A 72,089-nucleotide genomic window follows, 5' to 3' on the forward strand; every position below is an offset into this window, starting at 1 on the left:
ATTTCTGATTTTGATGTACTTTGCACACAATACTTCAGAAACATTTAGAGATTGATAATTCTTTGTTGCAAAATATCTGCAAGCTTGTTTGGCTTAGTCAGAATAAAAGATATAAATTTCCAAGGCCTCAAATGACTGTACATATTATGAGAGGATACAAAGTTTAATCTGAGGCAATGCAGCACTCACACTTCAGCAACTTTACTCAGGACAGAAACAAACAATAAACACTCGATTTTCAATAAACAATCACAAATTTCACAGCAACATCCATCGGTTAATAAATCCCGAGCAGCACAAATTTGCACACAGATGTCAGAAGGCACACCAATACATATTCGAGCAATTGAAATGGAGAACGCTCAAAAGGCTAAACGTACGAAGATAGTTGGACTGCCAAAGGTTAAAGATAGGGAGGGGTCGATGTCAGAGATTTGAAAACTAGGGTGAGAATTTTAAAACCGAGGCGTTGCTTGAGCCGGGAGCCAACGTAGGTCAGAGGGAAAAATGGGAAAACGGTGCGAGTCAACAGACGGACAGCACAATTTTAGATATTTTCCGAAGCAATCTGCTCAGCGATGTAATTACACACCTCTAAGGAAGTGGGCTCAAGTTGACAAGAGGGCAGTAAGTGGGAGGGCAGCCAGGGTCTAATACTCACTGTGGGAGATGCTACTGTAAAGATGGAAAAGATCTGGCCCACCATCCATCCCAGTTAGGCAAACCTCCAGCGTTAACACCGCAACTAGTCGTGACCACACATTTAAAGTGGGTCAGATTGTGACAGTGGGAAGGTTTCATCACAAAGATTGATGGACATGGGAGCAGCAACAAAAAAAAATTAAGATTGAGGCAGGCAAAAAAAAAACGGTTAAAAGGGGTCTGGACTCCTCCAACCCGGTGGCCGCTGACACCCATCACCAAACCACACCGAACTTACCGGCCAGTCCCAACCGTGTACTCCAGGCCTAGACCCTCGCTCCGCCAGCAGCCGAACTCAAATCACACCCGAACACCCGATAGACGCCTTAACAACCGACGACCGTCATCAACCTTCGACCGTGCACCTCGTCCGCCTTTAGCCAATAGGTTGGACGTCATCACTCAACGACGGAGGCAAAGCTGCTGCCCTGTGAAGGGCGGTCCCGCGTCGGGATGACAGGCATTTCAGACTGCTATCTGAATTCCGCCAACGTTAACGGTTTCAGATTTCCAGCATCCGCAGTATTTTGCTTTTAGGTAGTACTGGCCAAGCCTGATCTGCTACGATGATCATGAAAAGCTTTTCGATAGTTTACAGTTAGGTGTTGACGATTTCAAGTTATGGGGGCTGTAGCTATTTCCTTTGGCAGCTTGTTCCATTGTGAGTTTGTCCTTGGGAAGAAAGATTGTATCGAAACAGTGCCTTGGAAACAAATTGCCCTGTAGTACATGTTACCTTGTGTTTTATAATAAAACAAAGAACTGCGGATTCTGGAAATCTGAAACAAATAGGGAGAAACTGAACAGGTCTGGTAGCATCTGTGGAGATAAAGACCTTGTGTTTTATCATTCATGGAGAGCATCTTTTTTTCTGTTAATTCCCACCAGTTTATTTCATATTTTAAAGCACATGGTCAGCCTGGTTTTCTCATTCTTTGTTGCAGTGAATTCCATTCCAAGTATGCAACAACGTGACATTGGTGTATTTCCCCAAATGTTTGGTGGGCTACCATGCTGATATTTCTGTTGTCATACCAAAGATTCTTCCTCAGAAATCCAAGAACTCTATTTGCTTTGGATGTTATCTGCTGAATGCAAAGTCCTCATCGACAATTTGTTTTATTACAATAAATGCCAGGTATGGTTGTGTGGCTACCTGTTAGGGAACTTGACAGTAGAATTTAAAGCAATCTGTGGGTGGATCCATGTTTTTTGTAATATATGTGGCATCACATTTTTTCACATTGAATGCTACCTATCATTGGTCCTGCCATTCAAGCAATTCCAGAAGACTGTCTTGCAGTAAATTGATATTATCCTGTGTTTTTTAATGCGTAAACTGCACAGTCATCTGCAAATAGGCACTTTTTTTAACTTATTGGGAAAGTCATCTCTTTATTGTCAAGAAGATGATAGAGGTAATCATTGCCTGGCATTTGTGTGGTGCAAATGTCACTTGACAGTTATAATCCAAAGGCTAGACATTGTCCAGCTCTTGCTGCATGTGGGAAAAAGAAGAGTTCCAGTAGCTGAGGAGTTGCAAATGAAATTGAACATTGCCTAGGTAGGTCGTTGATGAAGCAGCTGAGAATAATTTGATAGAACACTTCCCTGAGGAATTCAGGGACTGAGATGATTGTCTTTCAACAGCCAAAACCATCATACTTTGCATTGGCTATGACTCCAGCCAGTGGGGAATTTATCCTTGATTCCCATTTATTTAAACTTTGTTAGGACACTTTGCCATACTCAGTCAAATGTTGCCTTAATGTCAAGGACAGTGACATAGTCCACCTTGCTTCTGGAATTCAGCACTTTTTTCTACGTTTGGATCAAGACAGTAGTGAAGTCAGGACCAGCGTTGGCCTGATGAACTTAAATAGAGCATTGGTGAAGAAGTTATTACTAAGTGCCACTTGACAGCACTGTCAATGCCACCTCCCATCACCTAGCTAATGCTTGAAGAAAGATTGATGAAGAGTAATTGTTTAGATTTGTCCTTTTTTTTTGTGAACAGGACATAGCTGAAGGATGACACTAGTTTCCATGTTAGAACAAGTTTTTTTCGAAATGCTTCAAAATATCAACTCCGTGTTTCATCTCTGGCTTTCAACTCTTCCTACAGTTTTGTGTTTTTTTACAGATTTAAGCAATGAAGCAAAGTGAACATCAACATAAACAGACTCATGTGTTTAAGCACAAAACAATGGAACACTACATCAATGATGAAAGGATCATGGACGATTTCCCAAATCGAGCTTCCAGCTCTACTTTTGTCTTGGGAGTAGCAGATTGTAGAATGTCCCATGTGAACATTGCTGATAAAAACCCAGTGAGCATTGGAGCTAAATTAATGGGAAGAACTAAAAGAAGAAAGTGCCTACATCTTTTTCACGCTTTTCTCAACCTCAGGATGTTGCAAAGCACTTTACAGCCAATTATGTGCTTTGTTGTTCGGTAGACACTGTTGTATTGTAGGAAGTGTGGTGGCTAAATTTTTACCTAGTGAGATCCCACAAATAGCAATGTGATAATGACCAGATAATTTGTTCTGTGGCATTGGTGGAGAGACAAATATTGACCAGAATAGAAGGGAAGAACTCCTCCGCTATTTTTTTGAGAGAGTGGATAGGACCTTTAATGTTCCTCCAAGTAGGAAATCAATCTCATCCCAAGGTCAGTACATCCAACAATGCATTTATCCTAGAATTGCTGCTGCTTCATATTCTCATCTGCTGTGTGTCAGAGAGCAGCGCTAGGCAGTGACTGCAATATTCCTTTGAAAGAGAGAAGGAAAACTGGACAGAAAAGTCATTTCTAGATTTCCATGGTCTACCTCCTGGATGGTGACCATGAGGACATCAGGATTTTCACTAACGATGAGCAGAGAATCTCGTGATTTCAACAAATCCCGACAAGTCTTTTAAATAGCATTCCCTCATTCTTGTAAACTCTAATGATTAAAGGCCTAACCTGCTTTGCCGTTCTTGAAGCCATGCAGAGAGGTTTCATTAGAAACCTCTGTTTTAAAGAGTCATTCCTTAACTCTGATGCTGTACCTTTGGATCCTAGTCTCTCCTACTTGTGGAAACACCTTTTCACATCCACTCTATCCAGTATGCCAGTGTCAATCAGATCCCTCTTCATCTTTCTGAACACCATTGAGTACATATCCAGAGTCCTCAACTGCTCCTCATGTGACAAGTCTTTCATCCCCGGGATCATTCGTGTAAACCTCTCTGGACCCCTCCAGTGCCAGCACATCTTTCCTTAGATACAGGACCCAAAACTACTCTCAATATTACAAATGTGGTCTGACCAGAGCCATAACAGCCTCAGCAGCACATCTCTGCTCATGTATTCTAGTCCTTTTGAAATGAGGGCTTCTGTTGACCAGGAGGGTAACAGGGGATTTCTGAAGAAGAGTCACTAGACCTGAAACATTAACTCTGATTTCTCTCCACAGATGCTGCCAGACCTGCTGAGATTTTGCAGCAATTTCTGTTTTGTTTCTGATTTCCAGTATTCACAATTCTTTCTTTTCTTTTTCCACGCAGGAAGGTATTCTGTTCGGACAATTTAATGAAATATAGTTGATTATTATTTTGAAGTATGATTATCTTAGACAATGGAATGAGATTTGCTGAGAAATAGGGTGGCACGATGGCTTGGTGGTTAGTACTGCTGCCTGACAGTGCCAGAGACCCAGGTTTGATTCCACCCTTGGGCGACTATCTGTGTGGAGTTTGCATGTTCTCCCTGGGTCTGCGTGGGTTTCCTCCAGGTGCTCGGATTTCCTCCCACAGTCCAAGGATGTGCGTGGATTGACCATGCTAAATTCCCTGTACTGTCCTGGGATGTGCAAGCTAGGTGGATTAGCCATGGGAAATACAGGATTATAGGGACAGGGTAGGGAGCTGGGTCTGGGTGGGATACTTTTTGGAGGGTCGGTAAGGACTTAGTGGGCCGAATGGCCTGCTTCTGTGAGGATTCTGTGGGTGTGTGCATGTGTTCAGGAAACTGATGGATAACATAAGGAGAAAAGAAGAAAAATCCTGTTTATATTTTGAACTTTTCATGCCTCAATGTGCTTGAGTGCTTTTGAAATTTAGTTATTGTTATAAAGTAGGAACAATGTCAAACTTAGTAAACCAGGAGTTACAAGCTACAACTTGTAACCATTTACGGGCAATAAGTGATCATTAATGGAGAAAGCTCTTTGTTTCTATTCTTGTGGAAGAAAAGCAGAAGAATCTGAGCCACAACAAGTGTTCACGTGTAAGTAAGCAGTAAACAGCTTAGTTATTGCTGTATAAGAATAGGACCGATAGACTATTAAATTATTACTGTGGTGTTTAATTAGGTTAACATGGATCTTTCATCAGTTGCATAATATGTTGAACTGTTCTCTTAGGTGTTAATTAAAACCAGAACTTAACAGTTATACATATCAGCATAATAAATACCAATTCAACAGTAATTGAACAGTTACCTTGCTTTGGCCATGGTAGACATTACCTGTGGAACATTGGTCCATCAGTTATGTTGATATCTTCTCGAGGAAACACAGGTATATGTAATAGTGTTCTCAAACTGGGGCCCATAGAACCCCACAGACCCACAGAGACTTTCCCTGGGTCTGTTACTCAGGGCTAGCCCATGACTGAGTGCTGGGTCAGGGTGATGTGGACAAGAGAAACAAGTGGGCGGTGGCTGGATACTTAGAGCATCAGGAAAACACTTTGTCCTTTTTTGAAATGATGCTACATGATCTTTTACTTCTTCAACAGTCAGAAGCATGGGTGGATGAGGGATATTGTCAGTTTCATATTTCATCGAGCAGTTGTCAACTCTGGCAATGCAGCACTCTCTCAATAAAACACTAAAAATATTACTACAAATTACACTCACAAATCCTGAATTGGGACTTGAACTCACAACGTTCTTACTGATGAGAAAATGCTACCTCCAAGCCAAGCTAGCATTGTACAATTGCTGTAAAAAGAGACATATTTAAGAAGCTTTTATCTTGCACCGATGAGGACAACTGCAAGAATTCCACAATTCAAACAATCATGATGGTTTGTATTACAGGAGCAAAGGATACCCATGGGTTATCAAGTGGACTATGACACTGCCATGGAGAAAGCAACAGGGGACAATAAGTACTCCAAGCTCTTGGGTAATTCAAAGTTGTTGCAGGGCTTGAATGTGGAGTCATAGTGATACAGCATGGAAACAGGCCAATATATGCTTTTCATTTACATATGAACGTCACTTCTAGCAAGTTTAAATGAGCCATGCTATGAGCTCAACTGATATCTAATGAACTGGCCCCAACAGATCCTGTGGGAGAGAGTTCCACAGGTTCACAATTCTCCGAGTGAAGAAATTTCAATTCTGAACGGCTAACCGCTTATTCCTAGACATGACCCCGAGTTCCCCAATATCGGGAACATTTTTCCCACATCTAGCCTGTCTAGTCCCATCAGGGTTTTATATGTTTCTATGAGATCCCCCCTCGTTCTTCTAAATTCCAGTGAATACAAGCCCAGTCGATCCAGTCTTTCCTCATATGTCAGCGCAAATATTTATGGAATATGGATATTGATCTGTAGCATGCAGCCCGGGGATGGCCTGTGGCAAGGGTGGGATCAGGAAGCTCGAGGTGGCTGGCAGGAAGAGTGGGAGCAGGCAGCGCGGGCCGGCCAGTGGCGAGGGTGGGAGCAGGCAGCCCGAGGTGGCTGGCAGCAAGAGAAGGAGCAGGCAGCCCGAGGTGGCTGGGAGCAAAAGCAGGAGTAGGCAGCCTGAGGTGGCTGGCAGCAAGAGTGGGAGCAGACAGCCTGGGGCGGCCAGTAGTGATGGCGGGAGCAGGCTGCAAGACAGCAAGAGCAGGCAGTCTGGGGCAGGGGCAAGGTCAAGCACTTATGAGGAGTATGAGTCCAGCATGGCTAGGTGCTTATGGTCTATAGTGTTGAACTGTTAACTGTGTTTCTTTGTTTTTCTACTTCTAGTAAGAAGGACTGTAATGTTTTAACTTTTTCACTGTTTTCCCTATTTTCTACTTTGTAACTAATATTCTGTAACCAACATGGTGCCATAAGTAGTGACTTGTAAATTTTTCACTGTACTCATGACAGTACATCTAACAGTAAACCTAAACCTCACCTAATGCTGATGCAGAGGATTGCGTAACATTACTATTAGATATAGAGTATCCGGAGGCCATGTGGGGAAGAACAACTTCACTCAAAGAGTAGGCATAATCAGAAACTCTCTGAAACAGTGATCAAGTTGAGTGGGTTGTCACTTGATAACCTCAAAACCGATATTGTTAGCTTTTCATTAGGTAAGGGTATTGAGTGTTTACAGAATAAAGGCAGGTGCTTCTAGTCCCAAAAATAAGTAATGTTGATTGTGAACTACAAACAGATTTTCAACTCTGAAGCGCTGTTTGTGTTGCAGTATTTTTTAGTCTTCGGAATTGTTCCATTTGTACCATCTAGTTTTTTTCTTTGTAACTTCTCTTTCTTCAACCTTGGTATCTGACCCACCAGGATAGTGACAATAATTCCTTTATCAAATTTATAATTAACAAGCTGTCTAATGACAAATTATTTCTGCTAAACTTGAGTTGGCTGAATTAGTATTTTCATTTAAAACAGTAATTACACACAGAAATGCCTTTGATATCATTTCTGCTGGCAGTATATTGTCTAAATGACATGATTCTCCTCAAAAGAAACAACACTGCATTGATCAAAGTCATCATTTGTGCTGTCTTCAAAGCGCATGACTAAGTCATTAGCGCAAGTGTCATCTTCATTCTTTTCCACCCTTTTTCTGAAAATGTGTTGTAACAACTGGAATGCCATCTTGCAGCTGGATACCTCCACCCTTGGTGTATCAATTTCCATTTCTTCTAGCCTCTGCAAACTCCACCTACTGTTTTAGAAAGTTTCTTTGTCAATGATTGATTCCACAGTGTCAAATCCACTATGAAGAATATATCTTGTTTTTCAGTATTGTTTACTTCTTGGGCAGTTGCAGATTGGAGTGGTCTAGTTTTAAATTTTTATTTTGCAGCTTCTGCAAAGCTCTTTATAATGGCTTCTCCTACAGCATTAATGTCTGGGCGGGCTTAGCAGTGATATGGAGTTCACCGACTGCAACCTGGACATGGAGCAATGACTGCAATCTCTTCTCATTGTTTCTGTTATCTTATGAGTAAATTAGTAGCCCTCTGATTGACGACCTGGATTGTGTCGAAATTGGTGCTCTGACCCCAGGAAGCTTCCCTGCCCCTTGGATTAAAAGGTCTGTTTTGCATGTTAAGTGCAGTTTGCTAGGCAGGCTGCACTGCTTTGCCCAATGTGAGGTGCTATTTGGATTGCTAAAAAATTCTGATAAAGCACTGTAACAGACCCTCCAGCAGGAGGTGGTAATGGTGAGGGAGAGTGCCGAGCAGGAGAGCTCACGCAACAGTGTTGGGACTTATAGCAGATGGTGACGGTAAGGGAGGGCAATTGGAACAGTTGGATGTGTCTTCTTTGGAAAAAATGTGTCTTAGCGAGAAGAAAGACCAGACAGACAAAGGATTCTCCAACCCAATATAAACTACAGGCTTTATTATAAATATAAATACTTCCATATAAGTACTTCCTTGTTTAATCTTAATTTTCATCCATATTTGTAATGACCTAATGCTAGTGGAATAAAGCATCCTTGCTTCATGATCTTTAGATCATCTGTGTGTCAATTCTCATGTTACACTTCACCCAGCACCATCATTACGACATGGCCCCTTATGAGCGCCACTTTTGACACTGAGGCAGTACAGATAATTTACAAAGCAATCAATAATCTCCCCTGGTTCCTGGCTGAGCCAATTGAACTTCATCCTATCTAATATCGGATTGTGCTGTAAACTAAAATAGGAATCAGAGGCTTTAATAATGTCTTGGTGTTTGATGGTTTATTCTTCAATCCCTTGTCTAATCAGAATGGGGTCGGCACTGCTACTGATTGTGTACAACATACACTAAACCGATTCTCTTAGGATGAATGACTGTTAGATTATCTGTTCCTCAAACCTATTTCCATTTCTTGTGATTAAAGTAAGGTAATATGATCTTCTGCTGGAGGATATACATTACCACAGAGAAGAAATCATCAGAATTTTAATAGGAGGGACGCATCACAGAATTTAGAAAAACTGGCAGCATCATCAACACAGGCACAAGTTCAGCATGGATATGTTACCTGTGTTTAATGGACCTCTTGGAAAAACTTGTAAAAACGTTGACAGATTTTGAAAGATTCCTCAAAACTCCTTATAATTATAACTATTTAAATATATGGCAGAATAGTTGTGGAAATGCAATGGGAAGAAGTGGTCACAAAGGAGGAAGAGGATGAAGGAATGGAGACTAAAGAGGACTTGACAGTGTTCTCCTATAAAAGACTTCATCAAAGCATGATGATTGAAATACTAACGAACATCTGCAGCTTACATTCACCTTTCAGTTTACATTGCTTGGAGGCTAAACAGTTGAAGGTCCTTTTGTCTATGGTAAAGTAGTAAAATCAGGAATATACAAAAGGATAAATTAGAGGACTGCAAAGATCGTGGGAGATTGTAAGACTGAAGGACATTATACACATATGAGCAGTGAGAACATGGAAAACATTGAATGTGGATTGGGAAAGAGCAAGAAGTGCATTTATCCTATTAAAGCCAATTCTCTTGATCCAGGGATAGAATAAGAGGCTTCTTCTTTTCCTTCAGCAGTGTAAACATTGCTCCTTTCCTGTGAAGCAATACAAAGAATTTTCTGTTTGTGTGCATTCACATATTTTTGTAATGTTGCACCAGTAACTGTTGGCTTTGTGCTTTTGTACAATTGTCTGAAAATTTAAACTGTTTCTATGTAGTTTTTACTATTCATTTCCATTTCTGTACAGAAAGACAAATCTAACCTTCCTGACTCCAATGAAGCAGGCAACAATTTTGATTGATTATTGTTGCTACATACTGAGATACAGTGAAAAGTGTTGTTTTGCATGCTGTGCAGGCAGATCATATGACACAAAGTGCATCAGGGTAGCAGAACAGAGTGCAGAATACAGTGTGGCATAGAGAAATCAGAATTAACATTTGAGATGTCTGTTCAAAAGTCTGATAACAGTGGGAAAAAAGCTGTTCTTGAATCAATTCATGTGTATTAAAACTTATATCTTCTGCTTGACAGAAGAGGGTGGAAGATAGTATAACCAGGGTGAGAGGGGTCTTTGATTATATTGGTTGCTTTCCTGAGGCAGCAAGAAGTATAGATGGAGTCAGTGGATGGAAGGCAGGTTTACGTGATGGACTGTGTTCATGACTGTCTGTAGTTTCTTGCGGTCTTGGGAAGGGCAGTTGGCGTACCATGCTGTAATATATCCAGATAGAATGCTTAACATCTATAAAAGTGGTAAGAGTACTTGTGGACATGCCAAATTTCCATAGCCTCCTGAGGAAGTAGAAACGTTGTGCTTTCTTGACCGTCATGTCAATGTGGGTGGACCAGGAACTATCGACCATCTCCACCTCAGCCCCATTGATACAGGCAGGGGCATGCCCTCCACTCCGCTTCCTGAAGTCAATGACCAGCTCCTTTGTTTAGTTGACGTTGATGGAGAGATTATTGACTTTACACCATGCTGCTATCTCTTTCCTGCATTCTGTCTCGTCATAGTTTGAGGTCCAACCTACAACAGTGGTGTCATCAGCAAACATTGTTCTAACACATCCAATTCAATCTCAAAATCCCTTCCCCTCCCCCTTTTCTGATGAAGGGTCTAGGCCCGAAACGTCAGCCTCTCTGCTCCTATGATGCTGCTTGGCCTGCTGTGTTCATCCAGCCCTGCACCTTGTTGTCTCGGATTCTCCAGCATCTGCAGTTCCTACTATCTCTCTCTCAATCTCAAAAGAACTTCATTTCAGGGTTTAATTGTCTGATGTCCTGCTATTGGCACACCAGTTAACATATTCATGGTGTTTCCTCTTTATTCTAAGACAGCTTTTTAATAATGATCCATTTAATAAATTTAAGAAACTAATAACATCAGACATAACTAATCAAAGCTGACCAATGCATCCCACAGTGTGCACTCAGTATGCATGAGCAAGTATTCCTGACATCATTCCAATTGGTGGAAGCAGTTGTAATTTTTTATTTCTTTATTCTTATAATGGGATGTTGGAGTTGCTGGCAGGGCCAGAATTTGTTTTCCATCTCTAACTGACCTCGAACTCTGGTTTGCTGGTGTACAAAAATAGGGAAGTTTTGATAAATGATTCAGGGCTTTGGTGAGACCACATGGTAATGTAGCAATAATTACACTGGACCAGCAACCCAGAACCCCAGGTTAATGCTCTGAGACACGAGTTTGAATCCTGCCATGGTATGTGGTGAAATTTGAATTCAATAAAGATCTGTAATAAAAAGCAAGACAAATAGCGCCCATGTAACCAGTGCCAATTGTCATAAAAACCCATTTGGTTCGCTATTGTTCTTTAGGAAAATGAAACGGCCAGCATTATCTGATCTAGCCTACATGTGACTCCAGATGCACAGTAGTATGGTGACGGCACAGTAGTATGGTGACTCTTAACTGCCCCCCGGCCAGTTAGGGATGGACTATAAATGCTAGTATAGCCAGAAACACCCACATAGAAACATAAAAGATAGGAGCAGGAGGAGGCCATTCGGACATTTGAGCCTGCTCCGCCATTCATCACAATTTTGGCTGAATGGCCTACTCAATAGCCGAATTAAAGTTTTTGAGAAGATTTATAGCTTGGGTTGCGGATAAGGTTGTAGACTTGCTTGGTGAGCCGGTGTGTTTGATTGGAGACATTTCATCACCCTGCTAGGTAACATCTTCAGTGCGCCTCCAGTGAACCATTGGTGTTCTGTCCCACTTCTTATTTATATGCATTGGTTTGGTGGGGTGGTTGGCATTACTTCCAGTTCTGTTTCTCAGTGGTTTGTGTATCGGCTCCAGTTCAATGTGTTTGTTGATGGAGTTCCGGTTGGAATGCCAGGCCTCCAGGAATTCCCTGGCATGTCTCTGTTAGTCTTGTGTTATTATGGATGTGTTGCCCTAGTCAAATTCATGTCCTTCTTTGTCCGTGTGTATTGAGACCAGTGACAATTAGTTGTGTCTCTTGGTGGCTAGTTGGTGTTCGTGTATCCTTATTTTCAGTTTTCTTCCAGTTTGGCCTATGTAATGTTTCTCACAGTCCTTGCATAGTATTTTGTATGTTGCATTAGTTTTATTGGTTGTGGATATGGGATCCTTTACATTCATCCGTAGCTGTTGCAGGGTGATTGTTGGTTTGTGGGCTACCCTGATACCTAGGGGTCTGAGTGGTCTTGTGGTCATCTCTAATGTGTCTCTGATGTACAGTAGGATAACTAGTGTGTCTGGCCATGTTGTATCCATATCCAAAAAGGACAATCCGCCATTACCTCCGCGACAGACCACAAGAAGAAGACACAACACGGCCAGACATGTTAGTCACCCTACCGTACATCACAGACATATCAGAGATGACTACTCAGACCCCTACATATCAAGGTAGCCTACAAACCAACAATCACCCTGCGACAGCTACTGACGAACGTAAAGGATCCCATACCCACAAGCAATAAAACCATTGTTATATACAAAATAACATGCAAGGACTGTGAGAAACATTAAATAATAGGCCAAACTGGAAGAAAACTGACAATAAGGATACACGAACACCAGCTAGCCACCAAGAGACACAACCAATTCTCACTGGTCCCAGTACACACGGACAAAGACATAAATTTGACTGGGACAACACATCCATAATAGCACAAGCCAAACAGTGACATGCTGGGGAATTTCTGGAGGCCTGGCATTCTAACTGGAACTCCATCAACAAACACATTGAACTGGACCTGATACACAAACCACTAAAAAACAGAACCGAAGTGATACCAACCACCTCACCAAGCCAAGGCATATAAATGACAAGCGGGACAGAACACCAATGCTTCACTGGAAGCACACTGACGATGTTACCTATCAAGGTGACGAAACATCTGCAATCAAACACACCGGCTCGGCAAGCAAGTTTACAACTTCAATAGCCTAATCCTGCTTTCTCCCCATAACCTTTGATCCTATTCACCCCAAGTGCTATATCTAGCCACCTCTTGAATACATTCAATGTTCATCAATTACTTCCTGTGCTAATGAATTCCACAGGCTCACCACTCTTTGGGTGAAGAAATGTCTCATCTCCGACCTAAATGGACTACCCCAAATCCTCATACTGTGACCCCTGGTTCTGGACACACCCACCATCGGGACCATCCTCCCTGCATCTACCCTGTCTAGTCCTGTTAGAATTTTATAAGTCTCTATGAGATCCCCCGTCATTTGTCTGAACTCCAGTGAAAACAATCCTAACCTAGTCAATCTCTCCTCATATGTCAGTCTTGCCATCCCTGGAATCTGCATGGTAAACCTTCGCTACACTCCCTCGAGAGCAAGAGCATCATTCCTCAGAAAAGGAGACGAAAACTGCACAATATTCTAGGTGTAACCTCACCAAGGCCCTGTATAACTGCAACAATTCATCCCTGCTCTGTACTCGAAACCTCTCACAATGAAGGCCAACACACATTTGCCTTCTTTACCACCTGCTGCACTTGCATGCTTATCTTCAGCGACTGGTGCACAAAGACACCCAGGTCCCGCTGCACATTCCCCTCTCCCAATTCACAGCCATTCAGGTAGTAATCTGCCTTGTTGTTTTTGCTTCCAAAGTGAATAACATCACATTTATCCAAATTATATTGTATCTGCCATTGATTTGCCACTCACCCAACCTGTTCTGATCATGCTGAAGAATCTCTGCATCCTTGTCACAGTTCACCCTCCCACCCAACTTGGTATAGTGTGCAAACTTTGAGATGTTACATCTTGTTTCCTCATCCAAATCATTAATATATATTGTGAATAGCTGGGGTCCCATCGTATGAATGGGAAATTGAAGGAAAAAATCTGGAGTACTGTGTGCAGTTTTGGCTTCCATATTTAAGGACAAATATTTTTCCCTTAAAGTATAGCAAAGATTTGCATACTGAGATGACAGGCTAATAAATTGTGACTATAGTCTCTGAGGTTTGGAAGATTGGTGACCCCATTGAAACGTTCAGGATTCTGAAGGGTCTTGACAGGGTAGAGTTTGTTTCTCCTGGCTGGAGTCTCTGGCGGGGCTAGTCCTTTAGGATAGGGATGATGGGAAATATATTCCTTCAAAGGATTGTGACTTTTCAGAGTTCTCACAGCAAGAGGCCCTTCAGACTGTCATGTCCACACCATCAATCAAGCACCTATCTACTTGCCAGCACTTGGCCCATAGCCTTATGTGTTATGAAATTTCATGTGTCCATCTAAATACTTATTAAATGTTCTGATCATGTCCACCTCTACCAACCTTTCAGGCAGTGAGTTCCATACATCCAACTCCCTCTGGGTGAAGGCTTCTTATTTAAATCTCCATTAAACCTCAAGCCTTTTACCTTAAATCCCTATGTCCCATGGTCATTTACCCTTCTACCATCTTCCAAATGCTCTACTGATGGGTTTGCAGGACCGCCATCATTAACTGTATTTAAGGCTGAGTTGGACAGATTTTGGTCTCTTGGATTTTAGGATTTAGTGGTAAAGTGGATTTGAAGCTGAGGATCAGCCATAAGTGGTAGAGAGTGGCTCAGGGGGTTGTATGGTCCACTCCCACGCCCGTTCGCCATGCGTGGGGCAAGGGTTTGCAAATTCAGCCATGACATAATGAACTGCGTGGGTTGGAGGAGGAAATTCAGACCTCCCTGGAGCAGTAGGGTCAAATGGCCAATATGACCACCAATTTCCCAAATTCAGGGAACAGAGAAAATGCAGTTATGACCCAAGTTAAGTATCCTGTAGTAATCTGACTCAATTTGGGGCCATATTATTTATCCCCCTTTTTAGGTTTCATTGAGTGGCCAACTGACGGTGCGCCGAGCTGGATGATTTCCAATGGCCCCTTCATCAGCTGAGCGCGAGGGCGCCGGGTAAACTGTCAACCACATTCAAAACATCCTTCAAAATCTAACCGCCGCCGCTCGCGGACCCTGGGGGGAAAAGGTGGGGGGCGGGGAGGCGGCGGGTATTAATAGGGGCGGGGCTGAGCATGGGGACCAGCCCGTGTTAATGGTGGGATAACAAGGTGTAGAGCTGGATGAACACAGCAGGCCAAACAGCATCATAGGAACAGGAAGGCTGACGTTTCGGGCCTAGACCCTTCTTCTCTGAAACCATGTTAATGGTGGGGTGGTTAGGCAGGGGCGGGGCTGCCCGTGTTATTGGGGGGAGGGCAGCCCGTGTTAACCGTGGGGGAGGGGCGGCGATGCCCGTATTTATGGTGGTGGTGTTGAGGAGGAAGGGGGCGGGGTGTTCTCTGAAGTCGCCCAAAGAAGGGGGCAGGCTGCGTGGTGGCACAGGAAAGTGGGCGGGTCTTTCCTATTCCCCCACCGGGGGGGGGATCGAGTGAAAAGGGGGGATGGGAGCAGCGGGAGTTATGGATCGGAATGGGATTACGTTCCGAGAGTGAAGCTACCGATGGTAGTGGGGGCTAACCTCCTTCTGGGTGATGTTGAAGAGGTTTTTTGCGTCTGCCGGAGCTCCTCCTGGTCTCTCTTCGAGTGAGTGAGCGAGCGTCCGTTTGGTCCTCTCCTTCAGAGAAACAGAACTACAGATAGGCTTGGCCCGGCACCGTGTACAGAGGTTGGGGGTCGGGTATTGGGGAAGTATGTAAAATCTTCATCTTAGTGAATGGTGGATTTCTCCCTGCTAGTGTAGAGGAAGGAATGGTTATTGTTTCCTTCACCCAGAGGACGGATGTTGGACATTGCGATCTGGATGTTTTTTTTTTGTAAATAGAAAAGCTCACCTTGCTTGTGCACAGTCAGCACGGCAGGGCTAAATTGCAAGCAACAAGCTCTTCTGTCGTGCTCACCTGAACAGTTTGGAGACCACCCTCCAAAATTACACTTCCATACAGAGACCATATCTCCTGTATGGCTGACTACAGCAGATCTTCTATGAGGCACTGTCTCAGGGCAAATAACATTGTGGTCAGTACAAACCATACATGGACATTTAAAACAAAAGAGCCTTACAAACTCAGCTGACCGGTCCACATGGAAGCAAGTGCTGAAACCTGTAACACCATGCATTTAAGGACTCACCTGCACCAAGCATACTATATTTCAGTATGGCCAGAGTTGGCACAACTACAGAATTTCTTCCAAGAACCAACAACTACAACCTGAACTGCCAGTTCTGTGAATGGGTATTCTGATCTTGCAATGAACTCTTCACTCCTGAGAAGACCCACAGAAAACAGTGAAGTTTTTTTGACAGTTGGACGTACACAAGTAGCAAGGAGTCTACCATCAATCAATTTTTATTAATGTGTCGCTTTTGGTGGCTCCTTAGAAGAATTCATCAGTGTCTGGCTGTTATTGCCAGTGAGCTATGCAGACTAGGAAGTTAGCAGGTTTAATCCTTGGTTTGTCAGTGACCTGCAGCAGGAATCCAGGACAGAAGGGGTGGGAGGGAGAATCAGTCTGCTAGTACGCCTTTAAATATTGGTATTACAAGGAAGCACCCTTACACTTATGTTGTAAGCTTATTGGAATAAAAGATCCCAAGTGCTTCACTGAATGTAATTGGGCAAAAATTGACTGGGCCAAAAATTATGATGGAGAGAGAGGTGGTGAGGCTTAGGTAGTGAAGTTAGAACCCCAGTATTTGACAGAACTCCTGTCAGTTTTAGGTTGAAGTGAATTGGGCTTGAATAAGACATGAGTGATGGAGGAATGTGGAGTTCCAGAAAGGGCTCGAAGGGAAGTGATGAGCTAAGGAGGGAGTTAAGCACAAGAATGAGAATTTTAAAGTTGACACATTGATGGTTTAGGAGGCAGTGTTTGTGAATGGTGATGGATAACCAGAAGTTATATGGCTATTAAAGATTCACATGAACTTACGTTTGCAGATGATTGGAGACTGGCCAGGAAAACTGTATAATTTATGATCCAGTCACATGTTGTTTGAAAGTTGACATTAAGAGTGAATAGAATGGTGTTTCCTATAATCTCCATTATGACATCAGGAAAAAAACCTGCAGCTATGTAAAATTATTCACATCTTTGAAGAAAATAATTCGGTTGAAATATGAATGGGAACTGCTGGCCAAGAGAAATTAATGATCAAGTGAACATTTTGCTGCATATTTAGGCAGCAAGTCCACCGATCCTCTGTATTGGCGTATGATGTCTTTTAGATCTTTTGCTGCTGTTTTTAAAATGGTTAGTCTGAGGGAACCTGGGAGTAGATATTCAGTATGGAATTCTTTGGTGCTGTTGTTTTGTTCATTGGCTTTGGTGAGTTCCCAGTGGTACAATATTAGCAACTATGCAGGACAGGCAATCTGCTGGAAAAAACAGATATGAAAGGGTGCTGGGTTTGACCAGGCTGGGATAGAGTGGGGTATAATATTTAACCCATTATGAAAAAGTATAAAGGAGAAATAACATAGAGCCACAACTGATCTTTTTTTTCTCAAAACAAAAAACTCTTATATAAAAAGTGGATCTTACTTTGTGCTACTGTTTGTGGTACATCAACAATTAATGTATCTAGGGATCTATTGAACAGCATAAACAATTAAAATAAAACAAACACCATGATTCAAAGAAGGGCCCTGTGGTGAATATGTAGCAGTGATATTTACCCACAGAGCTACCTCCTCTTAAATTTCACTCTTTTTACAGCTTAAAGCTCATCTCGGGCTGATGATCTTTCTGATGTCCTTTATTCATTTTATTGCTGTCGCTATTTGATTTCACGTGACCGTCAAAAATGGAAGAAATATAGGAACGAAAGTAATACAGCATTATATATTTTCACAACCCACTAAGAAGAATCTTTCCTGCATCTATTATATTGGACTGTGCTTGATCTACAACCAGAGTCGGTCTTCACATACTTAATTTTTCACTTCTAGGGTTACTGTGCTCAACGTGAGCTATCGAGTATATCAGGAGCTTCCATGCCTTTTCTGGTGAGTCAATCCACAGTTTTATCAGAGTGGCTTATTAATGCAAGCTACAGTCAGAGTTATACAGCACGGAAGCAGACCCTTTGGTCCAACTCGCCTGCACCAACCAGACATCCTAAACTGATTTAGTCCTATTTGTCAGCATTTGGCCCATATCTGACTGAAATCCTTCCTACTCATGTACCCATCCAGATGCCTTTAAAATCTTGTAATTGTACCAGTACCCGCCTCCATCACCTTTTCTGACAGGTCGTTCCATGCACGCACCACCTTTTGTGTGAAAAAATTGCCTTTTAAATCTTTCCCCTCACCTTTAAACCTTTTTAATCTTTCCCCTCGAGTTTTGGACTCCCCTACCCTTGGTGGGGAAAAAAAACCTTGGCTATTCATCCTATCCATGCCCCTCATGATTTTTTTATAAACCTCTTTAAGGTCACCCCTCACTCTCTGCTCCAGGGAAAGAATGCCCCAGTCTATTCAGTCTCTCCCTTTCGCTGAAACCCTCCAATCCTGGCAGCATCCTTGTAAATCTTTTCTGAACCTTTTCAACTTTAACAACATCTTTCCTATGAGAGGAAGACCAGAATTGTATGCAGTATTCTAAACGTGACCTCGGCAATGTCCTGTACAGCCGCAACATGACGTCCCTGAACAGGTAATAGCAGCTGTACCCATTGCTCATCAGGTTACCTAAAGAAATGGATGGTTTGCACTAAGAAATAAATTCTTGTCATCATATTTTATCATGGATATATTTTCTTGGTTCTCACTTCCCCTGATCTTTATCCATGGCTGAAAGACTAGGCTGTTGGCCTGTTCCCAGATCTCACCCAATGGTGATGTATCCCTGTTCAATAGGAGGTAGGTTTGGAGGTGACTCTTGTACTTCCTGTCCCTGATGCCCTGACAAAGGGAGACGTCTATACTGTTGCTCCAAGGGGAAATGTACAGATTCCAGCATTTGCAGTAATTTGCTCCTATAGTCTGAGGAAGCTATTCTTATGCTAGTGGAAGCAACATTTACCTTCCTTCCCCGAAACGAGCAAGACTGGTCATTGTTTCTTGCAGTTTATTGAGTAATAACACAGCACCTTTGATGGGATACTTTTGAAAACTCTTGACACATGGGGCAACAGTATGGACATCCCCCCTTGTCAGGGCATCAGGGACAGGAAGTACAAGAGTTACCTCCAAACCTACCTCCTATTGACCAGGGATGCATCATCATTGGGTGAGATCTGGAAACAGGCTAACAGCCTAGTCTTTCAGCCATGGATAAAGACGCAGGGGAAGTGGAGGCTGGTACAATTACAATATTTAAAAGGCATCTGGATGGGTATATGAATAAGAAGGGTTTAGAGGGTTATGGGCCAAATGCTGGCAAATGGGATTAGATTTATCTGGAATATCTGGTCAGCATGGACGAGTTGGAACAAAGGGTCTGTTTCCATGCTGTACATCTGACTCTGTCAGCATCTCTGAAGAGTCAGCTAGACTCAACGCTAGCTAGCTTTCTGTCCATGGATACTGCCTCACCTGCTGCGATCTCCAGCATTTTTGTTTTCCTCAGGCTGTAGAAGTTGTGGGGAAAAGGCCTAAAGGGGACCAGGCTGGCAGCAGGGCCAAAATTTTCTTACAGGTAACAAAAGAAGAAAGACAGAGAAATGTTTGATTTGATTTATTATTGTCACATGTACCTAGGTAGAGTGAAAAGTTTTGTTTTGTGTTCAGTACAGGCGGATCATACCACACAGAGTGCATTAGAAATAGAACAGAGTGAAGAATAGAATGTTACAGCTGCAGAGAAGGCACACAAAGGGTGATATCAACATTAAAATTAAAATTTGTGAGGGCCATTCAGAAGTCTAATAACAGCAGGGAAGAAGCTGTTCTTGAATCTGTTGGTACGTGTGTTTCAGTTTTTCCATCTTCTGCCTGATGGAATACGTTGGAAGTAATACTCACCAGGGTGGGAGGAGTCTTTGGTTGCCCATGGCAGCGAGAAGTATAGATGGAGTCAATGGATGGAAGGTTGGCTTGTGTGATGGACTGGACTGAGTCCACAACTCTCTGTACTTGCTTATAGTCCTCGGCAAAGTAGTTGCCATACTGAGATGTGGTGCATCTGGATAGAATGCTTTCTGTGATGCATCTATAAAAATTGGTAGAGTCTTCCTAGACATGTCAAATTTCCTTAGCCTCCTGAGAAGGTAGAGGCATTGTTGTGCTTTCTTGCCTGTAGTATCAATGTGGGTGGACTAGGACAGATTGCTGTTTGTCACTCCTAGGAACTTCATGCTTTTGACCATTTCCACCTCAGCACCATTGTTGCAGACAGGGGCATGCCCTCCATCTTTCACCCTGAAGTCAATGACCAGCTCTCTCATTTTGCTGATGTTGAGGGAGAGATTATCTTTGCGCCATGCCACCAAGCACTCAATCTTACCTGTATTCTGTCTTGTCACTGTTGAGGTCTGACCTACAATGATGGTGTTGTCAGTGAACTTGTAGATGGGGTTAGGATGAAATTTGGCCACACTGTCATGAGTGTATAGGAAGTATAGTAAGAGGCTGAGTACACAGCCTTGTGGGGCGCTGGTGTTGAGGATTGTCATGGAGGAGGTGCTACTGCTTGTTCTCACTGCAGTCTGTGGGTCAGGAAGTCGAGGATCCAGTTGCAGAGGGCGGAGCAGAGATCTAGGTCTTGGAGTTTGGAGATTAGTTTGTTTGGAATTCTGGTGTTGAAGGCAGAGCTGAAGTCATTGAATAGGAGCCTGATGTAGGTATCCTTGTATTCCAGATATTCCAGGGATGTGTAAGACCAGGGAGATGTCTGCCATGGACCTGTTGCGACGGTAGGTGAATTGCAAGGGATTAAGGTTGGCTAGAGTTGATGTGAGTCGTAACTAACCTCTCGAAGCACTTTGTGACTGTGGAGGTCAGATCCACCGGGTGGTAGTCATTGAGGCACACTGCATGAGTTTTCTTTGGTACTGGGATAATGGTGGTCTTCTTGAAGTAGGTGGGGACTTCAGAATGTAGTAAGGAAAGGTTAGAGATGTTAGCAAAGGTTTCCGCTAGCTGGTATGCACAGGATTTGAGGCTATGGCCAGGAATTCCATCTGGGCCAGTCTTTTTCCGTGGGTTCACTCTCAAAAAGGCCAATCTGAGGTCTGCTGCAGTGACTGAGGGAATAGGTGAATCCGAGGCTGCCAGAGCAGATGACATCATTTCACTGATCTTATGTTTCAAAAAAAGCGTAAAATGCATTGAGCTCATCAGGGAGGGGTGTATGTTTATCAGCTATTCTGTTCTGCTTCGCTTTGTAGCCCATTATGTTGTGTAAGCCTTACCACAAACAGGTGTCTGTGTGTCTTCGTAATTTAAAATACTTCTGTTATATCATCTCTTTTTTGAAAGAAAAAAATCTGTAGCCTGTTCATGTTGTTACAATACTTTTAATGCCTGAGTTCCGATATAGCCACATAAAAGGTTTTTGCACAATTCTCCAATGTTTATGGTGAGATATAAAAGACAACTAAAGCCAAAGTGAACAGTCGTGCATAAAACACAAACAGGACAGAAGAAGGGAAAGGCAGACAGACCTAAAAAATTAAAGAAAGATAGCTCTCATCTGCAAGAAAGACTTGCAAATATGGCAAAGTAGCAAAACGAAAAAGAGATGTGGGAAAGTTCCAAAGAATAATCAGGTTAAAGACAATAAAAGATACAGGGTAGGGTTTTTGAGATATCACTGTGAAGTGAGTTAGTTAGGTCCTTTTTTTGATCTGTTATCTCTGCCACACAGATATATTGGGGGTTTAATTAAGAGCTTCAGTGTGGCATGACTGGTAGTTTAAAGATCTGGGTCAACAATTTGGGTTATTAGAGGAAACCTATGCAAAAACAATTTACAAGATTTGATTACAAATACAGGATTCTTTTTAAATATAAAAGGATACAAGTGTCAAGAAAATAAGTGGCTGAGAGATAATTAAAATGAAGCCTTAAAATTTGAGGGTGTTTGATAGGGTAGACACGGAGGAGGATCTTTCAACTTCTAGCAGTTGAAAATTAAGGAACATAAATACTAAGATTTAATAGGGGCTATCTTATATTCTAAATATTCCAAAGAGTAAAAAAAAACTCCATGGGATGAACCACGATCCTTAAATAATTATAAAGGTTAAAGATAGTATCGAACTTCAAGGAAAAGAATGCAATGGAGAAGGTCAGAAGGTTGGATAGAATGTTAAAAATACAGTAAAGAATGACCAAACAATTAATAAGGAGAGGAAAAGTTAGAATATGAGCGAAAGCTAATCAGAAATATGTGAACAAATCGTAAGAGTTATCATAAATATTTTAGAAAAGTTAACGTGAGTGTTGGTCCTGTAGGAAGTGAATGTGCCCAAGTAATAATGGAAAATAAGGCAATAATCAATTAATTGAACAGATATTTGAGATTGATCTTTGCTGTAGAGGCAACAGCCCAAAAGCAGTTATAAATTAGGAAATGGAAGACAGGGAGAAACTCAGGAAAATTACAGTACTAGAGAATTATTACTCAGTAAATTTTTGAAGTGCAGACTGACAAGTACCCGATCTTGATCAACTTCATCCTTGGATCTTAAAAGAGTGGCCAGTAAGATTGTTGATGCATTGGTTTAAATTTTCCAGCTCCTTCGATTCAGGGAAGGTCTTATTAGATTGGAAGGTAGCAAATGTAACTCCTTATTTTACAAGGGGAGCGAGACAGAAAGGAGGAAACTACAGGCCAGTAAGCATAGTATCTGTCATAGGGACAATGTTTGAAGCAATTACTAAAGAACATACAGCAGGGCACTTAGACAAATTCAAGGAAAACAGGCAGTGTTAATATGTATTTGTGAAAGGGCAATCATGTTTAACAAATCTATTCATGTTCTTTGAGGCAGTAATGTATATTGTTGGTAAAGGGGAACTTTCGGAGGTACCGTACTTAGATTTCCAGAAGGTATGATATGGTGTCAAATTGTGGAAAATGAAAACTCATGGTGTGGGGTTTAGCATGTTTGCATGGATAGAAAATTGGCTGGCTTAATGAATATAGAGTGTAGGCGTAAATATTTTTCTTTCCTGCAAGATGTAATGAGTGGTGTGTCGCAGGGACTGATGTTGGGATCTCAGGTATTTATCACTGATAGAAATGACTTGAATGAAGGAGCAGGAGAGGTCAGTCAGAGTCAGAGATATATAGCGTGGAAATGGACACTTCGGTCCAACTCATCCATGTCAACCAGATATCCTAGATAAATCTGGTCCCATTTGCCAGCATTTAGCCCATATCCCTCTAAACCTTTCCTATTCATGTACCCATCCAAGTGCCTTTTAAATATTGTAATTGTACCAGCCTCCATTTCCTCTGGCAGCTCATTCCATGTACGCACTACCCTCTGCGTGAAAAAGTTGCCCCTTAGGTCCCTTTTTAATATCTTTCCCCTCTCACCTTTAAACCTATGCCTTCTAGTTGCACCTCATGATTTTATAACTTCTATAAGGTCACCCCTCAGCCTCCTCCAGGGAAAATAGCCCCAGTCTACTCAGCCTCTCCCTATAGCTCAAACCTTCCAACCCTGGCAACATCCTCAAATCTTTTCTGAACCCTTTCTAGTTTCACAACATCCTTTCTGTAGGAGGGAGGTCAGAATTGCTTGCAGTATTCCAAAAGTGGCCAAAGCAATGTCCTGTACGCTGCAATATGACCTGCCCAACTCCCGTATTCTGTGCACTGACCAATAAAGGCAAGCACACCAAACGCCGCCTTCACCATCCTATCTGCCTATTACTCTGCTTTCAAGGAACTATGAACCTGGTCTCCAAGGTCTGTTTGTTCAGCAGCACTCCCCAGGACCATGCCATTAAGTGTACAAGTCCTGTCCTGATTTGCCTTTCCAAAATGCAGCACCTCACATTTATCTAAATTAAACCACATGCCACTCCTCGGTCCATTGGGCCATCTGATCAAGATACCATTGTTGGCTGAGGTAACATTCTTCGCTGTCATTGCACTTCCAATTTTAGTGTCATCTGCAAACTTACTGACCATGCCTCCTATATTCACATTCAAGTCATTTCTATAAATGACAAAAAGCAGTTGACCCAGCACCAATCCTTATGGCTCACCACTGATCACAGGCCTCCAGTCTGAAAAGCAACCCACCACCACCACCCTCTGTCTTCTACCATTGAGCCAGTTCTGTATCCAAATAGCTAGTTCTCCCTGTATTCCGTGTGATCCAACCTTTCTAACCATGCAGAACCTTGTTGAACGCCTTACTGAAGTCCATTTAGATCACGTCCACAACTCTGCCCTCATCAGTCCTCTTCGTTACTTTTTCAAAAAAACTCTCTCAAGTTAGTGAGACATGATTTCCCATGCACAAAGCCATGTTGAACATTCCTAATCAGTCCTTGCCTTTCCAAGCATGTGTAAATGCTGTCTCTCAGGATTCTGTCCAAGAACGTGCCCACCGCTGATGTCAGGCTCACAAGTCTATAGTTCCCTGGCCTTCCCTTACCACCTTTCTTAAATAGTGGCACAATGTTAGCCAACCTCCAGCCTTCCGGCACCTCGCCTATGGCTATCGATGATACAAAAATCTCAGCAAGGGGCCCAGCAATCTCTTCCCTTGCTTCCCACAGAGTTCTAGGGTATACCTGATCAGGTCTTGGGGATTTATCCACCTTTTATGCATTTTAAGATATTCAGCACCTCCTTCTCTGTAACAGACATTTTTCATGATGTCGCTATTTATTTCCCCATGCATTCTATCTTCCAAATCCTTCTCCACAGTAAACACTGATGCACAATACTTGTTTAGCATCTTCCCCCGTCTCCTGCTGTTTCACATGTAGGTGGCCTTGTTGATCTTTAAGGGGTCCTAATCTCTCCCTAGTTCCTCTTTTGTCCAATATGTATTTGTAGAGTCCCTTTGGATTTTCCTTAACCCTATTTGCCAAAGCTATTTTATGTCCCCTTTTTGCCCTCCTGATTTCTCTCAAGTATACTCCTACTGCCTTTTTACTGATCTAGGAATTCACTCGATCCCTGTTCTCTATACTTGACATATGCTTCCTTCTTTTTCTTGACCAAAATCTCGATTTCTCTAGTTATCCAGCATTCCCTACACCTACCAGCCTTGCCCTTCACCCTAACAGGAACATACTGTCTATGGAGTCTTATCATCTCATTTTTGAAGGCTTCCCATTTTCCAGCTGTCCGTTTACCTGCAAACATCTGCCCCCAATCAACGTTTGGAAGTTCTTGCCTAATACCATCAAAACATGGTTGCCAAATCTACCGATGACACAAAGCTAGGTAGGAAAGTAAATTGCAAAGTGAATATAAAGCTACAAAGGAACCAACAGTGAGTGGGTAAAGATCTGGCACATGGAGTATAATGTGGGAACATGTGAAATTCTCCATTTGGAAGGAAAAGATTCATTAAGATTCATAGGGCCCTGTCCTAGTCCATGAATCGTAAAATTTTAGTACGCAAGTACGGCAAGTGATTAGGAAACTTATTAGAATGTTACAATTTATTGTGAGGGGTATTCAATACCCCAAATTAGGGAGGTTATGCTTTGGTTATACAGGGAACTGGTGAGATCACATTTGGAGTACTGAGTATTCGTCACCCTATTTAAGGAAGGATGTGAAAATATTGGAAGTAGACCAAAGAAGATTTACCAGACTAATACTTGGAATAGGTGGGCTGTCTTATGAGGTAGACAGATTCTTGTTAAGACGGTGGATTTTAGTGTACAATCCGATCAGCCATGCTCTTATTGAATGGCAGAGCAGGCTCAAGCAGCAAGAAGTGCATGGAATTTGCTGCCACATGGGATGGTTAAAAATGGTATAAATGCATTTTTAATGGCAGTTAGGGGAATACATGAGGGAGAAAATAGCAGAATAATATATTGACAGGTTTGGAAGAATTAGGTTAGGAGAGGCTTGTTTGGAGTTGAACCATCAGGACAGACTTGTTGTGATAAATGACCTGTTACTGTGCTGTAAGGTCTGTGTATGGTTTGACGTTTGAGGCATCAGGTAAAAGCAAAGTACTGCAGATGCTGTAATAAAACAGAAATAAAAACAGAGCTGGAGAAACTTCTGAACTGGACTTTCTGAAGAAAGGTCATCAAACTCGAAACATTAACAATGTTTTCTCACCACAGATGCTGCCAGCCCTGCTGAGTTTCTCCAGCAATTTCTGTTTCTGATCCAGATCTCCAGGACCTAAAGTTCTTTGTTTCCTAGTTAATGTTTCAAATTCAGTATGACTTCAGAGTTCTGAAGAAAAATCATGTTAGAAATGATTTTCTCGCGCTCTTTGTGTTTTTATTTTGATGTATCAGATATTCCTCTTCAAATTTTATTCATTTCCTATCCCCTCACCTATGATTTTCCTGTTATTTGGTTAATAAATTACAGGCTTCTATTACATGATATGGATGTAACCTGTAACTTTGCACTTTATTCTTTCAAGGTATGTTCCTGTTTTTCCAGGAGAGAAGTAGAGTCAATTGATGCTGGAAGCCAGGTAGGTGACATATTAAAGTCTGCATCGGGCAGGTTTCAGTTTTGAAGTGAAATCAGTACTGCAAGAGAGAAAACATATATGTGATAGTGATGGGAGGGATTAGCCTTATAGTTTGTTGAAAGCTTGTTTCAATACCCTTCGCAATAAATAGTAACATTCTAATAAGTTTCCTAATATTCTTACAGTGAACGTTTTTAGTGTATCGTGCCAACGTTCACAATATCCTAGAATTGATTTGAGTAGTTCAAGGCTGAGAATGTAGGTTCAGTGCCTCCAACAGTCCATTTAGGTCTAGAAGGGATTCCAGTTTAAATTGCTTGTTCTGATGTGTAAAATAAAACCTGTATTATGAGAGGGACACATAGGCAGAAGAATGCTGCTCATGATGAGAACAATTACATTCTTAAAATGCAGGCGATAGATGTTACAGCGTAAATTACCCTCCTTTAGAACATGGATGTAAATTAAGACAGAGCATAGACAGAAAATATTTGGGAGGACCACCATTCAATTTAATAAATAGAAAATTGAAATACTTAAGCTGATTGAAGAGAACCAGCCATTAGGAGGCGACAGCTACAGCCATTGTATGGAGGGCCACAATCCTGATACCAGCCTCCATTGTAGATCAGGAACTTGGAAGTGGCTTTGGTAGGATGTTGGTTACAATCTTGCCAGGCTTGTTAAGTTCAGCAGATGGACTTTGGAATGTAGTGGTTCAAAAGCATGGCCCATCATGATGTCTGACTGGTAAAAGTGCATGCTGCTGAAGCAGCCATGAGAATGGCAGGGTGCCTGAAAACTTCAGCATTAGGGAAGATTGGAAAAAATCAGGCAAAGCCACAGTCCCTCCATATAATAGCTGTGGCTGTCACATCCTAGTGGCTAATGGGATTGAGGCTTTGATGGTCCCCAGCTTAACACTGTTAGGCTTCCTCCTGTTGCTTTCCAGTTTCACCAGGGATATGATGTGCTCTTGGTGGATTCTGGCTGCACCATCAAAATTCCCACAAGTGGCCCACTAATAGGCCCAATCGGATAACTGCTGCATCAGGGCAGCTAATCTGTCATGTTGTCAATGCCTCTGATAAGGATGCTGGGAGGTGAGAACACATTAAGTAACCAACTGAAGAGTTATTTTCCAACTTCTGGTTCTGCTTCCTAACCCACCTTAGAAAGCTAGGAAGATTCAGCCATAAGAGTCTAATATGCACGACAGTTCAGATGGTTGGTTTATTCAATGATCCTTGTACGTGCAAACTCTGACAGTTTACTTTTTTCTGTCCCCTCTCATTTGCCTGATACCAAGGCCTATCTGGACATATTTAAAGCGGGATGTAATACCAATAAGTAAATATGTTTAATTCACCACACTGTCATTCTCTCTTCATTTCTTGAGCACGTTATCATCCTAATTAATGTTTTCTTCCACACAGAGCAATGAAGTTGCTAGACATTCAAGGAGCCCTGTGCAAGATTCTAGCATAATATACACCAACAGTGCCAGTCACTATGAGCTTCTATCTGAAATAGGTAAAAATAATGTGTAAAGTTGCTTTTGGTACCACTTTGTCTAAACGTCCTCTAATTCTGAGATGTTAATGTTTTTACTCGGCAAATCAAGAACCAGGAGAATCCATATCGGGATTTTTGACTAGGTTGAGATGACTGGCAGAAATCTGAAACTTTGGTTCAACCCTTAGAGATGGTTTGGTATGTGGGATTAATGAGGTATGTATGTAAAGCACCTACTAGTTGAAGCCCAATGGACTTCAAACAGTGCTACAGCTGGCTTTAGTATTAGAAAATGTGGCAAGTGAAGCTTGAGACGCAGGGCATTCCGATGGAAGTGGACACCCTCGCCAGTCTGACTGAGCTTGGGGAATACCATGTGAGTGTAGGTAATTGCATAGCCTCGCTCAGGGCATATCCTGATCAGAGGAACTCCAGGTCAGCCCACAGCAAAATCCCAAAGCAAAGCAAAGCCAAGCCGTGACCAAATTGTTAAAATTGTCTTCAGAATCCTGGCCAGCAAGCCATTGTATTTGTTGCCAGTGTGCAAACTCGAGACAACAAAGGAGTCCTACTAGACCTAAATTGAGTAAGATAACTCTTATCCAGTATCCAGGAGAGTTCCTGCCCTGGAATACAGAACTGTTCTGAAGAAGGGTCACTGGACCCGAAATGTTAACTGTGATTTTCCTCCACAGAAGCTGCCAGACCTGCTGAGTTTATCCAGCAATTTCTGTTTTTGATACTGGTGAGAACGCTGCTGCTCATCTTTGAATAGTGCCATGGGATTGTTTTACTCAGTGGGCGAATGAGGCCTTTATTTTAGTGTCACCCAAAAAACAATACCACTGACCATGCAGCATTCTGTCAGCACTCCACTGGGCAGGATATGTCAGTTCAAGACTTTGAACTGTGAAATCATTCTAGGGACAATATACATATCCTGTCTGTGCAGAGTGTTTTGCCTGTGGTTTTACTACAACAATGGAAGCTTTGAATCTGATTATCATGTTGATTTTTTTTTTGTTTTTCTGTGGTAGGCAAGAGTTTTAGTAATTTAACCACGGTGAACTTGGCTAAACACATCCCATCAGGTAAAATGGTGGTTGTGAAACGCACTAATATGGACACCTGTTCTGAAGATAATCTAGCCTCCCTGCAGGTCAGTATCATAGAACTGCTAAGAAAAAATCTACATCTTGAGTGTACTAACTATTGGCTGATTAAGCTCATATCTTTTAAAACTTATTGAATAGTTTGATAGATTTGAGTCATCTGAATTGTCCCCCACTGCCTCTTCCCTGCAGCCAGTGACCCTTTGGCATATAAAGTCGTCACAACATAAAACTAGGTCATTTGGCCCAAAAAGGTGATGCTGGTTCTATGCAGGGAAATCCACTCTGCCACATTTTGCTGCTGTATTCCCATTCTCCCTGCAAGTTTGTTTTCCTTGACTTCCTATCTAGTTACTGTTTAAAATAATTCATTGTCTACGCTTTCACCTCCTTTAAAAGCAGCAAATGCTGTGTCACCACTACTCGCTTTATTTAAAATTCTTCCTCACACTGTCCCTTTATCTCTTACCAAAACCTTAAACCTATCTCCCAGTGCTTGTACTATTAGCTAATGGCAACAGCTTTTCTATACCTAAAATGGCATAAACTTGCACATGTTTGTCAACTCTTGCCTCAATCTCCCCTGCTCTAAGGACAGCCTCTCTAGCTTCTCTAGTATTAACTGCCCAAAATAAATGGGAATTATTGCTGTTGTGGGTGAGTTGAGTGCAAAACTTTGCTTGGTAAGATAATTACAAATGATGAACACAATTTGCCCCTCTCACACTTAATTCACCCAACCACATCCTCAAATTTCCCATTTGGGCATTCAGTTGTTCACCAAATAATTGCAGGATTTTACTTCTTGATTTAACTTCTGCGTCCCACTTATGAAAATGTGACTTATTTGATTATGGAGCACTTGTTTCATTAGAGGATCCTGACATACAAGTACTTTATAGCTGGTAATTGTTAAATGGTGACCAGGACATGGAAACTGTCTGACCATGCTAACTTGCTAGCTCCTCACAAAGGAGTGTTGAAGCCAGTCCTAGCGTTGTAAGTGCTACTGTCCTGAGCTGAACCGAGGTAACTATCAATTATCAGACTTCAACTCATTGACTGAGGAATGAGACTCTGCTCATAGAATCCCAACAGTGTGGAAGCAGGCCATTTTAACCAGCAAGCCTACCCGACCCCCTCACTCCTTATATCCCTGTACCCCTGTATTTCCCATGGCTAATCCCCCTAGTCTGCACATCTTTGGACTGTGGGACGAAATTGGAGCACCCAGAGGAAATCCACACAGACACGGGGAGAACGTTCAAACTCTACACAAACAGTTGCCCAAGGCTGGAATTGAACCTGGGTCCCTGGTGCTGTGAGGCTAACGACTAAGCCACTGGCCTTGTATAACCAAATATAAATGTTTTGTAATACTTTTCTAATAGCAAAGCCAAAGGAAAACTATAGCTGCTGACGTGTTGAGGCAAGAATGCTGCCTGCTTCCCAGAAGCAGCAAACAGGAGATTATACATACTCCTTTGATCATGGCCACAGTGCCCAGCATGTTGCTTTTCACCGAAAGATTTTACACTTTGTTTTCAGAATGAGCTTCTTGTCTGGCAATTTCTCCGGCACCCAAACATTCTGCCACACAGAGCCGTTTTCACGCAGGGCTGCGAGCTATGGGTCATTATGGCATTCACAGCTTATGGTAAGATAAAATCTGAACAGACAACTTCCTTTGTTATGATCTTCCATGTCCTACATTTTGTACTTAAAAGCCACGTTTAATCAATGTGCATACATTTTCTGTAAGCTTGTCTTTCTGACTTTGTGTAGGTTCAGCCAGCAACCTCCTAAAGTTGTATTTTACTCAAGGCATGAGTGAAAGTCTCATTGCACACATTTTTCATGGAGTTTTGAAGGCACTGGATTATATTCACCGAATGGGATGCATTCACAGGTAAATTTAGAATTTAAGGCGACCAGTCTTAATTTTTGAGTGAGCTCACTCCTCACTCACCTGCCACACATTTTGTAATCTTAAATCTTTCATCGCTGACACGTTTTTATGCTTTTCACAGGCATGTTTTGGAGACCAAACTGCACGGTGATCTTGTTTACATTTTCATGCGTGCATTATTGCATTAGTATAGTTGAAATAGCTGTGTCAGGATGTAACTTTTACTCTTTAGAGGCAGATATGCAAATAGTGTTCTTGTGGTTGTCCATTATAAAATTTTAGACTAAAATTACAAAGAAAAGCTCACGGTAAGTGATGCAGTAGACAAATGGTATGTGATATCTCCTATGAGATGTGGCAAGAGGCTTTCAATTTGCTCAGTCGACTACAATTTACATTTATATAACATCTTTTATGAAGCAAAATACCTTAACTATCCTGCAAACCACCTTATCAGATAGAATTTGACACCAAAGCATCTAGGATCGTACTAGTATAGGTGACTAAGAGGTTGGTGAAAGAGAGGTTTTTAGGAGCACATTAAAGAGCACTCAAAGACACAGACTTAGACAGTGAATTCCAAAGCTTGGAAGTTAGTTGAAGGCACATCTGCTGATGGTGGAGTGCTGAAATCAGGCACATGCAAGATACCAGATTGGAGGAGCGCAAAGATCTCAGAGGACTGAGAGATTGAGGGAGGTTACAGAAATAAGAGCAATGAGATCATAGAGAGTGTTCAGTTTGGATCAGGAACCAATGAAATCTGTATTTGTCCTATTAAAACCAATTCTCTTAACTCGGGCAGAATAAGTGTCTGTTTTTCTCCAGTTTAAGCATTGCTCCTTTACCAGGACCAAAAATAGCATGTGTTTGTTAGTATGCATTTACATGTATTTGTAATGGTGCATTCGTAACACTATTGTCTTCCTGGTTTGAACGATTGTCTGATATAAAAGTATAAATCGCATGTACTCTATTCTAGCATAGTTATTTAATATTTGTTTCCATTGCAGTGCAATGAGACAGATCTAACCTCTCTGTCTGTACTGACTGAGTCATTTGAGTTGTAAAGGGGCTGGATAGGCTGGGACCTATTTCCCGGGAGCATAAGAAGCTGAGGGGTTACTTTATAGAGGTTTATAAAAAAAACATGAGGGGCATAGACAGAGTGAATAGCCAAGGTCTTTTCCCCTGGGTAAGAGAACCCAAAACTAGAGGGCATAGGTTTAAGGTGAGAGGGGAAAGATTTAAAAGGGACCTGAGGGGTAATGTTCTCACACAGAGGGTATGCAGATATGGAATGAAGTCTCAAAGGAAGTGATAGAGGTGGGTACAATTCCACCATTTAAGACATTTGGACAAGTATGTGCATAGGAAAGGTTTAGAAGGATACTGGCCAAACGCAGAAAAATGGACTAGCTCAGCTTGGAAACTTGGTCAGCATGGATGAGTTGAGCTGAAGAGCCTGTTTTCATGCTGTATGACCTAAGAGCAAGTCCGAGGCTTGGAATTGTCAAGTTACTCAGGACAAAGCAGATTGCTTGATTGGCATTCCATTCACCAACTAAACACTCACTCCCTCCACCACAGATGCATAGTGGCAGCAGTGTGTACCAGCAATATTATGCACTACAGCAACTCACCAAGACTCCTTTGACATCTTTCAAACCCGGGAGCTCTACCAGATATGAGGGCAAAGGCAACAGGTGCATTGAAAGATCTGCCCTGCACTATCATTCTGCCACAACCATTCTGATTTGGAACTATATTGCTGTTCTTTCATGATCACTGATTCAAAATCTTGGCATTCCATATCTAAAACACTGCGGGTGTATCTATGCCAGATGACCTTCAGTGGTTCAAAAAGGCAGCTCACCACCATAATCTTGAGGGCAGTTAGGGAGCAGTAACAAATGCTGGCCCTGTCAGGGTTGCTCATACCCCACAAAAGAATCTTTTAAAAATCCCAAAAACTTCCTCTGAATTTATATAGCTTCCTTTTGGTTTCTGTTGATGTGGTTATCTGCTGATGTAAAACTTTGGGGATAGTGTGATGCAGGCTGAAGTCTGTTGAAAAATGCAAGAGACAGAACTGGTGTGGACCTATCTGTGAATTTTGACTGCCGTTATTAGTTATATTACATTTATTTCCACACCTCGTCATCTGATATAATTCTTAGGGTTAAAAGGATCAAAGGATTAGTTAAGAAAACTGAAATAGAGTACCAAGTAGGATGATCAGCTATGAATGGCAGACCAGACTCGAAGGGCCAAATGCCGTATTCCTGCTCCCATTTTCTGTTCCTGTGTTTCTTCAGAAAATATTTTCAAATGCAATCAAGTTAAGCCCATCAGGTTCCAAAATTTTTTTTTTCCTTCAACAGATGTGTTAGACCCAACCACATGTTAATATCTGGAGAAGGTCACATTTACCTCACTGGTCTGCATGGTCTCTGCAATATGATCACAGATGGACAAAGGCTAAAGGTTGTGTATGACTTCCCAGAGTTCAGTGCATCTGTTTTGCCTTGGCTGAGCCCTGAGGTTCTCCAGCAGGTACATTTTCTGCTTGGTTGTCTGCTTGCCTGTAATCACAACTTACCATCTTGACTACTCACCTAAATTTGTGTGATGGATGCAGAATAATTGATTTACCTAACTGAGCACTGCATTTTGCAAATGGTTTTAAGATTTATTTAAGATACATTTAGAGTGTAATATCTGCACTTGTTAATGGGGATGCTGGGTTTCAAATAGTTAGCAGTGTGATGTAATAAAAACAATTTTTTAACTTCCTTGGAAACTAACGTATTCACAAATAAAGGAAAAGGAGGAGGGGACACAGTCCCTCCAGCCTGTTCCACTCTTCAATTAGTTCATGGCTGGTTTCTGTATCTTTACTTTGTGGTCAGTATTTTATGCCCTTCCCAAGGCAAGTTTGAAGACGGAGAGAGTGTCCAATTAGGTGGGATAGTGATGGATGGAGACTCTTTGGTTTTTATTTCTAAGCCACCTTCCCATCTCTACTCTGATTATGCCATTGCACTGCCTTGCTTCCCTGGACCAGTTGATGCTTGAAGTGGGCAATTAATGCTCAACTAAGGGGCTCTTCCTGCCTCCGATAATAAGCCAGCAGTAGCAGGGCAGATGACAAACCTGTGGATGTTGCTTATGGACTGGAAAGGGGTGGGTGTTGATTGGGTTGGAGGGGGCGTGGGAAGGGTGAGGTTGGGGGACCTCATTAAAAGGGCATTAGTGGTTGATTGAACGACTTGACATTGGGAATGAGAGCTACCACCTGGTTTCCTGCTCTTGCCGATCCCTGCACCATCTCCATTTGGGGCAACATGGTGGCTCGGTGATTAGCATTGCTGCCCCTCAGTGCCAGGGACCTGGGTTCAATTCCTCCCTCAAACGACATTTTCCCTGTTTCGACGTGGATTTCTTCCTGGTGCTCCGATTTCCTCCCACAGTCACAAGGTGTGTAGATTAGGTGGATTGGCCATGCTAAATTGCCCATAGTATGCAGGGTTGTGCAGGCTAGATGGATTAGCTATGGGGAATGTAAGGATACAGGGATGGGCTGGGTCTTGGTGGGCTGCTATTTGGAGGGTCAGTGTGGACTCGATGAGCTGAATAGCCTGCTTCCATATTGTAGGGATTCTATGATTTTGTGATCTCCTTTAAAGCCAAACATGTCAAACCCTTCTTGCCCTCATTTACCCCTCAGCTGGACCATTCCACAATCCTATGCTTCAAACTGGCAACTCTCAAGAGACAGAGTATCCTGCCTCGCTAGTCACCTTTAGTTGCCTGATTAGCTGTTACTGTGGTGGGCCTTCACCAAAGAGAGCATATGCGGGCCTCTCTCTGGCTCAGGAGCCGAGACCTCTCCATTGGCAAATCCTCCTCGTCCCATCCATATGCCTTATTTCCATTTTACTTACTAAAATTTAATGAAAGTTTATCAATCCCAGTTTTGATATTTCCAATTGATCATGCCATTAACAACTGTTTGTGGGAGAATTATATATGAGCTCACGAGTTAGGAGCAGGAGTTGCCTAAATCTGCACCACGATTCAATAATATCATGGTTGATCTGATTAACCCATGTTCTCACTTAGCCATGATACTCTGTCAATCCTTTGTTTACCATGAACCTATCTACCTCTGCCTTAAAAATACCCAAGGCCTCTGCTTCCACTATCTTTTAAAGAAAAGTGTTCCACAGACACTCAACGCTCTGCAAAAATGTTGTGTCATCTTTGTCTTAAATGGACGATCCCTTTTGTTTTTAAACAGTAATGCCAAATCTGGATTTTCACACAAAACGCATCTTGCATCCATGTGCATCCTGTCAAGACTTCTCAAGATATTGTATGTTTCAATCAAATCACCTCTTAACGGTTTTAAACTCCAGCAGCTATTAGCCTAGCATGTATTACCTTCCCTCTGCTTCCAATACATTTAAATCCTTCTTTTAAATGGGGAAAATCAGTATTATACATTGTACTCCAGATGTAGTGTTGCCACTTCCCTGTATAACTAGCAAAACCTCCATACATTTGTATTTAATAACTCTTACAATAACCAATAACATTCTATTTAGCTTTTCTAATTACTTGCTCTACCTGCATTCTAACCTTTTGTGATTTATGCACCAGGATCCAGATCCCTCTGCATCTTAGACCTCTGCAAGCTTACATCATTTAGATAACATGCTTCCTTTTTATTCTTACTTCCAAAATGGACAATTTCACATCTATCCATATTATATTCCAATTTACCAGATCTTTCCCCACTCACTTAACCTATCTATATACCTTTTGTATCCTCCTTATGTCCGTTTCACAACATGCTTTCTTTCTTACATTTGGATAGTTTCTTCAGTGAGTGTACTGAGCCAAGGTTCGAGTATTGGCTTAGGAGGAAAGCATAGAAATCTGGCATTTTGGGGTTCTTGTGCACAGTGGTAGTGTCTCTACCTCCGAGCCAGAAGGCCCGGGTTTGGGTTCTACCTCTTCTAAAGTTTTGTCATAACAAGTCTGAAGAGGTTGATTATTTAAGAAAAACTGGACATCTGGCGTGGAAATGGTCCAATTTCGCCACTTGACTATTAACTTTTTTGAAAATATGTACCAACAGATTCATACACAGCTTCTTCCCCACTGTTATCAGATTTTTGAATGGACCTCTCTAATATTAAAGTTGATCTCTCTCTCTCTCCACACCTTCTCTGTAGCTGTAATACTATATTCTGCATTCTGTTTTAGTACCCTGAAATACTTGTATATGGTATGATTTGTCTGGATAGCATGCAAAACAATACTTTTCACTTTATCTCAGTACATGTGACAATAATAAAATCAAAACAAGACGAATGAGGATAAAAACAGTTTGGTTTTTATAAGCCCAACTCTGTCTAACAAAGTCAAAGGAAACTGACTCAGTGCAGATAGTGTAATGATTATAATGAGGTCAGTCAGGTGGGCCTCATAGAATGAATTCCTTGATGGGGCTGTTAACCGGGTCCAAATCAGGGAGCCCTGACTGACAGATGTAAACAGGTCTCTTGACATGTAAACAAAGGGGGACTTGGTGATGGGATAATGGCCTCTGGAGTTATTTCAGACAGCAGCCCATGTTTTCACTGTATTACGGTTTATGAAACTGCTTTTCAGTATCTACACTCCAAATTGCAGTATACAAAGCATTGCCTATTACCTCTCCTTTTCAGTGTCATACACTGTGTCTTCTCTTCCACATTAGGACTTGCATGGATATGATGCAAAGTCTGACATCTACAGCCTTGGGATCACAGCGTGTGAGTTAGCCAGAGGCCAAGTTCCCTTTCAAGATATGCTGCCCACGCAGGTGACCGATTATTAATTTTTAATGTAGAGAATTGTATCTTTATATTATGTATGATGGGGCCTGACCAGTGAATGAAGGGGAATGAGACAGAGAAGTAAAGTTCAAAGTATTGCCTATTTCATTTCTCACAGATGCTGCTTCAGAAACTGAAGGGCTCATTGTGTCTAGTGGACTTCAGTTTTCCTCCAGAGGATTTACTGATGAAGAATTATCGCTCTGGTGTGGATTCTGGAATTGGAGAGAGTGTTGCACCCTGCAGCAGGCTGAGGACAAACACAAAGGAAGGATCTCAGAATTCTATGAAGAAAACATTCTCGTCAGCCTTTCACAGCTTTGTGGAGCTCTGTCTACAGAGGGAGCCTGGAAATCGGTGTGTATATTAATTCACTTTCTGATTTAGGTTAAATCCATTTCAATATTTTTACCCTTTACTCATTTGATATGTTTCAGCTGGGTGTCATTTGCCTGTATTCTTTGCCTATGGCTAGGTTTCTTGCCTCTATTTGCTATTGCATGAAGGGTTGATTTTGAAGATTTCAGGTACTGCATGACTGCCATGGATTTAAATATACCCATTTAAATTGCACCTGTATAGTCAGACTACTGTCTGGAATCAATTGCAGCTAATCCATCTAACAAGTACAACTGGTCCCTTGAAATCAAGTAAGTTAAACCATCTGTCAGTGACTTTGCAGAGGAACTGCTGAACACAGCAGCTGTCTGCATTGTTAATATCTACCTGTCTACTACGTAATGGTTAATTTCCCTTTCCAAAATTAATCTAGATCATATTAAGTCATTGAGAAACCTCAGTGGCCCATACAGTCATCTTTCTGTTCCAATTTTGTATGTTTATCATTTAATATATTCGGCTTTTGTGTGTTGTTTTATTGTCAGATTAGTCTTTGCAATCTTATTTTGCATTCAATGAACAATAAGCATCTCTTCTGTTCCAGACCATCAGCAAGTATGTTGTTGACCCACCCCTTTTTCAGACAGGTGAGTATTGACTCAGGTTTTATTCTGAACTGGGAAAATATTGAAAATAGACAGGGGAGGTGCCTTGAATCCTGAGAGAGAGAAAAAGAGGGATGAATATAACAGGGTTATACAGTTTTTGTAACCTGTGGCAAAATAAATATTTTCTAGACATTTTTCATAATTTAGTCAATTTATAATGAAGAACGCATGCAGTGAATAAAATACAATTTATAAGGAGGGGGGCGGGTAAGTGTGGCTTATATGTATATCAATGTATTGGATTCAACTACTGTGATGCAGAAGATGTAAAATTCAGCATTCATTATTGCAAGCATTCTTTTTGCTCTACACTGTTTATTGTCTTGGATTTTCTATTGGCCAGACAGTTGTTACTCCAGCATAGATAGGAATATTGCATGGGGACCTTGTGGAATCCCCATCTTAGCAGACTTTGAAGGAATTGACTGGGAAATTGAAGATTGTATTAGGCAGTTCCTCTGTGGAACCCTCTGAAAGTCTCCATTTAAATTGAAGAATTTGGAGAGTTCCAATAAAATTAACTGAACTAACCCTTGAGTAACTAATCAACTGACCCCATACTTAGCTCTCACATCCCCTATCCCGACCTCCCTCAGCACCCTTGCATTCCCTCAGATTCTGATCCAACACTCCTTTCCCACTCTGCCCCTTAAAGAAACCAGTTACCCCACTGTCTGACATACTCCCCCATTTCTCTGCTCTGCAACAAAACACCATCAAATCTGACCCAAACACAACCCGGCCACCACTGCCACTCCACTGGACCATCCTGGACCTACCTCCCTGCCTGCTTCACCCAAGCCAACGTGCCCTCTCACTGTGGCCACACTGGATCTGACTTGGAACCCTTGCTGCCAGAGCCAGTCTGACATGGAACCCCTGCCACTTCACCTGATGTCCTCATCACTGGAGTCAACACAACCCAATCCCTCCTTCCAACCATAACCCTTGCTGCAACACCAGAACCCCTCCGCCTGCTCCAACTTGCCCTGAGCACTGCTGAGTATCAAGTTAGCACCCTAACATCATACTTACCTGATTTATCTTTTTGACAGCAGCTGTCAAAGTGGCTGTCTGAACCTTTAAATATCAGAATATTGTGACAGACTGCGATAAAAAAATGGAGGGTGGTTTGCCTTCGACTGACGTTTCTGCATTACAAAAGAGGTGTCAGAATGGAATCATGGTTCACACTTCCAAAGGAGCAATGATCGGATTCTCCTCTCAGTAATGTGGAGCTCTGTTCTTTCATAAAACAGAATGGCTGGAGAGATTGCCACTCCTTGGAAAATGCTGACAAATATTTTACTTAGTACAAAAGTTTGAATCTAGAAGACTTTATCTCTTGCATTGGTGACTTGCTTTAGTCATTTTGAAAGCCCTAACCTTTGCAGCATATCTCACTCTGGCTCTAATTTTCCCTCTCTCTCTGTGTGTCTCTCTCTCTTCTCTCTACAGGTTAAGAAGCAGACCAGGAAGACACTAATTAATTTGCTTCAACCAGCAGTGCCACTGTCTGGTTCTCCGGCCAAAGAAGGGCTGCAGTCACAGATGGATGGTTCAATCAGTCCCTTCCAAGAGCTAGATTGTGACTGGGAATTTTGATTTTACTTGTCATCTTCCAACTATATCCCTCTTCATATTTGTGAAAAAAGCAAAATAGGCTTGAATTGGAGACAACTGAAGTCAGTCGCCCATTAAGGTGACTGAAGGCATGGAAAATGACCTTGTATAAAATTGAGTATTTGTCATTACTGCCCATGTATGTACTTGCGTACATTGTACATGAGGTTCATGACCTCCATCCCTGCTGTAAATAGTCTATACATTTACACAGCTTAATCCAAATTGATCCTGCAGTCAGATTGGACTTATTTTCTAGTTCAGTATTAGATTACTGCTTTGAAACTGGCTACATGTACAAGTGCATAAATATATTTTTGAACATATCTTTGTATTTTCTGTACAGATGTAACAGTAAAGTTAAGGCTGAATTTATCAGAGCACACTTCACAGTGATGCATCGGTGCTTTAGTGAGCTCTCTATGCCGTAGCAGGTTAATCACAAATTTGGACATGCAGTTTCCATTATGTTGAGTTTCTAATTTTCTTGGGGTTTAGTATTAGGCTGAGATGCGCACTAAGTACAGCAAGAAAAACACTGAGTAGAAGTTGAGAGAGAGAAGTGCAAATGACAGGTTACACTGAAGCATTCTCATCCATTTGCTTAGGGGAGGGCCTTCTCTCCTGGTTTAATGGAAGAAAAGGTTTACAAAGTGTTAGTGCTGTGTGCTTCCATTGTTTGAAATGGGACCCAATCTTTAGAGATGTGTGCATTGTGTTTACGCTATATTTTATCTTTTCTCTTGCATTGTTCAACAAGAGTGTACACTGTGCCTTTCATCTGTTCTTGATGTGAGATGTAAATTATCGTAAAACCTGGTTATTATTGAATATTATGTGGGAGTATGTGAATTTCAATTGGTCCTGGAAATTTGGTTTTCAGTTCGGACCCTCCCTTTTAACACGTCCTAAATTAATGCAGTTATTTTCAGGTTAATAACGCTAACTGATTTTTCCAGTGGAACCCATCTTCATGAACAGGGTACTTTGAGTTTCTTACTTTTAAATAATTCAACCCAGTTGATTCATAGTGATGACTAGATTGTTTGTTTGGTTGAGGGTGAGAAGGGTTTTGTCTGCAGAACCTATACTGATGCTACACCTGATAAGAGGCTCAATATGTTGTACAGATGGGGGTGAAAAGGACGTTACAAATAATCATAAGGCAGACAAGAGTTCAGTTGGGGAAGTGAGGCCATTTGTGTCAGGTTGGAGAGAAACAGATCAGAATATTTTTGCAATGGGGATGTTAGAAGATGTGGAGGAGGAAGGGGATCTGGGTGTCCACTTGCACGTAACTAAAAGCTAGTTTGAAGGTATAAGTGCACTAATAGAATGTTAATCTTTTTCTCAAGGGCTGGAATTCGAAAGCGAGGCTTTGCTTGGATTAAAAACTTGAAGTCTCGTCTGCTGTACTTTTGATATTTGGTGGGCATTTGTCACAACTCAAGAAAGATATAAAATTGGCTTTAGAAAAGGTTCAGTACAGAATCACCAGAAAGATCCAGGGCCAAAGGAGGAAATTAAGGTTAAATAGCCTAAATCTGTATGTAACTTCTTCAGTTTAAATGGTTGAGGTTTGGGTGTAATTGTGACCTAATGAGGCTAATTTTACACTGGCCCTTAAGTGTCTCTGCCTTAACACCAGTAAAATACCCCTTTCACTATCAGTTGTCAAAGGAATAGGAATTATTCACCTTTTATATTTCACCAAAGTAACATCAGTTCCTGATCATTTAACTTTATGTATAACTGAACTGTATTATCTGTAGTTAGTTCAGTCATTTCTTTTCAAGTCTGCAGATGGGTTCACCTTTATAACACTTTCAAATCACATGTTTTTCTTTTTGTGAAATCAGGGTCTTCCAAGTATCGTAATATCCTAGTTAAATTCTGAATGCTCTTTCAGAGTGTAGGTGTATTTCTATCTTTGTTTGAGGTTACTATTGAAGTTTTAAAAACCTTGTTGATCTCAAATGTAATCTTATTCTCTTGTCCAGTAAAGAATGTTTAGCATCTCAGGTAAATACTCAGCTGGAGTAGGCCATCAATACTTGGAGCCTGCTCTACCACTCAGTAAAATCGTGGGTGATCTGATTGTGGCGTCCATTCCATCCTCCTGTCTGCATCCCCTCAGAACCATGACTGTCATGTTGATCAAAAATGTATTAATCTGATTCAGGTAAATTCAGTGACCACACTCTAGTGCTTTCTGAAGACACATCTACAGTCTAATGACCTCCTCTCCATTTTAAATGTGAGACCTCTTAATATACAATGTTAGTGGTGGTTCTTGTAAATATCATGGACTGGACTTCCCACTTTGGTTCAGATTGCAGTCAAAATTGGACTAATTTTTGAAAGAGAATATACAATTCAAGTTTCTGGTCAAGCTCATTTGCATAGTCGTACATTTTAAAGTTGTGCTTGAACTAATGCACGAGGCAGTGTAGTACAATATGAAAGTTTATTTACTTTACTCACGTTAAAATATGTCCCCTGATTACGTTTAAGAGCAGGCATAACAGTAAATATGAATTTTGAAAAAATTGTCCAAAGCAATAAATTAACAATTTAAATGAATGAATAACTAACAAAATTGGCCACTGATAAGTGTTAGGCAGCAGAGGTAACTAATAAAATCTTTTTTGCCACTTTGATTAAGAAGCAGAGCTCGAGAGAGACCTAATAAGCTCTGCTTCCTGCATATGCTCATGCACATGCTTGTACATGCACATGCCCTTCTGTCCTCTCTCTCTCTCTCTCTCTCTCTCTCTCTCCTGCATGTGTTTCACACACTGTTGCTCTCCTATACACCCTTGATGGGCTTTTGAGACATGTTCTGTTAGTTTGGCTGCAGTACTTTGGAGGCCATAAAGGGGTGAGTCTCATGTTTCTCCCCTCACCTGTCTAGCAGGTGTCCTTGACCCTTGTTTATTCTCCTCATATTGGGGTCATAAATCCACAATTCAAAAAGAATGTTGCATGTAGTTGTTTCACAATGTTCAATTATTGAGAATATTATGCAGAATTTGACTGAATAAGATTTGGCCTGTAAGATGAAGTTGCTGTGAAAGCTACTCAATGAACTATTCAGTACCTAGTATATATATCAAGTTGGAGAGGCACTACCAGCCACTTCAAATTGTCATAGAATCTTTTCAGTACTGTTCTCTTTTGCCTCACTTCCCCAGATAGTTACATGCATCTGGCCTTAATATACTGTTGCAAGTTATTTTCAATCTTCTTTTACTTCCTTTCTCCCACAAAATGTTGATGAATATGAGCTGGCTCGCTGCCCCCAAGCCTCTTCAAATTTACCAATTGTGGTGGAAAGTGGACAAGCCATCACACTGTCACAGGACAATAGGTTCTACACAATATATATTTTTTGGATTCCTTCTAGAAAATTGAGATAACCAAAAATTGATCAGAAATCTTGAAATGAGAAAGGCTGTTCAGCAACCATTGCTGCTGCTTCCACAGTCCAGGCCGAACCGCCTTGAGGGTGGCCACCTTCAAAGATATTTACATCCCTACCTCCAATCAAACAAACAGATCTATGACAAAACTGAGAGCTTTCGTCAATAGCACCTTCCACAACCACCATGTATCTCAAAATACTTACTAGTCTTATTTTCCAAGTGTAGTGAGTATAGGAATAAATACTATAATCTTTAATCATAAGGTAACAGCTAACATTTAGAGTATTCTTGAATGTCAATAAAACACCAAAGGCATTTGAACAACTTTAAAATACAACAATACTGTTACTAAGCATTTGCGATAGGGTGAAGCTGTAACAGCTCTCATAACAGGCTTCTTGTAGATAAGAGTGATAGATAATAACTGGTGATATATAGGGCATATATGTTTATGATGGACCAAATAAACAGGGTGTCACAGAGGTTCATAGGACATATTCAACATTTTGCTGCTGAGTATAATTTCATTTGTTTCACACCTGGTGTCATATGTAGTGAAAGGAAAAGGGTTTTAAAAGCAGATAAAACACAAATGTTTTACTAGTTTATAAGACTGTTTTCAACTTAGCAATCTGATTCCATCTTGAATATCTTGCATTTACAACCTTTCAGTTCAGTGTACACCACAAAGTTGTAGGTAAAGGGACAAATCCTTCACACAAGCTTGAAGGAATTTAGATTTAATGCTGATATTCAATAATGAAGACCTATTTACTGGAATGATTTAATACAACATACTTTGGATTGTTAACTTTATGCCCTATGGGCCCCTTCTGTTGGAGAAACATTAACCTAATTGTAGAGCATGTTTTATATTTCAAAACTGTTAAATTGAAAAGTAAATTTAAGTTTTGCTAACTTTATTCTGCACAAGAAAGTGCCTTGAAATTTTGCTATGATTTAATGCGATTGCCTATGGAAAGTTCCATTTAAGAAGGAAACTTGTTCTGGGATCAGCACAAGTAATACTGAAGTTTGTATCTTGCTATGGACCACTTTTTTCTTATATAAATGTATAACTGTAAGCGCGATATATGACTTGCATAAAATGCAATAAAACAACTTGTGGCATGTGTTGCTAAACTCCTGGCTGGCTGTGGGTGACTGAAGCGTAGAAGCAGAATAATCATTTTCTCTATAAAGAGGTTATAAAAATTAGAGTTGTTTTCTTTGAAACAGAGAAAATTGAAGAGGGACCTGATAGAGGTGTGAAAGATTGAAGGGCATGGACAGGTTAGATAGGAAGCAGCTGTTACCCTTAGATGAAGAGTCAATAATGAGGGGCACAATTTTCAAGTGCGAGGCAGCAGTTTTAGAGGGGATTTGAGATAAAACGTTGAGGTAAAACGTTTTGGGAGGGTAGTAGAGGGGGAAACCTCACAACGTTTTAAAATTACTTGGATGAGCACACATTGTCATAACATTCAAGTCTATGACCCAAGTGCTGGAAAGTGGGATTAGTGTAGATAGGTCAGCATGGTATCAATGGGCAGAAGGGCCTCTTCTGTGCTGTATGACTGAGACTTGACATGATGCTGGTTGTGTTTTTTGACATATGCTTAATATCCTGACTTTTAAAGTAAAGCATCTAATTTCAGTCAGTTTTGTTTGTTTTGGTGAGAGATAAAGGAATCTTTTGTAACATTTTAATTTTACTCATTTTTATTCAATTTCCCAAGAAGAGCAGCAACGCTGGTTTGTTGAAAATGAGTATATTTCTGGTAACCATTTTTATCTGGAAGTGAAGAACACTTACTGTGTTCTGTTGTGATTGAATGGTTTGGACTGGATTCTCTTTGCTCATGATTATTTGTCAGTGTGCTAAGAGTTCACTGTATGACTTTTAACCAGAGAATTATCTGGAATGATTGCTGTCTCAAAAGTCCAATTGCATAAATAGATCCAGCTGCTATTTCACAATGACTTGCATTTATATAGTGGTTTTTAAGGGATATTGTATTGTAGAACCTCAGGATATCTCAAAGCATTTTAACCAATGAAGTACTTTTGACATATTGCATTAGAAACCCTAGCAGCCAGTTTGTATGTAGGAAGCAGTCACAAACAATGTGATAGATAATGTTTTTGTTTTAATGTTTTTGGCATGTTGATTGAAGGATAAGTACGTAGAGTCAAACAGCATGGAAACAGACCTTTCAGTCCATTGCCAGGACACTGAGAATTTTCCCATTTTTCGAATTGTACCACATAATCTTTCACACCCATCTGAGAGGACAGACAGGACTTCAGTTAAATATCACATCCAAAAGATGCAAACTTGGACAGTAAAGCATTCTCTTAGTACGGGAGTATCATCTGTAATTTTTGTATTTAAGCGTCTGGAGTAGGACTTAATTAGTATATTTTCTAACCAACCTGTTCAGGGGTGTTATTACACTGCTCTAGAGGACTTGAACCTGGGCCTCCTGGTCCAAAGGTAGGGATACTAGGACTACACAAGACTTAATTATAAAGTCTGGTATGGAAGCCAGCAATATTGTCAGTGAAAGGATTGAACCTGCAACCTTGGTGTTATTAGCACCATGCTCTTGTGACCTGAGCTAACCAGTCACCATCATCAATCTGCTCAGAGACAAGAGTGCTAATTAGTCACAGTTGATGACAAGTTTTGGCATTTGCAAGCCTGCTATCATACTGTGGCTGTGACTGACTTGACAATTATTTATTACTTGTTCTGCCATTCGTTACAGAAACATACAGATGAAGGAGGCCTCCATCCTCCCCATTACAGTTAACTGCTGAATGTTTCCAAGAGCATTTTTCACCATTGCCCTAGCCAGGCTGTTATTCCATTAGGAAGTTGGTTGCCAAACAAAGTGATTGGTGAATACATGTCTCAAAGTTGATTTTAAGCAATTAACAATAGCAGAATACTTTGCCAAAGTCTTTAGTGTTGCATTTGTAGGCAAAAAAACTAACTGGAGTATTTTGTAACAAATCCACTTCTGACATGTTTAAACGTGAAACATGTTCAAGCCTTGTGCATTTTATGAATAACCTGCAAGTTTGGGAAGCCTGTTGCATTATTTTCTGCATTGCCATGCCTCGGCCAAAACCAACGTGCCAGCCAGTCGGCACCCTTTACTGCTATTCTATAAATTGTAAAAATCTTAAACTTAAGGATTCTTGCTTTTGCCCTGATGAGTGTAAAAGAGAAAGCTCCAGCAACACACTTTTCAGCAAGATTCAAATCTACATTCCATTCAAGATTCAAGCTACAATTAACTTTACATTATGTAGACTTATTAATGTCAAAAATACTAAAACAAGACACCACCTTATCTCAGAAAATGACTACATGGGGAGATTTAAAAAGTAGTGTATCCTTGTTTTTTTTCCAGCTGAAATCTGCCTCCTCCCATGCAGCTATCTTGTATTACAGGTATTCCATCATCTTGTGTGGCTTCCTTTTAGGACGGCTCTTGTGATGTCTTCTGGGGCTACCACTTCTTTGACACCATCACTTGGCCACATATCTTGCTTGTTAGGTGTCATGCTAGCCACACCTGGATCAGCACCACGGACGTGGATCATATTATCCACATGGAGCATACTTGGAAAGTATTCCAAATCCAGCCTCTCCACAGAAGGATGATCCTTTCATACAGATCTGCACATTGTCTGTACCTCAGAGACCCCCTTTTGAGGATCCTGTCTTTGCTTTACCATTTTTTTTTATCGACTGCTTTCTCTTGTTCTAATGCATATCTGTGCATTTTGAAGCCCAGGGTGCCTAGCTTTCGGTCTGTCACCACTACTTCAGGAAATAAAATCACTTTTCTATGTTTGTCACCAGTTTTCAAATGATGTTTTTTTAATAAAGGGAATAATAATTGGAACTAATTTACCTTTTGCATATTTCACTTCATAATGAGTACAGAAAAAGTATGTGACTAAAATGTATTTGATAACTGGCTTTTCTGCAACTTTGAACATTGTTTAGAGCTTAATGACTGAACTAAACCAACTGAACTACGGTTATTGGAAAGGATCAGCAAAACTCAGCCAATTAAGAAAAAAACTTTTTAAGAAAGGCCTTTTTGTAAAAAAAAAATTGATTCTCATCGCTAATCCCTGACCACTAGTGACTAGAATTAAATTCCAAATATTGTCTGTTCAGAATAGTACTTTAAATAGGATGGGTCTGTCTTGCAATTTTTTGTTCAGGTGACATTCAATTCAGGAGAAGCCCTGGTCCATGAAGGGAGGAACAATTAATACTGGCAGGAAGGAAGAATATTTTTATATTAATAGGGTTTAAATTTTTTTCTCCCTATGGTAATGTTTGGCTAGGCTTTCAGCTTAGAAACAAAGAATACAATCTGCACCTGTCACTATGGAGGGATGATAGATTCGCCCTTGAATCCGAGGCACCTAGTGTCATTCATGGTTATTTCCTATCTTGACCTGTTGGAACTTTGGCTTCAGTTTGGGGACAACTTGTGTTCCATTGGTGGATGAATTCTAAATCACTGTGCCCTTGACAGTATGTACCATCAGATTGAGTTGATTGTAGCTTTACTGGCTGCCTTACCAGACTTACACTGAGCATAAGAGAAATATGGAAAAGTCCTGTGAGCAAGCTGCAAACCTCTGCCATCTGCTACAGTATATTTGCAATCAATGTAGCAACAAATGTGTTTGAATCCTACAAGCGAATGAACCTGTACTATGTCAAGTCAAGCTATCTCAAGATAGAGGATTTAGAGAGAGATGGGTGCTGCAGGAGCTGGAGTGTATTATTTCTCCCTCCAACTCCACTTTAATTTAGTTCCCTCCACTTTTCCTGTTTTCCCAATTTTTGTTGTTGTACTGCCTCTGAGCACTGTGATTGTTAATTGTTCTTTTAATGGGTGAAGTGGGTGATTCGGTGGTGAGTATATACATAAAAAAGGTTTCGTGAAAAAAAGAATTTGGAAAATCCAGGATGGAACTATTTCATGGGTGAAATTTAGTTCCAGTGATGCTGCATGGTTTTCTGCACTGATTGAAGAAATGCTGACAGAACGCTCTGTCACTTCTGTCTGGGAGAAAATTAATTCAATTTGACTGCATTCAGACATTTAACCTACTGTCTGGCTCCCACACAATTAAGGGTCCTGGAGGTCCACCTTGGAGACATAAGAATGGGCAGGGTTACTGTTGAGGGCTGAGGCAAGGTGCAAGGCTTTGACCTGTTCCTGCCATCCCTTCACCCTACCTTTCCTGAGGCTAGACCCTTTATAGTTGGGCACTAAGTGCCTGACACCAAGGAGCCTTCAACCCTCTATGATGCTATGGGCATAATCTAAGGTGATTTGTTAGTTGGGTTTCGGGAATCAGAGAAAGTCTTATTCCAGTTAAATTGTTGATGGGCTCAGTACTATTTGGCTTTGATTGACCTAGATTCCCATTGTCAGGCCTGTCCCGTCAGGAACAGATTTCCCAACATTAGGAATTGTACATGGATACTCCTGCCTGACTCTTCCAAAACATCGTGCTCATTTTGCCAGTCTGAACTGACACTACATTAGCTGCCACGTTTTGTGCTGGTGCTCTTTGTCCTCTGCCTGTATGGAAATGTTTTCTATCCCTTTCATCTGCTCCTCAGTGTCACATGCTTTCATTTCCAGTTCATTCAATGCTGAGGAAATAATAGATTTGAAAAACATCTTCTCTTCGGTGAGGCTGAGTAAGAACCTTTGGTCACTGTTTGACTACTGGCAGGATCTGATGCCCCTCTGGTCACTTGAGTTTTTGATATTTGCTGACCTCTCCCTGATTCCAGCAGTGTCTTCCCTCCATCGTGAAAATCAAACTGTCTATTAGAAATTGAACACAGCTGTTAAATTGTAACAACTATCAGGTATGTAGAATCAAGCCTCTGAAGGTGCATTCTAATGGAATTGTCCGTGCTATCAGCATAAGAATGGAATTCTGCTGAAAAGTTAGGAGCTGTTACTTCAATGCAAACTGGTTACAAATGAATAGGAAGCAACTGAGTTCAAAGGTCAGTTGCAGCTCTCCTATTACTGAAATCAGCTAACTCATTTAGGTTGGGAGCCTGGGTCAATTTAATATTTATGCCTTAATGCTACAGAAGATGGTATGGTCACCTTCTCAACTTTGGGATGTCTAAAGCAAGTATTGCATTACCAGACTGATAGACAAAAAACCCTGTTTAAAACACTGAGATTAATCTGTATCCTTTAATAAGGCCTAAGGCACTACCTATAAATAGTATATGGACCCGATCTCTCATATAACAGTTACAATTTTCACTGGAGGATGTGGGAATGGTAAGGGAAAACTGGAAGTTACACTCACGTGTTGGAAACCAAACTCAGCAGGACTATTTAGACTGCATTAAGGCCCTGCTTGGCCTGCTGTGTTCATCCAGCCCTGCACCTTGTTGTCCCTTATCCTGCAATGTTGCTTTCAATCCCTGCCGCAAGTTCTGCTCCCAAATGACTGACTCCCTCCCTTCCTCTGGCAACCAGTCTGTTTTAAACTTTAGTGTCATATTTAATTGTGGGATGAGTTACCAGCCTTGTCATCACTAAAACTGATTGTTTACCCCATTCCAGCTCATCTGCTGCTTAAAACTGTCATTTGTGCCTTTGTTTCCTTTAGATACAATTACTCCAACACAGTCAAAGTTGGTCTCCCACACATTCTACCCTCCGTAAATTTAAGATTGTCCAAAGCTCGGCTGCCTGTGCCTTAACTCGCACTAAGTATCATTCCCCTAGTTTCTCCTATATTCACTGATCTACACTGACTCTGGGCCAAGCAATGTTTTGATTTTTTTGTTAACATTTTGAATCCTGTTTTCAAATCCATCTATAGCCTTAATTGCCCCTCCGTAACTCTGTCATTTTTCTCAGCCCCACAACCCTCCGGGATATCTGCACTCATCCAATACCAGCCTGTTGTGCACCACCAGTATTAATTGGTCCACCATTGGTGGCTGTGCCTTCAGTTACCTCCGTTTGAACCTTGGAAATTACTTCCCTAGACCTGCCCACCTTATTTTCCTCAATGAAGACATTTCTTAAAAAGACCATCCCATTGATCAAGCTTTTGGTCATCTGGCTCAATATCTAACACAATCTGTGGTTCAATGTCTTCGTTTGATTTATAATGTTCCTGTGCTACAACTTGGGACATTTCATTCTGTTCAAGGTTCTGTACAAATAGAGGTTCCCACAATTGTTATTAAATATAGTCATTTAGAGCTAGGACATTAAATATTTTGAACATCCTTAGATTGGTTGCAAATGATGAGGCGCAATTTCAGTGAAAGGTCCAAAAGGAATTCTGCAAAGACTGAATAAAACAGAAAGGAAGGAAGGATGTAACCCTGTGAATAAGTAATAATGATGAGGCAGCACAAATGCAGTGACTGACTGAGTCAGTTGCCGGAGACTGGCACAGAGCAGATGCCATTTCCTGTCTGGACCTCTGGTTCCTTCCAGAAATGGGCAAAGCTTTCAGTTTACTTTCTCTACTATATGCTGATGATCGCAACATTGCTCAACTGCTCAGGCAGTAGATTCAGACATCCTGAATAAATTACCCATCACCAAAAGAGGAAAACCTTCAAGATCACACCCTGGGTGAAGAAAGGACTGTTTATGTACCAAATTACAGCATATCCACCCCAGCCCTCAAACCCTTTCAAACACATCACTGATGATGCCTTTCTGTTGCTCAGTCTCTTCATGGTTGACCTCATCAACTGTGGATGGAGATATGGATATTGTTTCATTTTGATCAGGTGCTGCCTCATTGTCCGATCTGGGAAGTTGTTCCCTGGGAAGGCTCCTTTCTACTGGGTCCAGTCTGTAATTTGACTGAGTTGGAAGTTCCTGTGTTTACAATCAAAAAGGAGTTAGCAATGATCAGGCTGAAGCAATGTTTCGGAGTTCTTTGTACTCTTTGGGACTAAGGTTGTCTGAGATTTTTCTGTGAGTTACATGGAACCCTAGGCAGTGAGAAAAGCTTTTCATCCCAAATGATCCATCATGCTCCTCTTGAGCGTCTTCCCAACCATTTTCATTGCAATTTGATCCTTTTCACCTTCATGTTTAACAAGATCATCAGCCATGATCTTGTTGAATGGCAAATGTTGAAACCTGTTTAACTACATCTCCCTAAATGTTCACATGCTTGTTACTTCAACATTTTTGTGTGGTAGTGAGTTCCACATTTGAACCACTTTCTGGGTAACGAGGATTCTCCAGAATTTCCATTTGGATTTATTGGTGACCATCTTATATTATGACTCCTAGTTTTGGACATCCACAAATGGAAAAAATGTTCTTTTCATCTGCCGTTACAAAACCATTCATAATCTTAAAGACCTCTGTCAGGTCACCCCTCAGCCTTCTCTGTATCATCTTTGTAATTTCTTTTTTGTATCTTCTGCATTGTCTTTCTATCCTTTTAATAATGTAGAGACAAAAACTGTGTACAATGTTCTATATGAATATACAAATTAGGAGCAGGGGTAGGCCAGTCAATAAGATCATTGCTAATTTGATTATTCACATTCCTATCTATCACTCCATTGTTCATCAAGAACCTAACTACATCTGACTTAAAAGCATTACAGGACTCTGCCTTGTGATGACAAGAGTTCTAAAGGCTCATTACTCTCTGAGAAAAAAAAAACTCTTCTCTCTTAAATGGTTAGCTCCTTATTTATAAACAGTGATCACCAATTCTTGATTCTCCCACAATAGGAAAAATTTCTTCCATATCCATCCTGTCAAGATCCGTCAGGATCTTGTACTTTACAGACAAGTCACATCTTGCACTCTTAACGTTCAGTGGATATACTTAGCCTGTCGAATGTATCCTCATAAGACATCCCGTCTATTCCAAGTATTTGTATAATAAACCTTCTCTGATTTGCTTTCAAAGCATTTACATCCCTCTTTAAATAAGGTGTCCAATACTCGGTAGTCTAGATGTGATCTCATCAGTGCCATGAATAACTGAAGCATAAATGCTGTCTTTATAACGTCTTTAATAAAGGCTTCTAACATCTGGCCTATGATAGATTGATGAATGTTAAGCATGTTGGCCTTGAGTTTTTCTTTCCATTTCCCCATTTACAGCTATTTCTGAGATATATTTAAAAGATCTACAATGTTCAAAAGAGATTCAATAGGCTGATTCTTGAGATGAAAGAGTTGATGTAACAAAAATGGCTGAAGAGATTAAGCCTTTATTCACTAGAGTTCAGAAGAAGGAGGAATTATCTTATCGAAACTAGCAGAATGGGCCTATCAAGGTAGATGTTGAGAAGGTGTTTCCACTGGTGAGGGCATAGTTGCAAAATTAGGGGAATTTCTTTTTCCAGATGGTAGTGAATATTTGGAATGCTCCACCCAGAAAGTTGTGGAGGCTACATTACTGAAAGTATTTAAAGAGGAGGTAAATAGGTATTTGAAATATTGGGGGGTTAAGGGTTAGAATGAGCTATCATGAAAGAGGAGTTGAGGTCTGGAGCAGATCAGCCATGATCTTGTTGAATGGCGAGATAGGCTTGAGGGGTCACTCACTTTGTTAACTCTTCAAAACATCTATACAAACTCTTATTTGGTTTTATATTTCCAGCTACATTGCTATTATACACTAATTTGTGCTGCTTATTAATTTTTAGTCTTTTTTTTTGTCCGATCTTTTGACCTGCCACCTATCTCTATTTAATTATATACTTCGTGGTTGGTCGGCCCGCCGAGCTGGTTCGTTGTTCAGCAGACGTTTCATTACCCTGCTGGGTAACATTATCAGTGCAGCCTCCAATGAAGTGCTGTTGTGTTTTCCCGCCTGGTTTTTAAACTCTGCTGATGATGTTACCCAGCAGGGTAATGAATCATCTGCAGAACAACGAACCAGCTCGGCGAGCCAACCAACCACAACACCCACAATCCGAGCTACAAATCTACTCCAAAACCTTGGAGTAATTATATACTTCTTTAAGTTTAAATTAACTCTTTAGCTAAACACAGATGATAGGTCCTTTCTTTACAATTTTCCTTTCTCTTTGGAATAGATCTATTCTTTGTATTCTGAAGCATCTTCTTAAATGTCTACCATTGCATCCCTATCGCTTGTAGGGACGTAGTGACAGCTGTTCTTCTTAGTTGGTGGATGACTGCTTTGTGATGCAGAATTATGCTAACTGTATAGGTTCTGCACAGGCTAACGTTACCATAAAGGACTCTCTTTCTCAACATCTTACCTCACTTAAGGCATGCTGACCCTCGGGTTAAAGTATCACCAGTCATCTGTCTCTAATGAGAGAGCAGCCCTATGGTCTAGTAAGAATATGGTGACTTTCTCTTAATTGAGTTAACCTTTAAACTAATTTCACAGTTCACTTTTTAGCTAGTTCTGCTTTAATCATTGCCTTTAAGTAAGTTTAAAATAGTAGTCTTGAATCCAAGCTTCTATCCTACAAACTGAATATAAAATTCAATCATATAATAGTCACTGCTACTTAAGTCTATCTTCACTATATGGTCATTAATTAATCCTATCTCATGGCGTAATGCTAGATCTAATATAGCTCGCTGTTTAATTGGCTCCAGAACATGCTGTTCTCAGAAACTATCTCCAAAACATCCTATGAATTTCTCACCTAGGCTACCTTTCTGCAACTGTTTTTTTGCAGTTCTCATTATTTCTTCCTTTGCACACCATCCTACCATATGGTCACTGTTAAGGTTCTGTACAACACTTCCACAAGTGACTTCTTGCTTTTATCATTTTACATCTCTATCCAAACTGTTTCTGTGTCCAGGTTTCCCTTTTTATCTGCTAATATGGCTGTAAACTGGGAGAGAGGAGTGTGCACTGGGACCTGGGTGTCCTTGTGCACCAGTCGCTGAAGGTAAGCATGCAGGTGGTAAAGAAGGCAAATGTGTGTTGGCCTTCATTGTGAGAGGTTTCGAGTACAGAGCAGGGATGAATTGTTGCAGTTATACAGGGCCTTGGTGAGGTTACACCTAAAATATTGTGCAGTTTTCGTCTCCTTTTCTGAGGAATGATGCTCTTGCTCTCGAGGGAGTGTAGCGAAGGTTTACCATGCAGATTCCAGGGATGGCAAGGCTGACATATGAGGAGAGATTGACTAGGTTAGGATTGTTTTCACTGGAGTTCAGACAAATGACGGGGGATCTCATAGAGACTTATAAAATTCTAACAGGACTAGACAGGGTAGATGCAGGGAGGATGGTCCCGATGGTGGGTGTGTCCAGAACCAGGGGTCACAGTATGAGGATTTGGGGTAGACGATTTAGGACGGAGATGAAGAGACATTTCTTCACTCAAAGAGTGGTGAGCCTGTGAAATTCATTAGCACAGGAAGTAGTTGATGACAAAACATTGAATGTATTCAAGAGGCAACTAGATATAGCACCTGGGGGGAACAGGATCAAAGGTTATGGGGAGAAAGCAGGATTAGTTTATTGAGTTGGACGCTCAGCCATGATTGGGCAGAATGGCAGAACAGGCTTCGAAGGGCCAAATGGCTGCCTCCTGCTCCTATCTTCTATGTTTCTATGTAATATCATAAGTAATTAACAGGGTCACCCCTCCACCTTTCCCTAGCTTTCTAGCCCTTCTAAATGTCATGTGCTTTTCAATATTCACATCCCAATCTTTGTCATCCTGCAACCATATCATTGTAATGGTTGTCAAGCCATACTTACTTATATCCATTTGTGTTAGTTGTTAATCTGTTTTGTTTCAAATATCATGTGCATTCAGCTATAAAACCTTCAATTATGTTTTTATTATTTTCATAATCTCTAGCCTTAACTGATGATTCATTCAAGTTTAATAATCCTCCAAACATTGAACCTCTTAAACCTACAAATTAATAAAACTGCCTCCAGATTTCTATCCTTTGTATCAAGTGGAGACCAGAACTGTTTTCAACGTTCTGTACAACTTCACGAAATCTCCTCCAGATTTCTGTCCTTTAAACCCAGAAGTAAATCCCAGAACTTTGTTCAATTTCCTATGAGTCTTATCATTTTCAACATTAATTTGAATGATTGGTTTCTCTGCATTTTCAAATTTCCTTGCTCCTCTTCCCTGTTTAGACTAATTTCCCATTGAGTATGTGGCCTCTTTATTCATTCTAGCAAGTTTCTGAATTGATTTGGAGGAGGCATATGATACATTCCAGGGCAATAATAGCAATAGAAATCAGGAAGAGCATTTCCAATGTAGGAGAGAGGCTAAGGCTGGAATGAGGAAGGTTAAGAGAAAGCATGAGGAAAGGATGGTGGACTGCACTAAAACAAATTTTAAAATGTTCTTCAAAAATTATTAATAGTAAAAGATTAGTGAAAGGTGAAGTGGGTCCCATAAAGAACAAGCAGGGTTAGCTGTACACTGAAGCAAAGGGTATGGCAGAGGTACTAAATGAGTACTTTGCTTCTATCTTTACCAGTGGTGACAAAAGCCTGGTGGAAAATGTGGGTGCTAAGCAGTACAGTGATAATTAAAGAAGAGGTGTTAAAAAGGCTGGCAGCACTTGAGTTAGAGAAGGCTCCAGGCCCGGATGGGATGCATCCTAGATTGCTGAGAGAGGTAAAGGAACATATTGCGGAACTGTTGGCAGAAATTTTCCAGGCCTGTCCGAACACAAGATTAATCCCAGGGACAGGAGGAATGCAAATGTGATACCATTGTTTAAGAAAGGGACAAAGGATAACCCAGAAAACTTCAGACTTGCAAGCTTGACCTCAAAAGTAGGAAAACTGATGGTATTAGGTAAATGTACAAGGTTATAGACATGCTTGGCAAGCCGGTGGGTTTGGTTGGAAATGTTTCGTCACCCTGCTAAGTAACATTATCAATGCACCTCCGGTGAAGCGTCGGTGTTCTGTCCCGCTTGTTACTTGTATGCCTTGGTTTGTTGGGGTGTCTGGTACCATTTCCAGTTCTGTTTCTCAGTGGTTTGTACACAGGGTCTAATTCAATGTGTTTGCTGATGGAGTTCCAGTTGAATTACCAGACCTCCAGGAATTCCCTGGCGTTGCTCTGTTTGTTTGGCTTGTGCGATTATGGATGTGTTGTCCTAGTCAAATTCGTGTCCCTCGTTGTCCATGTGTAGTGAGACAAGTGAGAATTGGTTGTGTCTCTTGGTGGCTAGTTGGTGTTCGTGTATCTGTATTGTCAGTTTTCTTCCCATTTGGCCTACGTAGTGTTTCTCACAGTCCTTGCATGGTATTTTGTATATTACACTGGTTGTGCTGGGTTTTGGTATGGGATCCTTTACGTTCGTCAGACCATCAGACAGACGATAGTCCCAACACTGAGCAAAAAGGTAAGTGGAACACATTCAACACAGAATACTGGAAATACTCAAGAAAGACAGGAACATTGTAATCTTACCAGCGGATAAAGGATGCATGACAGTAATCCTCAATCAAGCCCAATTCGTCAAGAAAGCTAACACACTACTAGCAGATACCAACACTTACCAATAGATGGCGATAGACCCAACACCACAGTTAGGGATAGTAGGAACTGCCGATGCTGGAGTCTGAGATGACAAGGTGTAGAGCTGGAGGAACACAGCAGGCCAGGCAGCATCAGAGGAGCAGGAAAGCTGATGTTTCGGGTCTGGGCCCTTCTTCAGAAATTTCTGAAGGGTCCAGACCCGAAAGGTCAGCTTCCCTGCTCCTCTGATGCTGCCTGGCCTGCTGTGTTCCTCCAGCTCCACACCTTGTTACCACAATTAGGGAAACAGATTACAACAACCCTGAAGAAATTACACAACTGAGGAGACATGAGCAAGACAGACTACCAAAAAAAATGAAACCAGAGGGATCCAACACACCCCGATTCTACAGATTCTCCAAGGTACGTAAACTGGGGGACCCCTCAGACACATTGTCTCATTACCAGGCACACCAACACATAGACTTGCCAAAGAACTACAACAGAAAATAAAATACTTAGTTGACAACACTACCAACTCTATCCACTCATCCCAAGAATTCTTCAACATCATCAAGGACACCATCGCCCTAGCCAAAGAGACAAACACTACTGAACAAATCAAGTAAGCAGGCAACCCAGGACACCAACATGTATAAGGACACCACCATGAAAGTACAAGATCTACTAATACTAGTTTAGTAGTTACTTTCGAAACTACTAATTCCTGGAGGCCTGGTATTCTAACTGGCACTCCATCATCGAACACATTGAATTAGACCCTATGCACAAACCACTGAGAAACAGAACTGGAAGTGGCACCAAATAGTCCAACAAACTGAAACATATAAATAACAAGCGGGACAGAACACCGACGCTTCACCAGAGGCGCACTAACAGTGTTACCTAGCAGGGTGATGAAATGTTTGCAACCAAACCCACCGGCTCGGCAAGCATGTCTACAACTTCGTCCACAACCTAAGCTACAAATCTTCTCGGAAAAAAGGTAAATGTACACATAGAGAAAAATAACTTAATGCTAGATAGTCAACATGGCTTTTTCAAGGACAGGTCATGTCTGACGGATTTGATGGTGTTCTTTGACGAGGTGACACAGGCCGTGCAGGAGGGTAGTACTTTGGATGTTGTACATTTGGAATTTTAGAAAACATTTGATACAGTGCCGCAGGGCAGGTTTGTTAGCAAATTAGAAATGTTTGGGATTGTTGGGTCCTTGGCAACATGGATTAGAAGTTGCCTAAAAGATAGGAAACAGGGTAGGTATAGATGGGCATTTCTCAGATTGGAGATGAGTTGAAAATGGTGTTGGGAGGTCAGAGTTGGGACCTTTGCTTTTTCTGATTTATATACACGATTTGGACTTGGTTTTGAGGGCAAATCTCTAAATTTACAGATGATACTAAGTTAGGGAAAATAGTGAATTGTGATGATACTGAGCAACTTCAGAGGGACATTGACAAATCCGGCCAAATGGGCAGACATCTGGCAGATGAATTTCAATGCATACAAATGTGAGGTAATGCATTTTCATAGAAAAACTTGGACAAACAATACAGGCTGAACTTTGAGGGTTGTACAGGAGCAGAGCACACCTTAGGCTTCATATACATCATTCTCTGAAGGTGGCCAGGCAAGTTGAAACAGTTGTTAAGGTGGTATATAAGATCAAAAACAGAAGTTTCTGGAAAAGCTCAGCAGGTCAGGCAAGCTGTCAGGTCAGTGAAGAGAAATCAGAGTTAACATTTCTGGTCCGGTGACCCTTCCTCAGAGCTGATGGCAGCTAGGAAGATCTTAAGTTTTTGTTTCTGATTTACAGTATCCTCAGTTCTTTCAGTTTTTATTTGGTTTATAGGATCTTTGGGTTTATAAACAGAGGCATACAGTATAAAAGCAAGGAAGTGCAAATCATTGGTCAGACCGCATTTGGAATATTGTGTTCAGTTCTGGGCACCTTATTTAAGGAAGGACATTAAAGCCCTGGACAGAGTGCAAAGGAGATTTACTAGAATGATACCAAGAATGAGAGATTTTACACATGAGGAAAGATTAGAGAAATTTGGTTTATTTTCTTTGGCAGAGAAGATTAAGAGATTACCTTATTGAGTTGTTCAAAATTATGAACAATTTTGACTGAGTATTGAAGTACATTCTGCTTCCATTAGTTGATACATAAGTAACTAGGGGGTCACAATTTCAGCATTGTCAGCAAGAGAGCTAGGAGTGAGATGAAGAGAAATTTCTTTGCTCAGTGAATTGTGAGGATTTGGAATGTGCTGCCTGGGAGACTATGGAGGTGGATTACATTGGAGGTTTTAAAAGAGAGCTGGATATATATCTGAAACTGATGAATTTAGAGGGCTATGGAGATAGGACTGAAGAGTGTGACTAGCTGGATAGTTCTTTTGGTTATACAAGAGTTGAATGCCTCCTTTTGTACAATTCTATGATTTTGGAGCATAGGTCTCCACTGGCACGAGTGTAACTAGATTTAACCAACTACATTGAGCCGATGTAAAGGCGAATTGGGGTGAGATTAAGATAGGTGGGATGCAGGCACTAGAGGCTGTGGAGAAATTAATCACCATAAGATGGCCATAAGATGTAACAGCAGAAGTAGGCCATTCAGCACATCTCGGTTGCACTGCTAATCAATGACTGATCTCATAATCCTCAACTACACTTTCCTGCCTTTTCCCTATAATCCTTGATTCCCTTAATGACTGAAAATCTGTATCATTGGGAATCTGTAGTTTAGATGTAAGTGATAGAATTTCAGTTCCAGGGCCAAATTGTGAGCAGGACACAATAAAAAGATGTAACCCTGTAACGAGAACTTGTGAGAATGGTCAAGCAGCATGAATATTACACACTGCCTGTCAATAACGTCAGCATGTGTGGTGTATGCTACATTCCTGTGTGTCCTTTTATGAACATGATACGGCAATGGTTTAAACAAAGCATCAGGGAACTATAACTATTACTTTATTAAATAAGTAATGGCAAAACAAGATAGTTAATAAATCTGTTTATAACTAACTATGTCAAACCAGGTTAGGTAGGGATGGCAGGATAGGTGTTGTATCATAACTGCAGCTTGAAAGCACGAATTGCTAGAGGTCAGGAAATCTCCGGTCACCTTCATCTACAGTGAATATCTGCAACTTGGGAATTTCAGCCCAAATTAATTGAATGGGAGTTTGCACCTCAAATGTTGCAATGCTTCAGGAAGGAGGTGAGTTAACAAAATATTGGTGTAGCAGGGGAAAGCAGAATTTGAGGGTTATCTAGTAAGAAATTGGTAAACATTTTAGTGAGAAACTGTTTCACAGAATCAGAACTGTTGAGATACAAAAAGAGGGTCATTCTGCACTGGCTTTCAGAATGGGCATTGTGACTTAGTACCACCCTGCTGTCTTTCTCATAACCATTAATACTATGTCTATTTAAACGATCATCCAATGCCCTCTTGATTGAACCTCCTCCACCACATTACAGTGCCTCCAAGTTTTCAATCATCTGCAAACTTGGTAATTGACCTCCTGCACACCAAGATCTAGATCATTTACATATATATCAGCAAAAGCCGTCATCCTAAAACCAGACCACAGGGAACTCCACTGGAAAGCTTTCTTCACTCCAAAAACTGTCCATTAATTATTATTCTTTGATTCCTATCCCGTAGCCAATTTTGTATCATGTTGTTATTGTTCCATTTATTCCATTAGCTATAACTTTCCTCACAAACCTGTTGTGTGCCATCGTATTGACGCCTTTTGAAAATGTATGCACAGGCCATCAAATCGTTACCCTTAGCAACACTCTTGCAAGTTAACTAAACAAGATTTCCCCCTAAGAAATCTTTGCTAGTGCTTCTTAATTAACACACATTTTTTCCAGACTATTAATTCTATTCTGCATATGTATTTCAAGAAGTTTCCCTACCACTTATGTTAAACTGACTGGTTTCCGATTACTTTTGGAACAAAGAGGTTACAATTGTGATTCTGCAGTTCTCTGGAACCACCCTCGGGTGTTGAGAAGATTAAAAAACTATTGCCGGTGCCTCTGCAACTTCCACTCTCACTTCCTTCAAGATCTTTGGGTGCTTCTCTTTCAGTCCTGGTGCCTTATCAAATTTATGTACTGACACCATATCAAATACCACTTCCTTATCAATTTTAAACCTGTCTAGTGAATGCGTTTCTCTTCCTGTCACCATAGGCTTGCTTAGTAAAGTGTTGTGATGCGAGCTGATGTTATTACTGGACAAATCAGAATCCCAGACTGAAATATAGCTTAATAGATTTTTTTATTATTTAACAAGGCGGTCTTTCACTGAAACACAACGATGCAATACTGCAGATCTGGTTTTAACAAAAAAAAACAGACATTTGATACACACAAAAAAGGATAAAATTGAATAAACTAAGTTATTTACATTGAACACAATTTGAAAGTTTTCGAAACATAGAGTAAAAATGAATTCTATCGAACTCAGTCGCAAATCTTTATTCAAACATCAGAGTGATTTCCTTTCCCTATCAAGTTTATAGATTTGATTTAACTGTTGCTTTCAGTTCCTGGTCTTGAGAGTCAAGTGGTATAAATGTTTTTCCCAAGTTTGGCTAAAAACAAACAATGTTGATGAAGAAAATACATTTACATAGTGTTTCAATTACTTGATTGGTTAATCATCGAAATGTTGCTGTGCATTTTTCGTTCCAAATGGCAAGACTTTGCATTGATAATGTCCATCTGGTGGTACAAAAGATGACAAATTCTTTGGCAAATCAGTCAATGGAACTTGCCAACAATTTCTAAGCAAGTTGATATTTGTGATGAATTGTATATGTCCACTTTGTTTATTGCAGTCCTCCGATTTTGGAACAGATATGAGTCCACTTTTGTTACCATGTTGATTTTTGTAATAATACAGATACTTTGTGAGCCTTACACTTTCAGCACCATCATAATTGGTGAGTTTCACCTACTATGACTTGGGTCAATGATATCATTGTTTATCATGACTTTAATCTCTTCCCCCACTTTGTGGATTGAGCCTTTAAATATGAAACAAAGAACTGCAGATGCTGTAAATCTGAAACACAAACAGAAATTGCTGGAGAAACTCAGCAGGTCTGGCAGCATCTGTGGAAATAAAGCAGAATTAATACCTAAAGTCCAGTTTCTCTCCACAGATGCTGCAAGACCCATTGAATTTCTTCAACAATTTCTGTTTTATATGTTTTAGATCTCCAGAATCCACAGTTCTTTGTTTTATTTAACTACAGAAAGAAAATTTTCCAGGATGTTCTGCCTGTAACATTTCAGTTTCTTGTTACCACCACTGGTTTTTCTAGCACCCTTAGTGATGCCACTGTTCTTGAAACTGCCATTTTCCAAAATAAAATGAATTCCTTCTATAGGAATTTGTTTCATTACTCCAACTATAACTTCTTCATTTACTAAGTCACTCTTTAATCCAACACTGCATAATGGGATTGGTTTGGAACCTCCATGTATTCCTCCAATTAATATTTCTTCTCCATTAACCCCTCTGGAGGACAAATAGTATCATTAATCAGCATCAATGACTGACTTGCTCCTGTAACTCTCAATATCTTTATTGGTTTACCTGCTTCATTCAAAACATAAAGAAATACCTCCCTGCTTTTAAATAAAATACTCGGAACTTCAGTGGTCTCATTCTCTTTGTCAGTCTTCAAAAAGGAATCATCATGACTGTCTTGAGCAATCTCTCTTCTGGTGCATTCTAGGGACACGTTCTATTCGTATCAGTTTTAATACCTATTACCTTCCTTAATGTCCCCTTTTCTGAGGATTCCTTAGACATTCCTATTTCTGCAATTGGTCTCCCATTTAAATTTCAGCAATTGGCTTTGGTATGTCCAGTCTTATTAAAACAGAATCATGTTTCTTTATATCACATTTTGGTTTTAACCTTTCTCCTTTATTATTTTGGCATCCTACTTTCTGCTCTCTGAAAATAGTTGCACCCCGACCATCCATTTTTTTTACCCCAAGCTGTTTCATGGCCAACATTTTCTCTCATTTCTCTATCTCATAGCAATTCAAATTCTTATAATTTCATTTCCATAACTTCATCTTTATAATTTCAATGCAAGTCCATTCCTTGAATATTAACAAAACTGAGCTTAGACCAACTCATCTTCAGGGTTCTAACCAAACACTTCTGGTCAGGAGCTTTCACACTAAACCCTTACAACTGAGGCAATCCATTTCCCTCTTGTATGAATGATCTCATTGGTCCAGGATAAACTCTTTTGTACATCCAACTTTAACAAGGAAATCAGTGAAGTGAAACTGGGTGTTTCCACTTATGCAAAAAAAAAAGTTAATTCCTGATCCTGCTAACTGAAAGTAGGCTAATGCACTTCAATTTTTAATCTATCACTTTGTGAAACTCTCCCAGTTCATCATTTAACCATCCCCCTTTGTACCCTGGCACCCTACTCACTGGCACCCGACCCCTACCTACCTGACAACTGTACCTATCTGGCACACCAGCACTCGAAATTCCCTCGACTGATTTTTCTCTCCGCTGTGGGGTCTTCCGAGGTCCGTGCACAGCAGCAGCTTCCACCAGCAGAAGTCAATGTGGCAGCATGTTGATCGGTGGCAAGTAACCTCCATGCAGCTTCGAGGCAACGTTGCTCTCAACTGTCCAGTCTCGCACTTACCATACACATTTACCCTTTCACAGGTGCTGTCACAGTGGGCTGTCTGAGATTCTGGACCTTTACATTTCAGAATGTGGCAGACGACTGCTGTGAGAAAGGTAGCGTGGGGATAATATGAGTGACCTATCTGAATGGAAGTACGGTTTCACATTTCTGAAGGAGCCCCAATTGGCATCTCGTTAGAAATGTGAACATCTTTTGTTGTGTTAAAGAAAGTCAATCTGGTTGAAGTTGCCAGTGTTTGGAAAATCTGGCCTACTGGTTCTCACAGAGAAAAAAAAAATTTGCATTGCCATTACCCAAACATTTCCTCCGAGTGTTTTGTCTTGGTAATTGACTGATGTCAGTTTCAATCTCAGAGTAGACAGTGCCTGCATTTTTATTGTGTGTTTACCCTTTTTCTCTCCCCTACCACCCTCCACTCCTGCCACAATAAAATTTGCACAACTTGGAATTAAAAACTTTTATTCTGAATGTTTGACTGGACATATGGAGAGCTATAATCTCAAATTGTGCTAAATCACACATATTAATCCAGAGCACTTCACACACACACACACACAAATACACGCACACACATATCAGAAAAGGACTTTGTACTCTCAGTTGCTTATTGATATCAGTTGATCCTCTTTCGATCCTGCAACATATAAGTGCAGCAGCAATAAATACCGCTGGATAAACTGGAAATATAGTATATAACCAGTATTACTGGCAGTCCATAGTGGGCTACTAGTAATACAGGTAATGGCCCCAGTTTTGCTGGTACTACCAATATCAACTGGTGCCACTATTACTGGTACCACCAATATCCACTGGTGCCACTATTACTGGACCTTCATTTCCTATGCAGTGAATTGTCATCTTCCAAATTTCCCTAGATTCTGGAAGGATCCTAGATAATTTTAATTTGGCAAAGGCAACACTCATTCCTTTCAGGAATGGAGGATGAAAGAAAATAGGGAACTTCTAGTCAGTTGACTGGGCATCAGTCACCAGGAAACTGTTGGGATCCATTGTACGGATAGGGATAACAAATCATTCAAATGTCATTGCATAATTAGGCAGAAACAACATGGAAGGGAAATGACGTTTGATAATTCAATTACTATTTCTTTGAGAATGTGACTAGTAGACCAGATAAACAGAACAACTGTGTGGAAAATATTCACATTTCCAAAATGCTTTCAAAAAATGTTATTTGAAAGATTGCCACACAAAACCAGGGCTCACTGGGTTAGGGTAATATTTTAGCAAGAATACAGGATTGGTTAACAGACAGAAAAGAATATGTATAAGTCATTTCCAGGTTGACAATCTGTTTCAAATCAGCGTGAAGGAACTGTAGTGGAGGCTGAACTATCTACAGTCCATTGCACGCCTCGGACGGTGGGACCATACATAATGCATTCAAATTTAATGTCACAAGGTTAGACGGAAAATTAAGCTGTGAGGAGCATACAGAGACTGTGAGGGGATATAGGTATCTTAACTGATTTGCTAAGAAGGTGACATTTGGTGTATAATATTTGGAAATGCGCGATAATTCACTTTGGAAGAACAAATAGGAAAGCAGACTATTTTATAAAAGATGTGAAAATTATACATGTTGGTGTTCAGAGGGATTGTATACAAAGCACAATAAGCTAATATGTAGGCACAGCAAATAATTAGGAGAGCAAATGTTTGATTTAATTGTGGGGGAGGAGGGGAATGGAATTCAAGAATTTAAGTAAGGACATCTTCCTGCAAATTTACAAGGCTTTAGTGAGACCAGACCTGAAATACTAATTTGGTATTGGAGCTTAAGGATATATTTGCCATAGGGGCAGCGTACCCTGGGATGAGAGAGTTGTTCCATTGGAGAAATTTGGTAGAATAGATCTTTTCTCTATGGAGTTTATAAGAATTAGAGGTGTTTTCACCAAATCGTAGAAGATTCAGAGACAGCCTGACAGGTAGATATTTAGATAAAAACCAAAAGAACTGCAGATGCTGTAAATCAGGAACAAAAACAAAGTTGCTGGAAAAGCTCAGCAGGTCTGGCAGCATCTGTGAAGGAAAAAAACAGAGTTAACGTTTTGGGTCCAGTGACCCTTCCTCAGAACTGATGGTGGCTGGGAAAACTTCAGTTTATATGCAGAAAATAGGGAGGTGGGTGGGGTAGGGAGTAAACGATAGGATAGAGCCCAAAGAGAGAGAAAGACAGTTGGACAGACAAAGGAGTTGTTAATGATCAGGCTGGGAGGGTGAATGGTTGTTAATGGGGACTGTTAGTGACTAACAACAGAGGGTGTGTAGTGGCAGGCTATGTGGTAACAAGGCCTGGTTTGTGGGGTAGGGGGCTGGGACATTGGAGAGTTTAGGCCCTAAAATTATTGAACTCAATATTGAGTCCGGAGGGCTGTAGGGTCCCCATGCGGAAAATGAGATGTTGTGTAGAATGTTTAGGTGTTTAAGATCTGTTACCTCTGGCTGGTGACTATAGAACTAGGGCCATAGCCTCAGGATAAACGGTCGGACAATTAGGATAGAGGTGAGAAGATATTTCGTGAATCTTTGACATCTCTAGCTCAGGGTGCAGTGGATGCTCAGTTATTGATTATAGTCAGGAGGGAGATTGATCCAATGTTTGGATTTTAGGTGATCGAAGTAGAGGGATCCGGGTGGAAAGTACACTTTTACATGGAAGCTCAGCCATGATCTTATTGAATGGCATAGCAGGCTCAAGGGGCCAGTTGACCTCCTCCTGCTTCCATCTTTTAGAGTGTACAACCCCTTCCTTCTGGCCATTTTCTTAATGGTTTCATCTTGGATGGCCCCAGTATTGGCCAGTTTTTTTAAAAAAAAATTAGAAACCAAGAACAGTGTGGTGATTCCCCTAAGCCTCATTTCCATTCTTTAAGTTTGCAACTGATGCCAATGAGGGAAAATTCTGTGCCAAATTCAGGCTGAGATGTTTTGCCATGTGTGTTTTTGTATTAGAAATAGAAATGACATATCCAGCATTGCTAAACATAATTCTCATCAATCACTTCGCACTGCCTCTTGCAAAAGCAACACACATTCGTGTAGCTCCTTTCAAGTAGTAAAGTGACCCTGAGCCCTTCAGAGAAGTGTTTGCAAACGAAGTTGGACACACAGACGTGCGAGGAGGTGTTAGGATGGGTTATCTAAACCTCTGTCAAAGAAGTGGGTTTTAAAAAGAAGGAACACTTGGGAAGGTTTAGGGAAGGAATTCTATTGTTTAGATCCAGGAAGCTGGAGTCACAGCCCCTGATGGTGGAGTGATGGAACTGGGGAGGTGCAAGAGACCAGCATTGGAAGAGATCAGTGTTTTGGATGGTTGGAGGCACACAGGAGGTGGCAGAAAAAGAGATGGGCAAGGCAAAGGACAGGTTCAAAGACAACATTGAGAATTTTAAGAGTGAGGCCTGGACCGATCAGAAGCAAATGTAGCTTAGAACACACAAGGGTAAGAGGGGAGTAAGGTGGGTGCAAATGACAAGACATTTGGGAATGTTATAGTGCTGCTGTAAATGACTTGTAAATGACATCAAAGCAAATGGGAGGGAGCAGTGATGGGCAGGAATGGAAGGTGGATAAGCTGAGCTATCCAAGGGAAGAGATGCTGCCAGCAGAGGAGGGGGACAAATTAAGATAGAAGTGGGACCACTGATGTCTGCAATCTGGTATCTCCCACATCCAAACAAGCAGTGCAGGAAACTCTGTCTGCTTCACTCATGATAACGATAAGGTGGTACGGATATTCTGTGTTACCTGGGTCAATTACAACACTGTGTGCCCCATGCCTTGTGTGCCCATTCCTGGTCTCTCAAACTGCTATTTCTCATTATTGCTGGCCATACCAGGGGACCTTGATGAACCAAGGCCCTAAATCCTGAACAAATCAACCTTAACCAAAAAAGAAAATGACTCCTTCATCATGCTCAGGGCACAAACAAACTCCATGGCACTGAGTATGTATGAATTGTTTAATTTTTAACAGGCATCACTGACCTGTTCCTGTTGGGAACTCCCCTGGTGCTTGTCTTTCTCAGCTGTGGTCTTTGTTTCGAACTGTTGTCCAGTAACATCAGAGGCAGGCATGGGAAGATTTGTTCCTTCATCTACATCCTGATCACTCTCTGCACTTAAAATCGATGTCAACGAAGGTTTATAGTTTAATAAATCATGACTGAAACGTTTTCCTGCAGGCTTCTGTGTTTGAAAGCAAAAAGGTGATTATTTTTGGCAGTAAGGTTTTAATTCCTTTTGACCATCACCAATTCCTCTTCCTATGATCAGGCGTATTTATTAAGTAAGTCTCTTTACTAGCTCCCCCAACTAGTCTGTATGGATTATTGAATTTTGCTTTCAGAGATTTGTTTTGCAGAAGTAACAATATCAATACTTCATCTCCTGCTGGAAAAGTTCTAGTTACTGAATGTTTAGTTGCCTATTCTTTTATTTTCACTGGTAAAACTTTCAAATGTTCTTGTGCTACTCTACATGCTCCTGTGAGTCTTTCCAGAAACCTGGCACATAATTCAACATTGAGGGTTCATCATTTTGTTTAAGAACTTCTCCCTGATTAATTTTTATGGACCTCTAATCTCATGGCCATAAGTCCATTCAATGGACCCATAGATTCCAAAACCCATAGATTCATTTGCAGAATCTATAGTGAGAAGTGAGAAATCATAAGAAATGTAATTCTTTGTCCCAGTGCTGTGGGTATTCATGATAGTATGCCCTAATCATGGTTTTGAGAGACTGATGGGATTTCTCCAAAGTTACAGTTTGATTGTTTTTTACACAAATTGCTAATAATTTCCTGGGATATTTTGGGGTATAAAGTTAGAACCCTGATCAGATGGTACCTCTAGTGGTAGCCAATAACCTGTTCAGTGACGCCCAGTTTGTGTTCCACCAGGGTCACTCAGCTCCTCACCTCATTACAGCATTAGTTCAAATACAGACAAAAGAGCTGAATTCCAGAGATGAGGTGAGAGTGATAGCCCTTGACATCAAGGCCACATTCGACCAAGCGTATCATCAAGGACCGCTAGCAAAACTGCAATCAATGGGAATCAGGGGAAAACTGTTCTCTGGTTGGAGTCATACCTAGCACATAGGAAGTTGGTTGTGGTTGTTTGAGGTCAATCATTTCAGGTCCAGAACATCTCTGCAGGAGTTCCTCAGTGTAGTGTCCTAAGCGCAACCATCTTCAACTGCTTCATCAATGACCTTCTCTCCATCATAAGGTCAGAAGTGGGGATGTTTGCCGATGACTGCACAATATTCAGCACCAATTGCAACTCCTCAGATACTGAAGTAGTCCATGTTCAAATGCAACAAGATCTGGACAGAATCCAGATTTAGCTGACAAGTGGCAAGTAACAGAATACGAGGCAATGACCGTCCCCATATGGACTCACCATATAAATACAGTGGCTACAATAGCAGGTCAAAGGTTAGGAATACTGCAGTGAGAAAGCCAGTCCACCATCTACAAGGCACAGTTAGTAGTCCGATGAAATACTCCCCACTTGCCTGGATAGGTGTAGCTCCACTAACACTCAAGAAGTTCCCCTCCAAGCCACTTGCCATTCTGACTTGGAAATATATCGCTATTTCCTCGCTGTCGCTGGGTCAAAATCCTGACATTCCCTTCTTGAGAGCATTGGAAGTGTATCTACAGCACATGGGCAGCAGCAGTTTTAGAAGGCAACGCCCCCCATCGTCTCAAGGGCAATTAGGGATGGGCAATAAATGCTGGTCCAGCCAGCAATGCACACGAGTGAATTGAAAAAAGGAGTAAAATACTCAACTAACTTTTGCGCTCCCATCGTTGCTGTATTTGTAATTCAAAGAAATAGTTTCAGGGAATTGGGCTGTCATATCCACAACTGATGTCTTGTTTTAGTTTTTGGGAATAATCTGACACAATGTACTAACATCCGACTGAATGGTTCTTCAAAAATTGGTCTAGTCATCAAAGGTGCTTGTCTGATTACCGTCTGTCATATATATGGTATGTTCTACAGAGCGGCACAACATCTTTATGAAGTCCTGGGTGTGTTTGATGCCTGTGTTTCCTGTATTCCTATATGTTCTGCCATAGAAACTCTATATGCTACCTGCAATATCTCCTTACTATAACTGGGTGATGCCACTACTTATGAATGACTGTCATTATTCATCTGCAGATCTATGACTGTCTGAGTTCATCTCTACTTTCTCGTTAAAATTCTGTTTCCAACACAACCAGTAGGAACAGCTGTCAGAGTCAATTCATCTTGCATGCCCCGTCCTCCGTGCGCCTTCAATTCCAAAATGATTGGGTAACCAGTGTTTCCATTTTGCTAGATATCGTTGGTGATCTCAACGGCGTTTTGATCATCCCAGGTCAGTTGATTGAGATATCTGAATAAATCAACATCTGAATTTATCAGTAAAAGAGCAAACTGTGGGAACACACCCAGGGTATAAATAAACTCCACTGATCTGTGTAGAGATGTCAGAAAGCTGCAATACCCCAGTCCCACCCCTTTCAACCTTTAATACACAAGGACTGCTGAGCTCTTCAGCAAGTGTGGCCCCAGTTTTGGGCAGTTCTGTGATTACCTTAGACGGTGAGGCAATCCTAGTGAATTTAGGTGTATCATGTTCCTTTTCAGCTCCCAACCTTGACCAATCTTTTCTCTGATGTATTGCCAAACGTTTCTGCATTGATAAGAGAAAGATTCAGAAACGCTGCATGTAGTTTTCTGTGACTGTACAACACCTGCTACAATGACCAAGACAGATCTGTCAGATCAAGCCGTGTTTATGCTTTCAAGACCATGTGTAGCCATTGGGCAGAATGGGAGTGCCAGCTGCGCACCTCACTCATTAGGATATGCCGTGTTTCCTGAGTCAGTTACAATCAGAATGTGCAGATTGTGTCCCACCCCTTAACCGTCTATTTCTGGTCACAATCAGATGCCCAGGCCTGTCATGATATCCTGATGCAATAGAGTAAGACATTGTGAATAAATCAAACTTCACCAAAAGGAGGGGAAACTCCAAAAATCACACCCAGGGGACAAAGAAACTTCGCTGTTCTTTAACGTACAGAATCACTGAACAGCTTTCCCATCCTTCGAACTTTGAATAACCAGGGATTAGTGACGTCTTCCCAATGACCTGCAGGTTTGACTTCATCAGATGTGGGCCCAGCTTAGGGCAGGTGAAGAATTACCTTGTGCTTTAAGGCCTTTTTCAGAATTGGATAATCTGCTTCTTTCATTGAACTTAATGATAATTTCTTGACTAAATCCAGCGTGGGATCGCTATCTGAAAGATCCTAAATAGAAGAATACAATTATTGGTAGCAGAGTTGCTTCTGTTGTTTTTTGTTACTCTTGACTCTTACACTGAACAAGGAAGGCCGGTGAGATCTTGGAATAGTTGTGCAGATAGAAATCATAAAATCTTTGCAGTGTGACACAAGGCCATTAGGCCCATCAAATCTGCATGACCCTCCAAAGAGCATCCCACTCAGACCCCACCCTATCCCCATAACTTCGCATTTAACCACAGCTAATCCACCTAATCTGCACACTACAGAGTGAATGGAATCCACCCCAGGTCTCCAGCGCTGTAAGGGAGCAGTGCTAACCACTGAGCCAATCCTGGATATTTCATTTCATGATTGCCAGTGTTACCAAGTGAGGAACGTCAACCGTGAACACATGGACTATTTCTGAAATTTCTCTTGATTTTTCAAATGGCGAGCAGAGGTTTGTCTTAGGCAACAATAGCCTCGTTATTGATGTTGGGTCCATGATAACTTTGGGCTTTGATCTCTTGAGATGGTCAATTCTCTGAGAAAATTTCTGTAGACTTCCCTCAGGTTATTTTCAACTGTTTCATGATTTACCAGCTAGAGTACAATCCATACAGGCCCTACGATTATTTTCATGTCACAGAAATGTTCCTACCATGAAAGCCCAGCTATGCATTCAGTAGCCCCCTGAGAAATTGAGTTGGAGTTACCAACTTGGCTGTAGAACCATTTTTATTTCAGAAATATTGGCAATAGGTAAATGTTTGGTTGGCCCTCTAGTTTGCTTGCTGCTGTTGTCCCCCAGGCTGGGAGACCACTGATCGACCTGAGCTCCAGTTTGCAAGCGTGCCCGCTGCCCTGAACCCGGTAAGGGAACCTGCCTCTGTGAAGATGAAGGGAGCACCTCTGACTAAATGCAAAAGAGTAACTGTTTCACCCTCAGGAACTTGTTCAGGACTCAGAAATAGCCCTTACTTCTGAATCGTGAGCCCAGAGGGAAAGTGCAGGCCGAGCCTGAGGTGCTGATCTTTATGCTATGTGCATTCCACAATTCCAGCCCGTGGGTATAGGTCCAATACCAGCTGCTTGACTGTTAGTTACTCGGTCTCAGAGCAAACGGCAGTTTTTTTAAAACGTTCCCTTGGTGGGGTTTTGGAGGCCTCAGCACTGATCACGACTTTTTCTAACTCTCAAAATGAAGATCACATTACTATACAGCATGCGGGATAACAATATTCAGTTGGGAATGGGTTAAACATCCCTGATACTGTTGTCATGGCAGCGTTTTAACTGCATGTCCATGGAGTGTGTGGTGAGCATGGGATAGAGCAGTAACCTGCAGCTGAGTAAACTAGAACGTCACCAGTAAGTGACTCATGGAGTCGTACAGGATGGAAACAGACCCTTCGGTCCAACCTGTCCATGCTGACCGGGTTTCGCAAACTAAACTAGACCCATTTGCCTGCGTTTGGCCCATATGCCTTTAAATCTTTGACAGCCTTCCTGCTCCTATGATGCTGCTTGGC

At 41.1% G+C, this 72,089-nt stretch overlaps 2 protein-coding genes across 2 annotated transcripts in view; one reads left to right on the top strand and one right to left on the bottom strand.

Moving 5' to 3' along the window:
• Positions 1-1,065, bottom strand: part of trak2 (trafficking protein, kinesin binding 2) — a 69,748-nt gene extending 68,683 nt beyond the window's left edge. The window contains exon 1 of the mRNA XM_020528022.2: positions 941-1,065. The gene's annotated coding sequence lies outside the window, so the exon portion shown is untranslated. The remainder of the gene's footprint in view (positions 1-940) is intronic.
• A 14,264-nt stretch (positions 1,066-15,329) lies between these two features.
• On the top strand, positions 15,330-44,041 carry stradb (STE20 related adaptor beta). The gene is made up of 12 exons (XM_020528020.2): positions 15,330-15,470; positions 17,837-17,893; positions 26,425-26,478; positions 27,915-28,011; positions 29,031-29,152; positions 30,654-30,762; positions 30,891-31,014; positions 33,399-33,570; positions 36,785-36,889; positions 37,021-37,259; positions 37,846-37,888; positions 39,368-44,041. The coding sequence occupies exons 2-12, from the start codon at positions 17,882-17,884 to the stop codon at positions 39,512-39,514; spliced, it is 1,224 nt and encodes a 407-aa protein (XP_020383609.1). The 5' UTR covers positions 15,330-15,470; positions 17,837-17,881; the 3' UTR covers positions 39,515-44,041.
• The last annotated feature ends 28,048 nt before the right edge of the window (positions 44,042-72,089 follow it).

The sequence above is a fragment of the Rhincodon typus genome, chromosome 7 (assembly GCF_021869965.1).
Source record: "Rhincodon typus isolate 14 chromosome 7, sRhiTyp1.1, whole genome shotgun sequence".
NCBI lineage: Eukaryota > Metazoa > Chordata > Chondrichthyes > Orectolobiformes > Rhincodontidae > Rhincodon > Rhincodon typus.

What these genes read in the sequence shown, in the direction of transcription:
- stradb (XM_020528020.2), top strand. An exon ending in TATGGCATTCACAGCTTATG is followed by an intron (nt 30,763 to 30,890) that starts GTAAGATAAAAT and finishes GACTTTGTGTAG; the next exon opens with GTTCAGCCAGCAACCTCCTA. An exon ending in CGAATGGGATGCATTCACAG is followed by an intron (nt 31,015 to 33,398) that starts GTAAATTTAGAA and finishes TTCCTTCAACAG; the next exon opens with ATGTGTTAGACCCAACCACA.